Source organism: Salvia hispanica, unplaced genomic scaffold (genome assembly GCF_023119035.1).
Source record: "Salvia hispanica cultivar TCC Black 2014 unplaced genomic scaffold, UniMelb_Shisp_WGS_1.0 HiC_scaffold_498, whole genome shotgun sequence".
NCBI classification, from domain to species: domain Eukaryota; kingdom Viridiplantae; phylum Streptophyta; class Magnoliopsida; order Lamiales; family Lamiaceae; genus Salvia; species Salvia hispanica.
This window is the reverse complement of record NW_025952243.1, coordinates 1-51,000: the sequence shown is the minus strand read 5'-3', so window position 1 is coordinate 51,000 and position 51,000 is coordinate 1. Positions and strand designations below refer to the sequence as shown.

Here is a 51,000-nt window from a genome sequence, read left to right as displayed (position 1 = left end):
ATGGCCCGTTCAGCGAAAATGCGCCAAGAAGATCAACACACACGCCTCCAAGCGGATCTAATTGAAGAAATTTGGAACCGCAATTGACTTATGTTTTAAATTTTTTTTTTTCGAAATTTTTAATTTCAATGTTGTAATTTTCTATTTTCTGACTGAACAATGAATTTTCTCGGTTTTAATTGTTCAACGTATTCTATTTTACGATTAAAATATGTTGTGAATAATGCAGATGAATAGTTGTGGCCTGAGTTGTGGCCCGAGTTGTGGCCTGCAGTGTTAGATGAGTTGTGGCCTGGAACCCCTAATTTGAAGGAATGATGACGTGGAGGGGACTTGCGGCCCAAATCCGGGCCAGGGTTATTCATGCTCTTGAACTAATGTTAATAGCTTATATTTTAGTATATCCTTCAACATAATTAACTACTCTGTTTTGTGTTAACTACCCCAACCACCTTGTATATTTTCTCTCCATTATTTTAATTTATTTACCTAAAAAGTAAAAACCAATCATCACTCAACGTATATATTACTCCTCCCATAAATGCAAGTCCTTTTCTTTTGTAAACCTACAAATTCCCAATGTTTATCAAAATTGCAGTGAAAATAATTAACAATATTTTATGGTACGAAAACTAATTAAAACAATTAATTGCATATAAAATTACGAAGAATAAGAAATTGACAGGGTTGGCAAGTTTGGATCAATATACTAATATAATGTGACAGGGTTGGCAAGTTTGGATCAATATACTAATATAATGTGACATGGTTTTATTAGAATAATGTCACATCCATCATCGTACGGATGTGGAATCAATAAAGTAGCCTGAGTAGCAAAAGGGTTTTAAATGAAATTTCCGCGAAAAAGGCCAAAGTGAGAGCAGTATACCTGTTGATAATATTATCGAATTTGACTATCATAGTTATAGATATTGACATGCTACCTTAAGAGTTAAGAGTCTTACATTTTGGAAGTAATGTAAGTACTCTCAATAGTATGTATAGATATAGCTTTCCTAAAGTGTGACAAGAAAAACTGAACTTGTCTTTAATATGATTCCATGATTTATCTTGTCGCTCAAGAAAAAAAATTTACTGCTTCCATAGTACTATATGTCTACCACTTTGATTTGGTTCAAATTTTAAGGAATTTGAAGAAATGAACTTGTAAAAAGTCATAGAATATGTATTTCATTTGTACATATTCCTATTACTTTTATAATTAAATGTGATTTTCTAAGAACGAGTTATTTTTTTTGCAAAATTAATACTCAAATCACTTTATATTATACAATGGATCCTACATTCGTATTAGCTTACCGTAGGGATCCATTTTAATTAGTAGACAGAGAATTATTATGGGATGAATTGTGAATTATACATATACACGAATTTTAACTGTGGTAATACATAAATATTTGGATTGAAAAAATTAAAATGACTTGTGGTACAACCCAACGTCCCACAACACATGTCGCGTTCGAAGCTTGGCAGCCATCCAAGCGAGGTCTCCACCGCCACAACAGCCCCGGCCTGGAAGGCCGGACCTCACCACAAGATTTGTGGTCCGACACCAACCTGGTACCCGATATCGATGGCTTAATAATGGCTTCCATCATCGGTTACCACTTAATTATTTTGGCAATTATCTATATATTTTTAATTGTAATACTAGTACTTATTTAAATAGCAGTAAATAAAATAGTTTGAGTATTGTTATTTGAAATTTGATAAAGAGAAACGTAGAACAATGATAAAAGAAAATATAGTAGAAATAGTGGAGTAAAGAATCAAACATTATTACTAAGAAATGAAAGCGACTAATTTTTTGGTACTTAATAAGACAGTAGGATTATTATAACTAAGCTCCACTTTTTATTAAAATGGAAAAAAGAGTGAGGCTCTGGCCTTCTATGCATTAAATTCCCTGCAGAATGGTAGTACTAGACCATTTAAGGTATTAAGTTAATTCATTTTAAACATGGAGTATTTGTAAAAATGTAGTGTTGCAATTCTGGTCACATTTTCTGATTTATTATTGCCTCTCCAATCAAGGAAATTCCGACTGATATTAGAGCTTTAAGTGATATGGTCAGAGATTGCAAGACACTGCAACTCTGAGGCAATTTTTAAATATTTTTTGACATTACTTTAGTACTAGTACAATTCTATTATCTGAATTTTCATTAGTTATATAAAAAAACACCTTGTCTAAAACTCTTGACTGATTGTATTTACGTGAAAAAATTGAAGGTTGACATAATTGCGTGGAAATTGATTCAATAAATTCAGGTGTCGTAGGAAATCAATAAATCTAGGAAATAAAATATTACTCCTATTAAGAAAAAACCTCCTGACTTTGAGATATTTACATTTAAGACACTTTTCCACTTTTCTACTCTTTTTTAGACTAAAATACCCCTTATAAAGGAAGTTCAATTACAGTACTTTTCACCATTCCACATTCAAGATGAAATGGTTATTGTGGGATTTTTCAATCAAATCTAGTTGTTTGATGATTATTTATAACTCTTTTCCATTTTATATTTAGTAGTTTTTTAGTTAATGGTAATACACATAGGCATGTGAAAAAGCCGAGTGTTTTTTGTTGTTTTATCAATAAATCAAAAATTAAAGTTTGATACTCATTTTGCGTTGACTCTGAAAAGGATATGAAGTGTGATTATTATGTCAAATTATTTTTTGATGATTTTTAAAACTTTTTTATCGTTTAAAACTCGACCGTTTAATTTATTTATTTTTATGCATTACCGTTTAATTTATTGTACCATGTCATGCCATTTCCCCTTTTTCTTATTCTTTTGAAGTTGCTGAAAATTCCTTCTTTTTTCTTATGTTTTATAATAAACGTGGGTTTTATTTGCAGTTAAGTTATATGGTTTTAGACTTTTTAGTATTTGTATACCTGCGTGTGCGCGCGAATTTTTGTTTGTTATAACTTTGAAAATTTTACTTATCATTTCAAAAATATTGTAATTTGAATAAATATATAAATTGAATATTAATAAAAATTATTTAAAAAGTAAATTGTAGTGTAATGAATAATATAGTTATGCTTGGATTTGTGATTCGTATATAGCTAGATTTGTAGCTTTAGCTTGTCGATACTAGGAAAATATATTGACACAGACATAATGTCTTTCATTTTTCATGAGTATATTTAATTTTATATTTTTAATTAATATATTCTAATACTACAATTTTAGATAGCTACAGATCAAATTTATGATAATCAAACCATATTGAATATTATCATCTACAAAAAGTCCATATTTATCCGCATATTTATACGTTTTAGAACACTATCGAAATATGATATACATGCACACATACTTGCATTATATGTCATTGGTATTAATGTTGATTATGTTAAAATCGCTTAAAGGTAAAATTTGTTTTTTAAATTAAAAATTCATTATAATAAACAGCTATAAAAATATCTAAACATAAAATACTATTATAACTTTCATAATTAGTCAAAAGTTTAAACTTATTGAATTACGAATTAATCTTTTATTATAATTTTTTGAAATAAAAATTACGAAATAACGGCAAGCACTCTTTTTTGGTGTCACTGTCTAGGTACATGTTTCTCTGCACAGTTGCGAAAATCGCGTGCACGATTTTACAACAGTTCAGCAAATGAGTAATGAATTTACCATTTTATCCTTCTAGTAAATTTGCAAAAAAGATTCGTTTTTTTTAATTGCAGTTTGAATCTACAGTTTAATAAAGTTAACTGTCTAGAAATAATCGATATCCATAAAATAACTGAAAAATAATATACATTGTCCTAGATTTGAATGCAAACGTTATGAATTAAAAATGCTAAATGTTAAAGCATTATTTAGTACTATGTGTTTGGTATTCTTTTTAAGGGTGGCAAACTCTCTTTTGGAATTCCATGTGAATTGATATTCTTAAAGTGGGAATCACCATTTTTGTATTTGTAAAGATGAGGTAACGTGTTTGGTTTCCATCGTTAAAGTTATTCAAATTATCATATAGTACTTCATTCGTTTATAAAAAAAAGTTTCATTCGTTTATAAAAAAAAGTTATTTTTCTGTTTTGGTCTGTCGGTTGAATTAATTTGTTATCTATGATAAATTTCCTTCTCTAGTGATGTGTGTGCATTCCATTTTTTATTATAATAATCGGAACATTTTATCTCGATATCCAATTTTTACTTTATTAATTTTTTCGTCAAAACATACTCCGTTCACCATCATAACTAATTCTTCATGTAATTGACCGGCAAGACTAGTTTTAGTTAAAGTGGGAATCACCATTTTTTTGTATTAGTAGAGATGAGGTAACGTGTTTGGTTTAGCTTGTTAAAGTTATTCAAATGATCATATAGCAGTACTTCATTCGTCTCCGAAAAAGTTATTTTACCGTTTTGATCCATTGGTTAAATTAATTTATGGTATATATTTATAATAGAGTTCCTTTTCTAATAACGTGTGAGTGTACATTCTATTTTTACTAAAATATTCGGAACATTTTTATCACAATATTCCATTCACACTTTACTATTTTCCGTTAAAACTTATATCATTCACTATCATAACTAATTCTTAGTATTGTTGACTATCAAGACTAATTTTCTTTAAACTTATGTCATTCACTATCATATACTACTACTACTATTTAGTTCAATTCCGCAATTGGGATAAAAGTTCAATAAAATATAATAGGATAATGACTGCAAGTTTTGTACTAGTACATAATTTGATTCCACCGTAACTTATTGTTATGAAATATTAAAATATTTTATATGTATAATAAATCATTTATTTACACAATAATATGATTTCAACATGTAAAAGAAATCTTACTACCATGTTCATATATCAACTAATAGTCTAATACTACTCTAAACTTATTAATAATGTGATACTGTAGTTGTGATTATAAATTAAGAATCAAGATAATTTATACACTTTCTTAGATTTGAGAGACAACTAATGAAATAATATTATTTAATTATAATTAAATTTGCTGATGACAACTTTTCATCTCCTTCACCAGTTCACCTTCACCCGAACACCTACATCACTTTTTCAGCATTATATGCGTAAACAGTGCTAACCGTTGCCATTTTTTATTTTGATAAAAATCAACTTTTTAATGTCTTAAACTTGTAGTACTACTATTTTTATTTCTTGAGTTACTAGTAGTGTTAATTTTCTAAGGAATTAAGGAAATGAAAGTACTATTGAGTACTACATTTATAATTATAATTTAGGATACTATCTAATCAATTTATTTACATCATTTTTCCTTACTACTTTATTTAATATCGTCGACATTTCTTCGATAATAATATTTTAAAAGTAAAACACTTTTTATGATCCTTACATATTCATTTTTCCTTACTACTTAATACGTCAACATTTCCGATAATAATATCTTGCAAGTAAAACACTTTTTATGATCCACACATATTCATTTTTCCTTACTATTTAATATCGTCAACATTTCTCCGATAATAAGTAAGACACTTTTTATGATCCACACATATTCATTTTTCCTTACTTAATATCGTCAACATCTCTCCGATAATAATATCTTATAACTTTATTTACGCCCATGGTTTCAACTCTTGTTTTTGTTTCATAAATAAATTTATATACAAATAATTAAGAAATGAAATTATTTAACTTTAAAAAATAATTATAATTAAAATACAAAAACACTAATCATTCACTGAAAGGACAGTTGCAATATCATATTTCTATACGTAATGTTAACAAAACGCATCTCATAACACATAGTACACTCCGCCTGAACGGTTGTTGAAAGTACTCCTCACCACATGCTAGTTCACGCCTAACACGTGAGTTAACCCTGATAAACCGCTAAATCTAATGGGTTGTGACTTATTCGGTTAGACTTGACGTGCCATTTGCACCTCCGTTAAGTATTAATCAATGACTAACCCGACATTGCCACTCGTAGTTATAATTTGTTTCATTTTTTCGATAAATATGAACATCGTATTGATTGGTATAAACGAGACGAATTTGAAGGAAAAAATATTGAAATATTAGAAAATTTAATTTAGGAAAATTGGGAGAAAAGTTTAAATTAAAGGGTATGAAATGGAAAAAAAGGAATACAGATGAGAAAAATAATGAAATGGAAAAAAAGGAATATAGATGAGAAAAATAAGTAGAGAATTAAAAGTTCAGAGTTAAGGAATATAGCGCCTCTTTTAATTCCAGAGAGAAAAAGATAGGAGAGAGAAAGGGCGCACGTCTATATTTAAACCCTCCTTCCATTTCTCTCCATCTCTCCCACTCTCTCACTCACATTTACTCTCTCCGATATTGGTGAGTACTGTCATTTCTAGAGTGAGAAATTGCTGAAATTGCTCAAATTATGTCCGGAAGAGGAGGCCGATCGGGAGGCGGAGGAGGCGGAGGCTGGGGACGCGGCCGCGTCGGAGGCGGAAGAGGACCATCGGACGCCGGTCGAGGTCCGCAGGCGGCGCGCGGCGGAGCCGGAGGCTACAATGCGCCGCCGCAATCAGTCGCTGCGGCGCCTTCTCAGCCGTCGCGGACGGAGCCGGCGGCGTCGCTATCTCACGAAATGGAGCAAAAGCTCACGCTGAAGGCATCTTCGTCACAGGCGCCTCAGACGCAGGGACCTCCGGCGGCGGCGGCGAATCCTCCGCCGGTTCAGCCGGAATTGCCTCCGGCTTCGTCGAAGGCGGTCAGGTACCCGCCGAGGCCTGGATTCGGAAGCCACGGCCGGAAAGTGGTGGTGAAGGCGAATCACTTTCTGACGGAGATCGGGAACAGAGATCTGCGCCATTACGATGTGAGTTGGAACCTCTTGATTGCAGAATTCTGTTGTTTTTTTATCGTGTATGTTTATTGAGTTTATATGTCGTCGTTGAGTTGTTTCGTATCAACAAAGTTTCAACAGACATTCTTCTGATGTTCATTATTTTTTTAACTGAGTCATATTTTTTTGCGTATTTTTTTGCTTTCACTCTTTAATAACTGCATCGTCTCACATGTGTTTTCACCTTTTGATTGCAGAATTCTAATTATTTTGTCTGGTGTATATTTATTGAGTTTATATGTCCTAGTTGAGTTGTTGCTTATTAACAACGTTTCAACAGACATTCTTATAATGTTAATTGTGTTTTTTCCTGAGTTATGTTTTTTCTGTGTATTTTTTTGCTTTGACTTTTTAATAAACAAATGCATAGTCTCACATCTGCTAGGCCATAATTTTCATGTATATGAATATATTTTCACTATAAGCATGCCAGTTTTACTGTTTTACCGGTTCAATCCGAATTTTCTGAACAGATGTGAGTGCTTGAGTGTACCTAGCATCTTGATTAGTATGTGTATTTGTCAATGATTTCCGCAGGTTTCAATATCACCTGAAGTGACATCTAAGAAGGTGTGTAGAGAGATTTTGAACCAGCTTGTTACAAACTATAAGGACTCGCATCTAGGGAAGAAGATGCTCGCGTATGATGGAAGAAAAAGTTGCTACGCTGCTGGCGAGTTGCCTTTTGAATCAAAAGATTTTGTGGTCGAGCTCAACAGTGGCGATAGTCAGTCGAGGTAAAGTTTAGATATCCATAATATCCTCTCTTTGGTGCTGTCAGTCCTATCTTTGAGTTTATTCCAAATATTGCTTAATCTGCATTTGTTATGTGTGTATGGAGATTGAGTGGCAGCGGTGTTAGATTTTTTAGTTTGGTGGAATGACTCTTTTATATATTTAATTCATATTCATCCTGTTATAAAATTACAGTTAATTTTGGGCTGATACTGTTTTATGTTTTACTTCACTGCATGCTGCCTCTTACTCAGAATGTTTATCATGCATACATGCAGGAGAGAGCGCAAGTTCAAAGTGTCGATCAAATTCGCTGCCAAAGTAGACCTGCATCACCTACAGCAATTCATACGGGGCAGACAACTGGATCTGCCACAAGAAACCCTGCAATTATATGATGTGGTTTTGAGGGAGAATCCTTCTAACAGGTGCCATTTTTTTGATCAAAATAGTGACACACTCTCATATAAGTATTTAGTTGTTTGTGTAAATCAATAATCATGATCTATCCTCTTACTTCAGCTGCGCAGTGGTTGGGAGGTCATTTTTCTCGCCTATGCTGGGTGATATAGGAGAGCTAGGAAATGGTCTAATGTATTGGAAGGGCTTCTATCAAAGCCTTCGCCCTACACAGATGGGCCTGTCTCTCAACATTGGTATGCAGTTCATTCTCATGGGAGTTTTGCACTTGATTTTGTGGTATGTCGTGAACTAATTTTAATTGGCTTTTATATTCTTGAAGATATGTCTGCTAGGGCATTCTTTGAACCTATTTGTGTCTCGGAATATGTCCGAAAACATATCAACAAAGACCTGTCTAGGGGTTTATCTGACCAAGATCGCATAAAGGTACTTGTTACCTTCAGATTTCAGCATCAAATTCATTAGTTTAGATAATGTGCATTTTTTTCAATCATATTAAGTTAATTTTTAATTGTTGTAACTCTAATTTTATTCAACTTTACTTTATCTTATGTCAACGATCTTGTGTGGATAATAACATCATGTTCTCTAGGTCAAAAAAGCTTTAAAGGGTGTACGGGTGGAGACCGAACATCTAGGTCAAATCAGACGCCATAAGATTTCCAGCATCACAACCATGTCCACCCAGCAGTTGATGTGAGCTTTATCTGAACTTTTTTCTAGTGTATTCATACTTGGCTTTTATGGAATGCTTTATTGTAGGTTATTTTGTGTCTAAATAATTCTGATGTTTCTTTAGAATTTGTGCTATTAAGATGCTCAATCTACTAAATTTGTTTGACCCACCTTCACTTATTATACTAACTCAGCACCTATCTGAGGCTGACCTATAATCCTAAATGCTTGTTGTTTTCCTTGTTGTTCTATTGGAAAATTAAATTCACTTTTATCTGACATTGTATACAGGTTTTCCTTGGATGGAATGGAAGCTCAGATATCTGTTGCACAATACTTCATTAAACAGTACAATATTTATCTAGAATATCCATCTTTGCCAGCGATTCAGGCAGGCAGTGACAGTAAACCCATTTATCTTCCAATGGAGGTATTTATTTATTTGTTATTGTGTTCTTATTAATTCTCTTTAAGTTATGTTCTCTATTAAGTACTATTGTTCTTTTTCTTTTACAGCTTTGTAAGATTGTAGAGGGTCAGAGATACTCAAGAAAATTGAATGAAAGACAAGTTACTGCACTATTGAAGGCGACATGCCAACGCCCCAAGGATAGAGAAAGTTCAATCCTCCAGGCATGAATTCACTATGATGACTGCTATATCTATTATTATTTGGTTTCTCCATGTTTCTATAAGCTTGTGAGCGAGCAATAGCTGCAATACTTACAATACTTATCTGCAGATGGTTCGTAAAAATGATTACAACAACGATAAGCTTGTCAATGAACAATTTGGCATTAATGTTAGATCTGAGATGGTATCAATAGATGCACGTGTGTTGCCTCCACCTATGGTATGATACTAATTGATATTTGTTGTCATTTGTCAAATATCAGGACTTTTAATATTTCATTTTATTAAACTTGACAGCTGAAATACCACGAGACTGGTAAAAATAGTCTGGTAACTCCAAGTGTGGGGCAGTGGAACATGATTGACAAGGTAAGTTTCTTTTACGCTTATGTTATTGAGAACAATGTTTAATAATAGTCATTTAACTGTTTTCCAAGACTGGAAAACAACTCCAGTTGCTCATTGTCATTTTACCTGAAATGACTGGATCATATGGTTAATCTACCTTGACTTGATTCCTGAAGCCTCATACGAAATTTTACGGGTGTTGTGTGATTATAACAGTACGATTTCCCTTTTTCTTTGAAAGGGACGAAAAAACGAGTTTGTGAAACGGAGTTGGGTATTGTCTCACAGTGCTGCCCAACCCCTAAGAATGTATTAAACCAGGGAAACAATTTTTTCCAAATTTTGGAGAATGTCTCACTTAAGATAAATGCAAAGGTTTGTTTTAAAAAGTTTATCTATAGATGTTTCATCAATTTACAAAAGACCATCTCCCGACTTAATTCACTGTTTGTTTTGTCTTCTTGCTGTTCATTTTGGTAGGCGGGAGGTAGAAACAGTGTTTTGGGAGAGGGCCTAAAAAGGAAGGTTTCCTTATCTCAGTGATCGACCCATTATTATATTGGAGCAGATGTTACTCATCCTCAACCAGGAGAGGATTCGGGCCCTCTATAGCTGCGGTATAGAAACCCTTTACTCTGCCAATCTCATTGCTTTTATTAAAACAGGTCATCATTCATACAACTTTCTTGGCTCATCATTTTCATTGTATGGGTTGTTGCTTCAACTGATGGGTTGGTAACCAAGTATAGAGCACTCGTTTACCCCGAGGGTCCCAGGGGGAAAAAATCATTCAGGGTCTGTACAACAAGAGAGGATCCTAAAAGGGGGGTCATCCATGGTGGAATGATTGGGGGTTTGTTTCCCCCTCTTTGACCTTTTTTTTTATTTATTTCCTTCCCTACTAATGTATTCCCATTTTTTCAGAGAGCATTTGGTGGCTTTCTACAAATCCAATTAAACTTAAACCCCAGGTCAACCCCACAGGTCTGGTTGATGTTTCCTTCCTTTTACCATTTTTATTTTCATTATAGTAAACTTATGTTACTGATTTAAAAAGGCAGGGATGGGGGGTGAAGGACAATTCAGTCAGGTCCTTCTTCATGAAATGGAGGCAAAAGGAAGGTATGCCTTTTTTCTTTCTTAGATATTCCATCCCGAATCATCGTTCATTTTTTTTTTGTAAATGATGATTTTCAGGCCTGCAACTCTATTGAGGAAAAATAATGCCAAGGGGCACTTTTATCGTCGGGCAAAAAAGGCACCATACACGACTTTTTGCTGCTAATCACAATGATAGGAACAACACTGATAGGAGCGGCAACATTCTTCCTGGTATCAATTATGCTGTCAGATATGCCCTTTTACAGGTTTAATCACCTTCATATTCCTCTTTATAACAATGCTTGCTTTCTCTCCTGATTAGGAAATGGTCACTCAAGATATGCCACCCAACTGAGTTCGATTTCTACCTCTGTAGCCATGCTGGCATCCAGGTTTTAAACTCTTCTGGTGCTGACTTTTTATCCGTTTATGTGTAGCTTTCGTTTTTATTTATTTATTTCATCTGCTGCTTGCTTCCAGCAGGGTACAAGCCGCCCCACCCACTACCATGTCCTCTATGATGAGAACGCATTCACAGCCGATGGTCTGCAAATGCTGACAAACAGCTTGTGCTATACGTGAGTGTTCTCTTTAAATCACATTGCATACATTTATGCTGCATTTTTCTCTAACGACTCTTTCTCATTTTCAGGTATGCCAGATGTACTCGCCGGTGTCCCTAGGTCAGTACTCATTGTTTTTTCTCTGATCGAGTTCCAACTCTGTCTTTTGTAATCTTTCTTAAATTAACATCTACCTTGTGTTTGCAGTTCCTCCTGCATACTATGCGCATCTTGCAGCTTTCCGTGCTCGGTATTATATTGAAGGCACAGACTTCTCTGACAGTGGATCGACTTCTGATGCTGGTCGGGTGCTACTCGGAGAGGAGCAGAGAGGTTGGGCCTCTGCCAAAGATCAAAGACAACGTGAAGGATGTGATGTTTTACATCTGATCCTTCTGCGTTTTTGATGGTAGTATATTTTTGTCTGATGATGCTGCCTTAAACAATTTCAAACAATTTCAGTTTTTGCTTAAACTCTAAACATTGGGCTTTTGATGGATATAATCTCTTTTTGAAGAGGTTTGGGTTTTTTGTGCCTCCCCTGTTTAAAGTTTTTAATATATTTTGAAATGTAAAAAGAAAAAGAGGGGTTACTTTAGGGAAATTTGTTAATATTAAAGGGAAATGGTTTAGTTGCCTCTTCTGAGTTTCAGTTTGTTACTATGTTTCTTTAAATTTGTGAATTTAAGAGTAGCATGACTGAATTCAAAAATTGACTGATGACTGCATGACGACTCACGAATTGATGAATCGGTATATCAAAATAATTTTTTTTTAAATTGAATTATTATATTTGTGATATGTAGTACTATAATGTATCCCATCATATTTGAGTTTATGACGGTGACAAAAAATTTGTTCAAAAGACAATAAAGTATCCACGGTTTTGTTTCCAATGAGCTTTGATTTATAAAATTTTATTTATTGGTATTGAAATTGATATATAGTAGTGCTATTTTTTATATTCACATTTTTTTCATGCTTTGATTTCATGTTTTAAGAGAGGTTGGTTTTTGAGTGCCTCTGATTTTGCTATATAGAGAAATTTTTGGAATGAAAAAGGCACAATCGGGTTACATTTTCTATAAAAGGGTAATATTCTACAGGGTTAGTTGTTTTTTCGACTTACCTTTTGAAATTATACGCTCACAAACATTTTTGAAGGGGTTTGCACTTTTTTCACGAAAAACGTTGCATGCACGAAGGGATAATTTGATTTCTATAAAATAAAAAATAGTCTTGTTCAATTGGTTGGACCAAATGTGATTTTTTTGAAATCATCACTTTGGTATATTTTTGTTAAAAATTTCTGGGGGGGGACGAATGACGACTGACGGGAAAACGCCAAAACCTAAACCATGATATTAAACATACTCTCTAGTTCCTTGATGAGATCACAAAAGGGAGATTGTAACAAAACCTTTTTTTTCATCGATCGATCTCTAGATCCCAAAACAAACCCAGAGAGGTATTCCCTTTTAGAGACGAGCGAGCTCTGCCAGAATTGGGGCAGAACTCACGAGGCCTGAAGACTTGCTTTTTTTCTTCGAACATTGATAAAGATAGGAGATGCAGCGCAGTAGTAGCTTCTACATCATGAAATGTCTCATCAGTCAAAACTAGTTTTGACTTTGTTGATTAAGTGCAATTGCACGTTTACCCACTTTGGCACGATGGGAAAAAAAATCGCTACGCACTACCAAAATTAATTAAATCATGCTAAATTGATAATGAATACAATGTGTTGCTATTTGAACCTAATGATTTTTGTATTTTTAGGAAAATTGAAAAAAACAATAAAAGGGAGAGGCCGTGAAAGTAGAATATATGATTGACAAGGAATTTTCTTTTTTCCTTATCGATCATATTCCAATAATAATAACTGAAAATTTAATGATAGCAACAGTTAAGGGTATGTAAACCAACCCATCATCATTGTTTGTAAATTGCTTATGGCCCTAGAGAGAAGGCCTTGATTGATCCGAGGCAGAGACTTCTTCCCAAAACAGGAAAACAATAATTGTCATTGTCATTTTGCCTGAAATGACGGATCTTTTCATTTAACAATACAATTTTCTGTTTTCTTTGCAGGGACGATAGAATGTTATTGTCTCACAGTGCTGTCTGCCAAATAAAATGAAACCCGGGAAACAATATATGCAATACTTGAAGAATGCCCCAAAAAAATTTTAAAAAATTTAGCAAATTTAGTGCCTCTGCTTGCTATATAGAGTTTTAAAATATTTTGGAATGTAAATAGCACAACATTTTCTTTTAAAGTTGTTAATATTCATGCGAAATGGTTGCATTGAATTGATGAATCGGCATTTCAAAAATTGGAATTTTCAAGTGAATAAGTTGAATTGGATGTGATGAAATTGAGATATACACTTTTTATTGAATTTCATTAATTTGACAACATGTGGACACGCCATCAATTTGAGACACAAGACCCCAACATGACATTGAATTAAAATTTGTATGTTATGTTATGAGATGATTAAAAATGGAGTATTAAAAACTACAGGCTTTTCAAACGAAAATAGAAACAAAAAATTTGGCCCAAAATTGACATTTTATGGGGGGTTGGTCAATTAAAAAATCCAATGGGGAAGAAGAAAATTTAAACTCAGCCCATCAATTAATATTGGAAAAATTTTAGCACTTTTAAAAATTGGGTAAAAATTAGTAGTTAATAGCAGAAAATCAATTAACTGGATAAAAGTACCAAATAAATAAAATATTAGAAATTTTTTTAAATTTTTAAACTTGGGGAAATTTTTTTACTTTTTATTTGTCGATAAAATATTCCTTATTTTTATGGGACGGAGAAATATTTATTTTTTCATTTGCATCATTAAAAATAGTTTTTGGGTATAATTCAATTTAATTAACCGGTTTAATAATTTAAAAGTTTGTAACTGCTATATTATTAAGAAATGTATTAAAAATTTTTTAGAAATTCTCAAAGCCCAAAATAAATAGGCAATTGCAATTGGGGTTTTTATGTTAGCGCAAACTTTATCGGCTTTCTATCCAGGAAGCTAAGGAAGGTTGCTATCACCATTCGTCGGATATATTTCTCTCAATCAATCCCAAAAGACACACATACTTTTGTTTTTTTCTTCATTGTTAATTTTGCGATTTGTGCGAAAAAAATAAGGGATTTCAAAGGGAAAGGGATGGGGGAAAGAAGAAAGAGGAGTTACCACATTCATCTAATTTCAATCGTGAATTATTTATTTATTTCTTGTTTTCCCCTATTAAAAAAATTTTTCCCTGTTTTTTATTTTAGATTCATTTGCAAAGGAGTGATAAATGAGTATGATTGTTGCCCATTTTTTTTTTTTTTAATGTTTGTCCTTGTAGTCATGATAATGTAAATGTATGTGAGATTTTAATCAGACCATTAAAAGTGCATTATATTTTTTTTAGCAATGGGATAATGAGTATTGCATAATTCTTAAGAGCACTATACCATGATTCAAAATGTTTAGATGGAAAAATAAATTCTATAATTCCCCAAAGGCTATGTTTTGGGATATGGAATTGAGGTAGACTTGGATGGGGAAACCTTAAATTTCAAAATTCCCTAAAAAAATTTGGTTTGGAAAATTGAATTCCCAAAACTTTTTTTCACAATTTAAATTCCTATCAAAAGTGAAAATTGTAATTCCAAATAGTTAAAATTACATATTTTCCTTTATATCTACAAAATATTCCCCACTACACACATTTCACACACTAAAACATTTCTCTCAAAACACAACTTTACATACTACACACAACACAACACAAATTTCACACACACCCGGGGTTTCCACACAACACACACTACACGATTTTCACACACACTATACACATTTTAAGAAATTTTTATTTTTTTTTTAGTTTTTTGATTTTTTTTTTAAACGAACGTTCGAAAAATTTAAATTTAAAAAATTTTAAACAACTAAAAAAAACCAACCCAAATTTGAAATTTCCTTTGTAATAAAAAGTGTGCAATGGTGTATTTTGGTAAAAATTTTTGGAAATGGTATTTTTTAAAAATTTTTTATTTTTAAAAAGTGTATGTACATTTGTGTGTATTTTTTGTATAATGTATCTAGGGTTTTGTAAAATTTTTAAAAGTGTTATTTTATGTGTGTGGTGTGGGGTATTTTTTGCATAGTGAGTGGTGTTGTGTATTGTGTGTATGGTATTTTGGGTGTGGGGTTAGTGTGTTTGTAATGTTTTAGTGTTTTATTTTGGGGCTTTGTGTATTTGGTATATGGTATGGGGGAATGTGTATAGGGTGTTTGTAATGTTATGTGTGTAGAATGCGTTTTGTGTTATTTTCCGGTTGTCCAAAAAGGTTGAACCAAGAAGGGGTTTTTAAACCCCGGGGAAACAATAAAAGGGTTTTGGAGAATGCCCCTCAAAAAAAAATGAAATGTCTGTCTTAAAGTTATCTAAAGATGTTATAATTCACTGTTGTTGTGTTTTGGGGAGGTGGAAACAATGTGTTGGAGATGGCCGTAAAAAGGAAAGTTTCCATATCTCAGTGATCGACCCACTTTTAACACGTCTCTTTTGCTGCTAATCACAATGATAGGAACAACACTACCATGTCCTCTAATCTCTATGATGAGAACGCATTCAACCGGATTCTGCAAATGCTGACAAACAGCTTGTGCTATACGTGAGTTTTCCCCCTTTTAAATCACATTGCATACATTTATGCTGCTTTTTTTCTCTAACGACTCTTCTCATTTTCGGGGCCCGGAGGGGCTCCCCGGGTGTCCCTAGGTCAGTACACAGGGACGACAAATGGTCGCCAGATATATTTCTTTTATATCGAAATCACACGAGACACTACACACTCTTTACCTTATTATCTTCGATTGCTGAATTTTGTTTGATTTGCTGCACAAAGAATAAGAGGATTTCAAAGAAAGGGTGATGAAGGCAAGAAGAAAGAGTGAGTTGCCGCATTCATTTAATTTAAACCCGCGTGAATCATTTATTTTTTTTGATTTCCCTCCCCCCAAAAAAATTTCCCGGGTTTTTTTGGGTGTTGAGTCATTTGCAAAAAGGGGTGTGATATGATGATTATTTATGATTGTTACACTATTTTTTCATCTTGTCATTGTAGTCATGATAATATATGTGTTTTGATTTTACCCCCAACATTAAAAGTATTAGACTATTTTTCTAAAAATAATGGTAATGAGCACTTTCCTAATTCTTAAAAAAACACTTTTACCATGATTCAATTGGTTTTAACCCAATTGTGATTTTAGCAAATTTTTAAAATTAGGGGGCTTGCTTTTTTCTTCTTTTTAACATTGGATAATAGATAGGAGATGCAGCAGAAGCAGTAGTAAACCTTACATCCCAAAATGTCTCATCAGTCAAACACTAGTTTTGACTTTGTTATTTAAGTGCAATTGCACGTGCGCCGAATTTTTTGGGACGAGGGGAAATAAATCTGCTACGGGACGACCAAAATTTTAAAACATGCTAAATTGATAATGAATACAATTTTTGCTATTTGAACCTAATGATTTTTTGTATTTTTCAGGAAATTAGAAGAAATCAAAAATAGGTAGGGGGGCGGGGGGTAGACTATGATTGACAAAAATAATTTTCTTTTTCCTTATCGATTATATTCCACCCGTCCCACACTTTGGGGTTACAGGTCTCTTTCTTCCATTGATTCAACTGTCAATTTTAAAAAATGGGTTATTACACAATTGGTTGGTCACAAGCTTATCGTTGTTGTAATAAAATTTAAATTATAAAAATGGGGGGGAAAACCCAAAAGATAATAAATATAAAGACATGCATGATTGAATTCTCTCTATCCTTGGGGCGTTGGCATGTCGCCTTCAACTGGGAAGTAGTAACTTGTCTTTCATTCAATTTTCTAGAGAATCTCTGACCATCGATAATCTTACAAAGTTGTTAATGAAGCGAAAGAGAACAACAGTTGCTTATTGTTATATATTTTGCCTTCAAAACAATTCATGATTTTTTTCTACAACTACAAACCTTTGGCTATCTTGATATCTTTTAATAATCTCTCTGTTTGATTTCTTGTTTTTTGAGAGGTGGTTTTTGCATTTCCTGCTATATAAAGTCTAAGATATTTTGGAATGATAAAAAGCACAATCGGGTTAAATGATTTAAGTAATTTTTTTATAAAGAAATTAGCTTATATCAATAAATAGGTAGAGAATACCTAAATCATATATTTGGGATTGTGGAAAGGGAGCACGATGGACGAAGAGCGAAAAAAATATGTGCATGTGATGTGATATTTATGATCATGTTCTTTTTTAATTTTGTTATGAAAAGATGAAAGGAGAAAAGTTTGTTCTTTTATTTGAGTTAAAGGGAATACTTGGGCAGTGGTAGTGATGAAACTAGAAAGTTAAATATCACGGTACTGATCAAATATAAAATAATACTAATAACATTAAAATTTTTAAATTAATAATGTTGGTAACTAATTTCGATGGGTCCCTATAAAACTATAGAAAAATGGACTCAATATCAATATTTTAAAAATTTCTCTCTTATTAAAAAATTATGATATCATTCGTAACTTGTTATAATAATAACAACTGAATTTTTTGATAGATTTTCCATGTATTTACTGTTAAAAAACTTAATAAATAATGTCCATAACAAAATTTCTTCGCTACTTGGCATTATATTCTTGGTGCAGAATAATGCAAAGGTCTGTATTAAAGATGTTGCGTAATTCACTGTTTGTTTTGTCTTGTTGCTACTATCATTTTGGTAGGCTGGAGGTCGAAACAGTGTGTTGGAGATGGCCGTGAAAGGAAAGTTTTTGCCTCCGTTTTAAACTTCTAGTGCGGAACTTAAAATATCCGTTTTAACGTGTAGCCTTCTATTTTCGTATTTATTTCATCTGTTGCTTTGCCTCCGAGCAGGTACAAGTCGCCCCAGCACTACCATGTTAATGCCTTCACTTCTGATGGCATACAAGTTCGACGAACAGCTTGTGCTATACGTGAGTGTTCTCTTTAAATTACTTTGCACACATTTGTGCTGCATTGCTGTGATGTCTCTTCTTGTTTTTCAGGTATGCCCGGTGTCCGTAGGTTGGTGCTCGTTGTTTTTCTCCGATCGAGTCTAACTCTCTCTTCTGTAATTTTCCTAAGATAACATCTTCCTTGTGTTTGCAGTTCCGCCTGCGCATCTTGCTGCTTTTGGTGCTCGTTACTATATTGAAGGCAGTGATTTCTCTGACAGTGGATCGACTTCTGATGCTGGTCGGGAGGGGAACAAGGAGGTTGCCCCTCTGCCTAAGATCAAAGACTTGTTAAGGATGTGATGTTTTACATCTGAGCCTATGCTTGTTTAATGGTAATATATCTAAATAACATTTTGGCCTTTTGATGGATATAATCTCTCTTTTTTATTGATAGTATCTTGTTTTGAGTCCCTCTGCTTGCTATATAGAGTTTCAAAATATTTTGGAATGTAAATAGCACATAGGGGTTACATTTTGATACCAAAGTTGTTTTTGTTTTTTATTTTTTTTATATCAAAGTTGTTAATATTCATGCGAAATGGTTGCATTGAATTGATGAATCGGTATGTGCAAAAATTGAAATTTTCAAATTGAATGATTAGATTAGTGAATGAGTAGCAAGCTTTGGTCTGAGTAAAATTGTGGAGTACTTGTATTGGATATGATGAAATTGAGATATACACATTTTTATATAGTAATCTTCATTAATTTGACAACATGTGACACATATGTGGTCACGTCATCAATTTGAGACACAATGCACCACAGCATTACATTGAATTAGACGATTTGTATGATAGATAATGAGATAATTTGAATAATGGAGTATGAATTTCTTGATCGATTTTTAAAACCAAATTTATCGAATTATCACAGAGCCCTTGCTTCTTGAAATGAAAATAGAAACAAAAATTAAGATCCGAATGGGGTAAGAAATTAGTTAATCTAAGCCCATCAATTAATATTGGCCCACAAATTATAGCATTTTTTAAATTGGGCTAAGAAATTAGTTAATATCAGACAATCAATAAATTGGATAAAAGTACCAAACAAATAAAATATTGGATATTTTTATAGTACAAAGTTCGAGAAATTTTATTTACTTTTTATTTGTAGCATAAAATATTTTTATTTTATGAGACGAAATAAGATATTTATTCTTTCATTTGCGTCATTATTGAAACTAGTATCACACCTCGTGCGATGCACGACCAATTTTATTTTCATCACACTTATTTTATACGTTGAAATAATTTTATGAAATGATAAAATGAGGGTACGAAATCTAAAATCGTAGATATAAAATAAAAACATTATAAAAGATAAAAAGATCAAAAAACGTTAAAAAAAAATTATACACAAATATATTGATGGTGAATTTGGCCAACAAAATACATGCATATTGCTATTAATATTATGATAGATTAAATTACTAAATTTTTATTTGTATTATGAATACTCAACATTGACATATCAATACATTAATAGAATTTAAAATCAGTGAAAGATATAAAAAGTGTATTGGTGTATAATTTTGAGTACGACAAAAATGTGCTAATGCAACTAATGATTATGTACATATTTTTAAAAATTAAGGCGTGCAAAGATGATAAAATTAGTGTTGACAATAGCGACAATATAAAAATAAAATAATCAATTACATAGGCAAAGCATAAATAAATCAAGCATTAAAAAAGTGAACTCAATAAAATTTAATAATAATTTATAAATTTGGAAAACTTCTTGTAAACAACATTAACAGTAGAATCACAGGTACCATCACCATCTTCATTACAAACTAAAACCTTCAATCCTTCAGACTTGTAACTCTTGACACAACAACATATATACAATTGTCCATGGCTAAAAACAGATCTTTTAAAAATAATCCAACATGAGCAAGCGATTGACCTTGACTTTTGTTAATGGTCATTGCTTAAGACACGGCCAAGGGGAATTGGCGCGTTGAAATTTGAATGGCAACCTTGGATCGACGGCGTTAATGACATCCTAGGAATCAACACCTATGCCCAACATTATGACCGCCAATATTTTTCCCTCCAACACATGATCACCCTAAACGTGTAATGATCAACCGCGTACCATTACACAATCCATTAGCATGGTCTATGTTTCTAAGTAACATTACGAGTGCCAACCTTCAATAATAACTCATGATTAGGTGCACCGAACACTTTAAATTATTCAAAAATTCAACGAATGAATCCGAGCAAAAGCATTTGAAGTTGTATCGAATTTGATATGCTATCTGAGCTCAAATAAACACGACCCTCTGAATCATCCAAGGAAATCATGAATTCATTAACCATGTCAACAACATCTAAAGTCGATGCAAGTATAGCTCGATCATGCAAGTAAGAGCTCAATTCACCATGGTTCATATATGAAGGATATGTGCTTGCCACAATGGATTTTATAGCATCCCCATCATCTCTCAATACAATATCAAAAATTCGTCTAATTTGGATGCTTCTTCACCAGATTGAACACCCAAAGTCGCATATTTTTAGTTAACTTTAAAACCTTACAGTCCTTCCAAAGATATGAAGAATTAATAGTAGCATTCACAACATTTTGGGCGGCGCCTTAGGAACAACGGTAATATCTGTCTAAAATCACCGCCAAACACTACGGTTTTCCCACCAAATGGCGTTTCCAAACTCAAGTCATTGCACACGCATGATGTCACGCAAACTCCTATCAACGGCTTCAATACAATGTCTCGTGAATCATAGGTGCTTCATCCCATATGATAAGCTTTGCCCCGACGATCAACTCCGCAAGTGCACTTCCTTGTTTTATATTGCAAGTAGAATCTTCGTTTGGATTGATGGGAATTTTAAATCGAGAATGGGCTGTTCTCCACCGGTAATAAGAGGGAAGCTATTCCACTGGAGGCCACATTCAAAACAATTCCCCCTTCGAACGAATTCCTAACAATGATTTCCATATGAAAGTTTTTCCAGTCCCACCATATCCATAAACAAAAAAAATTCTTCCATGATCTGAATTTACATCTGCCATTATGGAATCATATATATGCCGTTGTTCATCTGTAAATTTTGAGAGGAAGTTTAAATGATCTCTTGCTAAAGCTTTTCGATCGTAACATAATTCATCATTGATCAATCTATTGTGAGAAGTTTGAAAATATTCCGTAGTTGGATATGGCATACAATCAAACTCACGCAAACTTCTCCCAACATTCACTAACAACTTTCAATCTCAACCAAAGTCAAATTTTGGAGTTCATCATCTTTCAACAATAAATCTACAATCACAAGAAAGACATAAGATGATGAAAAAAATATTTATAACATGCATATATATATATAATAACCAATATCAATAAAATATACACAATTATACTAAATTTACTGCATGTTGTAACAACATCCGTTGTTTATCAGACATATCTTAGACAAAAATTTCCAACAACTATTCCAAACAACGTCTGCTCGGCGATAGATTCTGATGCTAGTAAACTCACAAAAAGCAACCTCAAAGAATGTGCGATGCCCAAACGAAGCTTTAATAATCCCATCAATGTATTCTTTATCATCATCTAACAACCCCAATGCATAGCAAGCATCTCAAAATGTGTCATAAAGAATACCATTAACACGTCTAATGTCTTCATAGCATGTTGCTCCACGAACAATATTTAATAAGCATCTTAAGTAATACATATCACGAACCCTGGAGGAACATAAATTAATCTCCCAATACAAAATCTCTCGTTTCCTAATATGCCAATTACCATTCCTCCACACAAACTTTGTTGGAAATTCAGCATATGTGAGATCTCTACCATCAATATAAGTGTTATTCGTTCCATCCAACCTAAAAACTTGCTTTGATGAACTAGTTTCTCGACTCAAAACACGATCCAATGGTTGATTCATCAAAAATCACATTTTGTTCATTTGGAAGATGAAAACTTAATCTTTCAACGCGGATCTTTGTATTGAATATCAAAACCAAATATTCTCCAAGTAGCTTCACATGATGATATGTACCTACAATCATAATACAAGCGACTTCGTCTACATTTTTTCCACACCATCCGATCAGATTGGAAAAAGAGCCGTCACACGATCATAACCTTTATTTATGTATTTAAATAAATACTTAATTGATCGTGATTGATTGCACCATTCAACATTGATATGCCCACCATATTTCATCGAGAGACACGATTGTGTGGAATGACAAATCTATTATCTAATGACACACCACCCTTGAAAACAACATGGCCATTGTCTCTACGCCTATAAATGGGATATCCATCCTCATCAAACATAGTTGCATCAACATATTTCTTTGGGAAATATTTTGTACATCGTCCATTAGCCATGCACGGAGATGATTGTCGAGCAACACCACACGGCCCATGCATCATCAAATCTACCACATTTTCATGATATAAACGGTCATCCTGTGGATGCGGGGATTTCAGCCAAATAATTTGATCAATATAATCAGCATCCACTTGTTTGTTTCTTTGGCTTAAAAAAAGCGAAATATGTGCATGAGGCAACCCCGCTTTTGAAATTCCACCGTGTAGACAACTGTAAGCAAAAGAGTCAATCCAACATAAGTATTTAGTATAAGTTATTCAATCTAATATTGATAAAAAAACTAATACAACTTAGCATACCGCTTTACATCTCCAAAAATTTTCTCCTTTCGAGATCCTTAATCAAATGATCCAATTTAACTTTAAAAACCGACAAACAATATCAGGTCGATCATCGATTTCAAGCCTCTAGATTCTAGATATCGAACAATTTCGGCCATTTTGGATTACAAGTAAAAGTAATGAATAAGTTAGGATACCCAACCCATCTACATATAGCCATTGCATGTTGATAATTTTGGATCATATATCTTGCACCACCAACAAAACTCGAAGGCAAAATAATTCTTTTCCCACGTCTCGACCCATCAGCCTCACCTCTTAATACTGCATCCTCCAAACCTTTATACATCTCAGCGCGCAGTTTTTTTTGTTGCGTTCGAACAAACCGTAAACGGCCTGCCTCAATCATTGTATATGCATCAACAACAAATTGTTGGAATAAACGTCGAGAGTACAATATAGCAGAGCACTCATCAACTCTTTCATGCAATCTATATGCAAAAAATTCTTTTGGACTAATCCTACACCTCCGTTTTGAAGAACCACACAAATTTGAAAATCCAATATCTTCTCGATAACCATCCTCACCATATGGAAATAAAAGTGGATATTGTAGAGCAAGATAAGATGGATGTAGTTCTGTAATGCGCTGAAGTTGTCCAGATTGCGACTCAATAATTATATCTCGATCACCCAAAGCTTCATCAAAATCTCCAACAATAAGTGCGGCAACCTCAGACACGGAAGGTAGGTTATAAGTCCGACCATCTCTACTTCTCTTTCCAAGTAACTTTAAATTTACATTTTTTTTATTTTCTTCAACAATTTTTTGTCTGGCCATTCGAAACGTTTTTACCAATACATTATAGTCATCCAACATTTTTTGTATGTCCACGACTATTTCAGAGTGAAGATTATGCACAGCACTGTTGCCCCTTAAATATAAAAAATAAATATTAAACTAAAACATAGTAATAATATGTAATCTAATGTGAAAGCATATAAACCACATACCTTACTGATTGTAATCTATGATTAACCTCATTCTCAGTATCATAGATGTATAATTGAGTAAATTTTGGTTGACAACCTTGTAGCGGCAATAAACTACCAATCAGATGGAAATTTTGGCCATGCAAACGAAATGTAGGAGGTGAACGACCCGTGTACAGACTATTATCAATCTTTCCTCCCATCGAGGTAAATCCAAACATAGAATTGTATGATCGAATGTTTTTCAAATAGTGGTCACTTTTCAAATCTTTAGAGAACATTAAGTTATGCAAAACTTCAGGAGGAGGAAGCATCTTAGGAATTTGGATATTCCCATTTGCACAACAAACTGAATATTTCGGTTGAATTGGTTTAGAAGGTTTGCCCAATCGTTCTTCATACCAAAATAATGCACCACAATATGAGCATGTAAAAGAAGCATCACCAATATCACAATATTCTGCAAACAATGTCCAATTTAAAAAAAATTACAAAAACAAATATAATTAAATATCATGTATAATCGCCACATTATAAGAATTGTAAATATTTATTAGTGGCAAGAATTATTATGACATAAATAAAGATGATAAGGACACAAAATTCCTATTTAGTGCAACCTTAATTTTTGTAAACCAATATCTGCACTAAACATTTAACCTATCGTGTTATTATTGATCTATACCATAATTCAAAATCACAAATATATATCCAATACCACTAAATAAATAAATTAAATAATGCAAATATAATTGATAAATTAGATAACGACTTTTAGTAAAATATGGTAGAATAGTAATAGCTAAGGCACACCAGCCAAAGGTATATGCCAAACCACCTAAATAGTACTCGATATATAACCGATGAAAATTGCTATGTGAAACTTACCTGAACTGTAATGTGCCATCTCCTTTTGAACACAACTATTAAGTTTATTACTCCAATAACTTTGTCCACAAAATCTCCAAACAATGCTAAATATTTTTGACAACTAAGAATATGTATATATAGATAAAAAATAGTCCACGGCAATAAATGTAATATCTCTTACACAATCAAAGTTAAATAAGAAAAATTTTAAAATAGAAACACCCAACGGCTATGATGTTCAACCAACGGCTATGGTGTTTCAATTTCTTCATTCATGGTTTAGTTTTTTTAACATTTTACATTGAAAATCATTTTATAAACATTAATTGATTTAAAATAAATTTCATACTAATCATTCTGCAACACTTCAAGAAAGATTTAAAATTTTTACTTAAATATTTGTATATTTAATAAAATATATATTTTCTACTAAATATTTTATATTAATTCAAATCATAGTCGAAATCATGCTACGATTCAACATAAAATTTCTATATCACTTCTTTGTTATTGCTAAACATAATACAATAAATAACAAAACTAATTTTTAATTAAATTCACTTAAATTCAAATTTTTTACCACCATTTTGAATATTTATAATTTGTGAGTTAACTTTTTAATATTTAAGAGTGTTGTGTAATGTTTATAAAATGTTACAAAATATTCTATTCAATTTGCTTTTGTAACTGCCCACTTAAATTGACAAACAATTGTCACATTAATCGTATAAATTTGGCAGTTTCAAGTCTTAAATATGGGGAAATAATTAAATTACCAACAATTGTCTTAAAAATAATACTCCCTCCGTCTCGGATAATTCGGGTCATTTTGACCGGGCACGGGTTTTAAGAATTGTAATGAAAAGTGGGTTGAAAAAGTTAGTGGAATGTAGATGCTACCTTTATATATTAGTTTTAGTTTTATAATAAAATGTGAGTACGAATGAAATGTTATAAATATGTATGGACCTTGTATTTAGGATTTACTATTAATGATGTTATGGCATTTCATAATTTATGACGTTACTATAAATTATGAGCCTCTTCACAAATCTGTATACAGTAATTTATAGTGTTAATATAATATATGAGTCTTTAATATGAGTATTCCAATTATTATTAATAAAATTTTAAAACGTGGCGGTTACAATATCAACGGTAATAATAATAAATGTGCAAGCCATTTTATGTACTTAGCTTACTCCAATAAAATCTGTGTATTCTCCATAGGGTCATGGTTCCAGTCTTACATTTGTTTTGCTAGAAATATAAATTAAAATTTATGTTGGAATTTTACATAAATTAAAGTTTCATTGCCCATTTTCTAACTATATTTTGAATCGTGAACTCAGACTATATTGAAGGACAACTACTTTTTCGAGCTATTTTTAATAACCAAAATCTAATATAATCTCAGCATTATTCGAAAGCTATCCCAAAAATGACTAAGGTATTAGTCTATCATCATTTTGTTACAGAGATAAACTAAAATAAGCTACTTTTATAATTTTCTAATATCAAGTCCAAGGTAGTGTTCTCATAAAAAGAATGAACTTTTCTTGTTTCACTTTAATAGATTCGCAATTTTTTCTCTAAAGGTTGGTTGTTCTTAATTTTAGAGGATTTTTGTCATTTTGGTGGTATTCTCAATTCGTAATACTACCGGCTGACTAATAACTAATAATTGTTACATCCAATAAAAATTATATCAAAGTAATACAATGGCGATAAACAAAATTAAAACCTCAAAAGTTATATTATTGCATTCCCAAAATAACAAAACATTAAATATTATTACAATCCTCTCCACCCATAAGAAAAAAATCCGTCGGAGTTATTCCTTTTCTTGCTTAATGGCCACTTTTTTAATCTTATTCTCCTCTCCACTTTCAGTCGTCTCTCCTAAAAACTCGAGGTCCAAACATCTCTTTGTTGACCTTTCAGTGGGATGTGTAGTGATAGTTTCCTTGGGAAGAGATGATGAGCTTGAAAGAACAATTTCCGGTCCATTGGTCTGCGGAAAAAATATGCAAAAAACATTTTAAAATAGTAACCATATTAATAATGGTCTTCATGTAATTAAATCGTTACCTCCCCAACATCGGATCCAATCAAAGTAGCAGTGGACTTCAATCCCAATTGTGTAGGAATATATTTCTCAACGATATGCGGCAGATTGCAAACTTTATTTACTGTATATGGATGATTATTCGAATACGCAAAATCATTCCTCAGTTGGACTCTGAAAAGCACACTCTGACCCAAGAGCTTGTCCTCAATTTCAGTAGGAAGACAATCAGCATCGCTGGCCTGAAAATAATAATAAAATTAGCATAAATGACGTCTTTGCCAAATAAAATGATATCATAACAAACATACCTCATCAGGTCCAACGTCGATGTCGCCAACTCTTTTTCCTAACAGTAGCACACTCTCTCTATCCCACAATAGCAGAGAAGCATTACCACTATTGTCAACAACATTCACAACAAACCTGAACCTATAAATAGAAAACCTACAATGATTAAACATTCAAGCAACTGAAAGAGATATTACTGTCATAACAACCGTACCTCGGCAAGGCAATTCGTTCAGTACTATCACAAAATCCACAGTTGAACATATTCTCCACCTTAGTCACCTTTTTTACGCATGTTTTACACGCCATGTAGAACCACGCTCCGTAGTGGCATTCTACAGTTTCTATCTTGCCAAAAATCCAATGCGACCCTTCCTGTGGAACATAAATGCAATTATATGAAATGATATGTGGTGATATTATTTGTATTGAAAGAAAAATGGACGTAGTTAAAGAGATCAAAATTTATTCGAAACAAATTACCTACAATAGAATTTAAAAAAAAAGTAAAATTACCTCAAGCTTGTGAACATCCTCAATAGATTTCACCTCCAAACCATCGAATTCATTAGAGACCTCAACCGAAGGGAAAGGTACAGTTGTTTCATGGCATGGGAAAAAATCGTCACCGGAAATCCTAAAACGATATTGATGAGTAGATTAGATGCCATATATTTCAATTAACATGAAAAGTAAAGCAAAAAGCCGTAAAATTAAAAAGAAAAAATACCTCTCTTTGAATTTGGTAACTTCGTCTATATCATAGTTGATGCAAACTCTAGATGCATTAAAATACGTACTAACACGAATTTCACCTACAATTAAAAATATAAACAAATCAAATATTGCGAAAAAAAACTTTAAAAAATGAAGGAAAGAAGTATCACCTCGAAACATAGTAGGTTTACATAGTTGGACAATAATGATAGGTACTTGTCCTACGACATTTTCCAATTTGCTTGAGATATGAGTCAACAATATCACCCCAGAGTGTACAACAAATGGTGGTATGTCTGTAAGCAACATAGTAGAAAATGAATTTCAATAGAAAATAAAAACAAATTGATATTTCAACACTCACTGCGAATCAGCAATCACACTCTCGATGAGGCGAGAATTAGGTTGCCTAATGACCTTGCCTTGGTCGATAACCACACCAATTATGTCTAAAAAAATAGAAGTAGAGACAATGGTAATACAAATACAAATAGTAATAATAATAACAATAATAACAATATAATTGCTAAAGTAATACTCAAAAAATACCAATGAGAGGCTCTTCGTCCATTTTTGTGATCTGCTTGATGAGATCAAACGTCTTAAACGAATACATAAATCTTGGAAATTTGGAGTCGTCAACTTCAGATATTCGTGTTTTAGAGCACATAGCTATTACAAATGCATGATCCGTAATAGGAGTACGTACTCGATTTCTTCGTGCAAAAAAATAGCAGATATTAACAACTGAACCTTCCTTAATATGGTCTTGAAACTTATTTTGTAAATAATGGGGCAGTGTGCCTTGAATTCTAGTGCCCTGCGTGGAAAAATAAACAGTTAATGGTTTAGATAAATAGCTTAAAAACTGTAATAAGGTAAGAAGCGACACTCGTACCATCCTGTCATGGAAAATACATTCCAACGAAATTACATTTGATTTGTCTCCAGGTTTAAGGAATTCATAAACACGCACACACCGTACTCGAATCACTGACGATGAATTCCAAGGTTTAAGATCGTTGAGGAAGGTAAATTCCATGGTTTCAACAACTAAAATAAAATAAGACAATGAAGAAGTGATTATAATCTTGCACATGCTACATATTTATAGTGTAGATTCACAAATAACAAAGAATGGGAGTTACTTTTATGCAATTAATTATAATATTGCAATTTATTAGTAGTTAAAATTTTGAATTCAAAATTGAATTCCAATGGTTACTCATAATTTATTAGTGGCTCAAATTTTGAATTCAAAATTGAACTCCAATGATTACTCATAATGCAATAGTTTTATGAACAACTAAATATTGTAATCATATACTAATAATGTAATTGATTAGGTGTACAGCGGTTTCATCATTCTATCCACTATGTGCATTAATTTTCCCAATTCACATACGGCAGTTTCTCACGCATTTAGAACATTCAAATAAAAAATTAATTTTCATTAGTATAATGTATTAAATACACACATGACTATCAGCCTTTGAAATTATATTAAACTTTATTCCAATTTGTAATGTATAATATGGAATAAAATAGTTTTAAACTTAGGAAATTAAAATATTTTTTATATTGTTAGCCTATAAATGAAATGAGAAAATATAACTGAAATATTAATAAAAAGCTTTTTTATATTGGAAGCTTATATTTTTATATTGTTAGCCTATAATACACACATGACTATCAGCCTTTGAAATTATATTAAACTTTATTCCAATTTGTAATGTATAATATGGAATAAAATAGTTTTAAACTTAGGAAATTAAAATATTTTTTATATTGTTAGCCTATAAATGAAATGAGAAAATATAACCGAAATATTAATAAAAAGCTTTTTTATATTGGAAGCTTATATTTTTATATTGTTAGCCTATAAATGAAATGAGAAAATATATAATGATTTCATCCTTTGAAATTATATTAAACTTTATTCCAATTTGTAATGTATAATATGGAATAAAATAGTTTTAAACTTAGGAAATTAAAATATTTTTTATATTGTTAGCCTACAAATGAAATGAGAAAATATAACTGAAATATTAATAAAAAGCTTTTTTTATATTGGAAGCTTATATTTTTATATTGTTAGCCTATAAATGAAATGAGAGAATATATAATGATTTCATGGGGTTTATAATGTGAATGCAAATATCCAACTTTACACCCTACATTTGTTAATATTTAAATTTGTACCCAAAATTCATAAAAATTCAAAAGAAGGCCAAAACTCGCCTTTTATATATGTATAGATAGATTTTGGGTATAATTCAGTTATCGAATCCACGATTACACTAATTAAAAAGTTTGTAACCGCCACGTTATTAAGAATTGTATTAATAATTTTTAGAAATTCTCAAAACCCAAAATAAATAGCCCCAATTGCAATTAGGGTTTTTATGCTTAGCACAGTCTTTATCGGCTTTCTATCGCAAGCGCAAGCTAAGGCAAGGTTGTTATCACCATGGTCACCGGATATATTTCTCTCCTATGGAATCCACAACGACACTACACACTCTTTATCTTATTATCTTCGATTGCTTAATTTTGTTTGATATGGTGCAAAAAGAATAAGAGGATTTCAAAGGGAATGATGGAGGCAAGAAGAAAGAGTGAGTTACCACATTCATTTAATTTTAAATGCGTGATTTATTTATTTATTTCTTTGATTTCCCTACTAAGAAAATATTTCCTGTTATTTTAGTGTTAGATTCATTCGCAAAGGAGTGATATGATGATTATGATTGTTACCCTGTTTTTTATTTTAATGTTTGTCCTTGTAGTCATGATAATGTATGTGTATTGATTTTACTCAGACCATTAAAAGTGTATTACTCCTCCGTCCAAATTTAGGAGTCTCATTTGAGTTCGACACGAGTTTTAAGAAATGTAAAGAAAAGTGAGTGAAAAGAGATAGTGGAATGTTTATGACTCTTAATATAATGGCATTTTTTGTATGTTTAGGATTTTGCTTTGTATTATTTATATGAAAGTAATGGCATTTGAGTGTAAATTTCATCAACAATGAGGTTAAATTTTATGTCCAAATATGGTAAATTCTAAATGGAACTCTTAAACGGGGACGGACAAAAATGACAAAATAGGACTCTTAAACTGGGACAGAGGGTGTACTTATGTATTTATGAAATGTTGAAATGTGTTTTCCATTTAAATACATAGTTTAAGTAAAATGAGTCTAAGTCTTCTATATAGTAGACGAGTTGTGAACGGCGTTCACAGTAGGTAACTTGTCGGTTGATAGGCTTTGACTTAGGATGACAAATCGTGCGTGTTGGGTCGTTATCGGGTCAACCTGTTAACGACACGACCCAATACAAACAAACACGAACACGACCTGTTAAGACAATTCCAAACCCGAACACGAACCTGACCTGCTACCCTCAAATCCGAACAGGCACGAACCCGACACGAACACATTAACAGCACGAACCACCTTGGTCAACACGACACGATAACAATACATACATGACACGACACTATAACAACACGACCTAATAACACAGTTAAAACCTGATAACACGGTAAGAGCCTAATAACAAATGCTCTTAATTAACAAAAGTCGCATAACCTTGAATCTGATTATCAAGAGTCTTATTAAAAACCTAAAATCTGATTACATAATATGATCTAATGGACAATAACATCAATATATTCGTAGCAACAAAATCCAACAAAAAAATATATCATTTTTATAATACTAAAAAATAATATTATTATAATATTATTTCTTAACGGGTAACACGAACTCGACGCGAAATTTTCATGTTCTTAACCGGTTGACCCAATAAGGACACATACCCAATAAGCTTTGACCCAAACACATTAATTTCGTGGGGATTCGTGTTGGATTATCGTGTCGTGCCAAAAATTGTCAGTCCTACTTTGACTACCTATCGTGAAAGGTTGCGACGTCAGTTTGAAAGTTTCCTTACCTAAGAAAATGAACGACGTTGGTGTGGTTTACCACTGAAAGGATCAAACAGTGAGATAAGTCTTTCTTGGCTATTTACTGAAAAACGAGGTCTCAGTGATTGTCATTCCTTAATCATTGTTGACATAACATTGAACATACGATATTAATAAAAAATTACTTTGACCTATCAAATTATGAGGGTATGTCATTGCCCAAGAATCCTGATAGATTGGGTAGTGATCTAAGTGGTGCTAGTATTGTTATTGCAATGAAACGTGTGCTATGAGAGACCACTCTGATAATATCCTCAAGAGGTGTTTAGGAAAATATTTTATTATTTAGAAAATTGGTCAGTTGGAATTTATTTCGAATAATAAATAAGGTTTCTAAACTAGATCGCTTTTGAAAAAAGAAATCAATTAATGACAGTTGGATATCAGACTTGATATTAATTAATGGATATTTAGATCTTAAGACGAGAAATTATTTAATTAAAGTGAAAGTCTCGGAATACTCGTAATTTCGGTTTCAGACAGTCAATATTATATCTATAGTGGATGATAGTAATATTTAAGTTTGAGTTTGAATTAAATTAGTTTTAATTTAATCAGTGAAAGCCTGAACTGTGGCCCAACCCAATCCTATAGATCCCTGGTCTTGCCCAAATTATTAACTCTAGATAAGATGAGTAGATAGAATTAATTCTACATATTATTTTTCAATCTCTGCAGTCTCATGGAGAGAGTGAAAATATCAATTTTTAGGGTTATCTTCCCTACATATTTCTATCTTCAATCCTTTTTCAGATTTTGAGGATTCGACAAGCTTTGCCCACACAAAGTTCAATTGCGAGTTAAAGGGAACATATCAGAAGATCCGTGATTGAGATCGATTGAAGAAGGTGATTGTATTCAACCCTTGAATTTTTACTGTACTATAAAATTGCATATATTCAATACGATCTGCGATTATATGCTTATAAATATATTTTTAGTTTACAATATGATAAAAGAATGTAAATCATTCAATCAAATTATATATTTCTTCTCTGATGCTACCTTAAAAAACATTTCAGTTTTTGCCTAAACTAGAAATATTGGGCTTTTTGATGGATATAATCTCTTTATGAAGAGGTTGGTTTTTGAGTGCCTGCGCATTTCTTGCTCTATAGTTTTTTAAAACTATTTTGGAATGTAAAAGAACAATAGAGATTAATTTTTTTTATACGAAAGTTGTTAATATTCAGGCAAAAATGGTTTAGTTGCCTCTTCCCGAGTTTGTAGTTTGTTAATTACTATGTGTTCTTTAAATTTGTGAATTTAAGAGATTCAGTCGAATTTATGTCTTTTGAGTTTGCATTTTTTTTATGCGTTCCTTAAATTTGTGAATTTAAACAGTAGCATGACTGCATAAAGTCGAATTGATGAATCAATATGTGTAAAACTAGATCAACAATTTTTTTTTTAAATTGAATTATTATATTAGTGACATGTAGTACTATAATGTATCCATCATATTTGAGTTTATCACAGAGTGACAATAAAATTTGTTCAAAAGGCAATAAATTATCCACGGTTTTGATTCTGTCAGTGAGCTTTGTTTTGAGTAAAATTGTATTTGCTGTGATGAAATTTGTATATAGTAGTAGTATTATTTCATATGAAAGGAGTCCGGTTTGTTGCTTTTTTGACTTAGCTATTTGTAATGTATATGTTCACAAACTATTTTTGCACAAACTTCGCACTTTTTTGCACGAAAGAAAAAATCTAGTTGCATACACGAAGGGATAATTTGATTCTCTATCAAATAAAAAACTAGTGTTGTTCAATTGGTTGGACCTAATTGTGATTTTATTGCAAATCTACTTTACTTTGGTATATTTTTGTTAAATTTTTGGAGGGGATGAATGACGTGCAAAACGCCAAAAGCTAAATCATGATATTAAACATTCTCTCCAGTTCCTTGATGAGATCACAAAGTGCAGATTGTAACAAAACGTTTTTGTTGTCATCGATCGATGTTTAGATCCTCGAAAACAAACTCAGAGAGGTATTCACAGTTAATAGAGACGAGCGAGCTCTGCCAGAATGTGGTGCAGAACTCACGAGGCCTGAAGACTTGCTTTTTGCTTCTTTGAACATTGGATAACAAATAGGAGATGCAGCAGAAGCAGTAGCAGCTTCTACATCAACAACATGTCTCATCAGTCAAACACTAGTTTTGACTTTGTTGTCTAAGTGCAATTGCACTTTTGGCACGAGGGGAAATAAATCTGCTACGCACTACCAAAATTAATTAAATCATGCAAAATGTTACTGTGTTGTGTGATTATAACAATACGATAAAACGAGTTTGTGAAACGGAGTTGGGTATTGTCAACCTAAGAATGTATCGAAACCAGGGAAACAATATTTCCAATACTTGGAGAATGGAGAATGTGTCACTTAAGATAAATGCAAAGGTTTACATGTCTTAAAGTTTATCTATAGATGTTGCATCAATTTACAAAAGACCATCTCCTGACTTAATTCACTGTTTGTTTTGTCATTTTGGTAGGCTGGAGGTCGAAACAGTGTGTTGGAGATGGCCGTATCTCAGTGATCGACCCACTATTATATTCGGGAAGGAGCGGCAATATTCTTCCTGGTATCAATTATGTTTGCACTTCCGCCTGTATACTATGCACATCTTGCTGCTTTCCATGCTCGTTACTATATTCAAAAATGGAAATGCTCTGTGCCTTCACTCTAAATTCTACAACATAATGTCATGTATTAATAAAGAAATATAAAAGACCTGTAAACATTCAAGATCTAAAAATTTTAGCTATCTGTAAATTCTTAAATCAGCAAAAACCTCCCGACATCATCTTTGGCGAATACGAGCTTTGTAAATTGGGTGAATTTTTGGATTCATTTGAGAAATTAATCAACAAGAATCAAGGCAGAAGGAAGAGCTAATTGATGATGTGAATTTGGGGATTGAGAATCTGAGATGAGAGAAAGACGATGATGGAAAATAATTTGGTGAATTTGGACTAAAATAAAATTATCTTCTCACAAATCTGTTTTCTTTAAAAAACTCAATTATAAAAAGAAAATAAATTGTACAGCTATTTTACAATAAATCAAATTTTGAATGGTAAAAATGCTGCGCTAATTGGCTCGTAAATAGAATGAGAAAAAATAGGGGTATTTACGTAAATGATAAATATTATACATAGTATAAAGAGGAATGTTCTGCTGAGCGCTCAAAATGAGCGCCAGCATGAGCGACCTCTTAATCATTTTTTTTTTCACTCTGTTTTTATATTCTCGCTTTCCTTCTTCAATTCTCTACACTACCCTTCTTTTTTTTTTTTCTTTCTACAATTCTCTATGCCTCACTCTCCAATTATCTATGCCCACCTTCGGTTTTTTTTCTTCTCCAATCTAATCCATTCTCTCTTTTTCTTTTCCTCTCTTTCTGCAATTCCCTCTTCCAATTTTGTGCCTAAATTTTCTTGCTCAATTCTTGTTTTCAATTGCCAATTACAGACAACCTTGAATGCCCTAGTTAGATTAGTTCTCAAATTTTGAATCTCCATTTTTTGAAATCATTATCCCCAAATCTGAATTTGATATTGTGGAATTTCAGTTTTTCTTCTCTGCAAATATGAGATTATTGATATATTAGAAGTGAGAAATTACAATATGAGATGTGTATTGGAATTTGATTTTGGAAAAAAAATGTTATGGAATCTCAATTTGGAGAAATTATTGATAGAAAGAGTGAAGTGAATTGGGCAGATGAAATTGGGATAAAAATAACTGTGCGTATGGTTTTTGACTTAATATGATCTGTGAAGAAAAATGAATTAATTCACAATGTAAAAGGGATTTAAAATTTTTTAAAACTAAAAAAATGCAAAGAAAAAAATGGAAAAAGAATGAAAGAAACCGTCGCTCATGCTGGCGCTCAAATTGAGCGCTCAGCAGAGCATTCCTCTAAGTATAAATATAATCATTCCAAGCAAATAGTTAATTTTATCCGAGATTCAATCTTGCTTTCTCTCCTGATTAGGCACCGTTGTTGACTCAAAGATATGCCACTCAACTGAGTTTGATTTCTACCTTTGTAGCCATGCTAGCATCTAGGTTTTAAACTTCTAGTGCCAGAACTTAAAATATCCGTTTAAACGTGTAGCCTTCTTTTTTTTAATCATTTATTTCATCCATTGCTTTACCTCCGAGCATGTACAAGTCGCCCCATGCACTACTAGTACTATATTGAAGGCAGTGATTTCTCAGACAATGATCGAGCGGGGACTGCAAAAGTTTTGTGAGAGAAAAACTAAAAGATGGTGTAAATCTTAAATTTGGTGTAAATGATTGAAGTAAAATTAATTTTTAGTGTAATTATACTTAAAAATTGATTTGAATTTGGCATAAATAATTGGAGATTGGTCTAAGTAGTAAGCTCTGGTCTGAGTAAAATTGTGGAGTACTTGTATTGGATGTGATGAAATTGAGATATATACGTTTTTATATAGTAATCTTCATTAATTTGACAACATGAACACACATGTGGTCGCGTCATCAATTTGAGAGAGTATAGCTTATACTCCATCCGTCTCAACTAAGTTGAGTAGTATTTCTCTTTGGGATGTCCCAATTAAGTTGAGTCATTTTCCTTTTTAGTAAAAAAAAAAACATCCAATCACACTTACTTTATTTCACTATCTACTTTACTCTATCTTTATTTTTTCTATTTTATTCTTTTCTCCTACTTTTCAACACAATTTCTTAATCTCCGTGACCAAAAGTTATATCTCAATTTAGTTGGGACGGAGGGAGTTTCTTTTTGGTAATCAAGCATATTCAGAATATAACTGAGGAGACACTTTTTGGTACTTTTTAAACATTGCTCATTTTGTCTTCCAATATGTGTTCCACGTTGATCCGATATAAGTTTTAAGAAATGTAAAAGAAAATGAGTTGAAAACGTTAGTGGTAGGCGGGTCCTACTTTTTTATTATTAGTTTTATTATATAATGTGAGGGAAAAGAGTTAATGGAATATGGTGTTATTACCAAAAGTAGAAGTGAAGTGAGAAAATTAATAGGGGATGGATCAAAACAGAAAATTGAGTCACATAATGGAGGGCGGAGGAAGTACTTTTTAATTTGTAATTTATAAATATTATATAATTTTATAAAGCCTATACAATTTTCTTTCTGATTTATAAACTATATATAATTTTATTTCTCATTATTTTATTTATTTAATTAGTATTTTGTATTTTTTTTAAAGAACATTCAGTGTGTCGTGCAACACACGCGGACGCGGTTGATACTAGTCTTTAAAACAGTCAAATTGCTGATAATTTAGAATAGAATTAAATAGTTGTTGAAGTATTATTACTCTGTTTGTATTAGTTATTTTAAAGTGTTATAATCAGTTCTTTTTTTATTAATTTAAATTTATATTTAATTAATTGCAACATGTTTTTATTTGTCTAATAAAATGTTATTACACAAATTTTCTGTTTCAAGATTACGCAATGACATTGGTACTTAATTCCGTTGATTTATTGTGAATGTATAATTAATAGCATGTGCAAATTATATGGCACACTTGTCGCACTGGCACGCAGGGCGTATCCAGGATTTTATTGTAAAAGGGGTAAAATGATATATAGGAGAAAAAATTTATATTTGAGCAGGAGCAATAAGTACAATTTTTTACATATATTTAAAAATTTATAACAAATTTATAAAGACAAACAAGAATTGATGAGGGGCATTTGCCCCACCATCTAATAGGCTAGATTCGCCCATGCTTGCACGGGTGGTGATACTAGTTTCATTAATATGAGAATTTTCTGCCGTATTTTGTGAAATGTTGATGTTCTTTATAGCATATGGTCACTCCATGTTTCTATAATTTAATTTTTTTTCTTAACATTATGGCTATGCATACTCTTTAGTTGCTCTTTTACTTACAATACTTATCTGGCAATTCGGCATTCATGTTAGGCCTGAGATGGCATCTATAGAGGCACGAGTGTTGCCTCTGTGCCTCTATAGAGTTTGAGTTTTGGGCTTGCATCAGCTTTCCGTGCTCAGTACTATATTAAAGGCACTGACTTCTCTGAGAGTGGGATCGGCTTCTGATGCTGGTCGGGGTGCTACTCGAGAGAGGAACAGAGAGGTTGGACCTCTGCCAAAGATCAAAGACAATGTGAAGGATGTGATGTTTTTCATCTGATCCTTCTGCTTTTTTTGTTGGTAATACATATACATTTTATCTGATGATGCCTTAAAAACAATTCAGTTTTTGCCTAAACTATAAATATTTGATCTTTTGCTGGATATAATCTCTGTTTGAAGAGGTTGTTTTTTTAGTGTCGCTGCATTTCTTGCTCTATAGTTTCTTTAAACTATTTTGAAATGTAAAAGAACAATAGAGGTTACTTTTTTACATGAAATTTGTGTTAATAGTCAGGCGAAATGGTTTAGCTGCCTAAACTATAAACATTTGGCCTTTTGATGGATATTATCTCTGTTTGAAGAGGTTGGTTTTTGAGTACATCTGCATTTCTTGCTCTATAGTTTTTAAAATATTTTGGAATGTAAAAAGAACAGTTTGATATGGAAGTTGTTAATATTCAATTTAGCTAGTTACCTTTTTCGACTTCACAGTTTGTCAATACACATTTGCACAAGCATTTGCACAAACATTGCACTTTCCGTGCATTTGCAAAACCTAAACTAAATCATGATAATTAAACCATCCATTACCATCGATTGGGTCGGACTGGGTTTCTTAATACAAATTCGAAACCACTCCACCCCAGTACCACCGGTGAAGTTGGTCGAACGAACTGGGCTGAGTTGCATATAAAATTTACATTTTTTACAAAAAATATGTATTTTTTAATTTCCCTCCGTCCTAACTAGATTGAGTCGTATTCATTTTTGGGATGTCCCAATTAAGTTGAGTCGTATTCACATAAGTATTCACTATTTATCCCATTTAGGCCCATTCACGTGCACATCATGTAAATCATACATCACCGAAAGATTCATGTAACATCATATAATTAACAGAAATGTTTAATAGCAGTAAACTCCATATCAAAATTTTTGATTCCATATCATCTGCACACATTTATATTTATAAATACTTCCCGGTTTTACCATTTATTAGTCATTTCCTAATCATTAGCGTCTTAGGCACGTACTAGAACATTAGAACACATATTGCCATTTAATAGCTAATTATAACCATAATTTATTGGGTATCCCATTTTAAGAGTCGCGGTTGGAATATTCCATAAATGGTATTAGGCCCCACATTCAACTAACTTTTTTCCACCCACATTTTATTATAAAATTAATATAAAAAGTATGACCCACATTCCACTATCTTTTTTCACCAACTTTTATTTACATTTCTTAAAACTCGTACCGAACTCAACCGGGATTCCTAAAGTGAGACGGAGGGAGTATAATTTCTAAGCTTAAATGTTATTCTATATTCATTAAATCATTTACACAAATATACATGCTAATTCAAACAATTAATGTTCGGTCCTTTATCAAGTCATATTTTTATTATCAAGTCATAACCATATTTATTCGAATGTAAATTTTGCATTAAAATAAAAACTATCCATATGAGAACTTAAAATTATTCAAGTTAGACAAACGCTACTTAACTCGCATCAAATATTGATATCAACCAAGATTTCTTACCCATTAAATACATAACATTTAATCCTACATTATATTCATTCTCACTTTCTCATCCATCTCACTCACTTCAATTTGTATTCCCAATCATGTTTAACTACATCATTACTCATTAGGCATGAAAAAGTAAACATGAAAATTTCATGAAAGACCATCTCCATTTATTTAATTTTTTATCCATATAGGTTCTACAAAGTAAATATTACTATAGCTTGAAAGTAATAATCAAAACATACTCAGTAACCTCATAATCATAATTTTTTTTCAAGAATTAACTCTCACACATATACATACCAAGAATTGATTTTTGAATGCCTCTTCATTTCCTTCCATATAGAGTTTAAATCATGTTAAAATGTAAAGATCAGAATTGGGTTACCTAATATGTTTACAAATTTAATAATTTCTGATTTCTAGGAAGAGCATAACTAATATCCTTTCAAATTGAAAGTAATCAAATTGAGCGATTATAATGATATGATGATGTATCCCATTTGCAGATGTGTGATGTCACGCTTCTCTAAATTAAAAATAAGTAAAAATCTGTGCAATAAATCTACAAATTTTTAAAAGTGCAACAAGACAAGACCAATTCTATTCTAATAAAGATATAGTAGTATCTTTTAACTTAACTTGGAAGCCTGCAATTTTATCTAAGTATACAACATAGAAACTACCAAAATGAAAAGAATTTACATAAGACCTCACACAAGAGATTCATCATGATTCATATCACAATAATGGGGGGACGCCAAAGAATGCTATATGCAGTAGTAGTGCTACAACGAAGATCGGTATAAGCTTGGAAGGCGCATAATCTGCCGAGTTGCTATTGTCAACTTGCCCAGCATTGAAGAACTCCGTTTTACCTGTACTGGTGGTTGTAGAGACGTTCACAGATGACGAACCTGCAGAACACAGAGTTTGTATTAATGAGTGAGTCGAAGCAGTTTTTGAGATTGCTGGCATTGTGTTAAGTTGAGACCGGGAAGGAGAAGGATATCAAGCTGAGCAAGGAAAGCTTACAGTCGTAGTTTGCCCATCCAATCCTTTGACCAGCTATATCATACACAACAATCTTATCTTTCAGAACAAGATCTGCAGGGAGAGGTGCCATATATCTCAATCAACAGCGAATAAAGAAAGTCGAACATGGAGTCTGGAACAACACATAGATGCCATATATCTTAAGCCTCATTCAGTACTAAAATTGACCATCCCAACACATTGGACAGAGATTTCATATATATGTGGAATACAGAAATCAGATGAGCCCAGAAGATATGAGGTAAGCATTTTATTAATAACTTTAAAACTTGCTGTAACTGTTTGGTGTATATGATTATAAATATGCATGGATAGAATAGGTAAGCTGAAATATTCGTACCGCCTAAAATGGTAATTCCTTGACCCTGAATTTTCTGAATGCCGATGCACCACACTGCAGCACCACCCTATGCAAGCAAAACATTGCATATTTACCAAACATCAAGAGAGCAAAGGGAAGGATAGAGAGCTGTAATACAGAGTATAGTGAATAGCATATATTTAGATTCCAATCAAGGATATCCATAGCTGAATATGAATAACTACTTTCTCCATAATGTAGTCGAGTATAACATATGTCAGCTTCAGTTTTAGATTCTAAGATCAGTGTCGCTAAATGCCTAACTCTATGACAAATCAAATCAGTATGTTTCCGGATGTAGTCAGGTGGAGGGCTAATGCTACAGTTTTTCTGAGAGATTCCAAATGCTACCAAATGTTGACTTACAATAGAATTCTGCTGCAAAAGATAGTCTTGAGGCCTGAGAATCATTGATGCACCACCAGCAAAGTTCAGAGTAACTTGTGGGAATATTTCTGAGACACTGGAGACAAAAAATAAAGAACAATTTAAGAGGAATGGCCAGAAAGATGCGCAAACAAGAATAATTAGTCTCAGATATAAAACCTCGAGGTAGTTAGATAGCACTGATTTCCCTTTGCAAGCAGAGGGCGAACCGATCCTGAGACGGTTTCTGTGATCTGCATGGCCAATAAAAACACTCACATATTGGATAGCAACAAAACAATGTTGTTTCATCAGTATAACGACTCTGTTATAAGGGAGGATGCAATATTAATCTTAAGAGATGGTTATGTGCAAGGCTTGAGAGTAATGCTTTAATTGCAGATAATGGTAAAGATTCCATTGGTTGCACCACTTAACCAAAAATTGAATATACCCTCTTTTGAAACTTACTGCAGTAACAAATGGATCGTAAGCCTCTTCCGCAAGGTATGCCAAAGTTGTGCCTGAATCAATTATTGTTCCACGGTTGCTTGAAGTCGCAAAAACAGATGAATCAATGCTCAGTGTCCGGCCATTTACAGCTATACTTTGTAAATTTACATTGTAATGTGGCCTGGAAAGATGGATGGAGCAAATATTTCAAATTGAGTGCTGGTGACATATCCAACAAGTTGAATTAGTTAAGTTCATAATATTCAGAATCTGAAGTATAGACAACACTTGCAACATGAAAAACAAATTCCAATGAGAAGGCCTAATCCTTAAACTACAGCAATTTCAGAAAACATTCATGATATCCTAAGTCAACATTCAGCACTTCACAGTAGATAACTTTCCAAAACATATGAAGTAATTAATTCTGATTGAGGACGCTAGAATAGCAACAAACACACATTAACTTAAGACATGAGTTTTAAGTCATAAGTTGTTGAATTGTGGTTTTAGCTGTAGCAGACTGTTTATTTACCTATTAAGGCTAGTTTCAGAATTTCAAATATTTAAGGAAAAGACAGAGACAAATGTATCAAGTAGTTCCTATGACTACTAATCAAGGAGTCCCTTCTATCAAGGAGTACATTTCTGAGACTACGCTTTAGTAAAATCAACCAAAAAATAAACAAGGCTTTACATGGGAGAACTTAAATTCACCATAGATTAACAAAAAATGTGGAAGGCAAATAATTGAAGATTTTCTGGCAGGAAAATACATACTGTGATGGAACAAGTGGAGTGAAAACCATATTTGGCTCCACTATTTGACCAAGAACCAATATGCCACCACCACCACTCTCTCCTCTCAAACAATGAGAAAACGAATATGGGGTGATTCCCTGCGATGAAAGCTGTGAAATCACAGATAATCCCTGCTGTCCAAAACCAAATATACCATCAACTGCCCTATCTGGTTTGGTAAGGTCCCCAGTTTGTGATGTGCTACAACTGTGAAGGAATGTACCCAAGAAAATCAATTGATAAAAACAAGCACAAATGATAATTGAACTAGTAAGAACAAGAACTAACCCGAAAACAACAGGTGCTGAATTATTGGAAGCCAATGTACTCCCAACTACAGAGTCGAAATACATCGAGTCATACACATAGTAGCCAGATGTCCCACTGCCATCACCATACTGGAAGGTATACCCACACTGGTTCTGGCCCGAACAACCAGAATCAGACGACTGGATGAGCTGGGAGGATCAAAAAACTCGAGCTCTATCTGTCGAGAAAAACAATGCATTTCAATAAACCATCAGTTTAAAAAACTTAAATTTCGAAGCAACGGAATTTGCAGAAAATGTTTGACATACTTGAAGTCCACTGGATGAGGGACAGCCTTTACAGGGATTGCAACTAACCCATAGCACATCACTTCCAGTATCTATCTGTACATAGAATTCTTTTGCCGGAGTTCCCAATTTTACTCTTGTATAATATAGCCTGAGGAACAACCCAACAAGATATAATCAATGAACAGCCGAGCTTACAAAATGGAGCATTAAATTCACACTAAAAATTGAAGAAATTTGTGCAGCATTCCGTCTGAAATTGAAGAATATATTCTCTACGAAAATTAATTGCACAACACAACACAACACATCACATTCAATCACGTTGGAATCAATTCAAATGCACTTTTGTAACAATGAAGCAAAGGTTTTTTGACTTCGACAGTTAATTCCAAGAAAGGAACAAAGATTTCACAACAGAATCAGCATTATATCACCATTCTTCATCCAATCAGAAACAGGCATTCTGATATCCAGCTCATTTATCCGTTTATTTCCATAAAGGGGAAATTCTTCGTAAAACACCGCACATTCACCTTTCCAATCCAAATCGCCCAATCACAACAATCCAACGATAAAATTAATCACAAAATTCAAAATCTCACCCAACAAGATAAGGATCATAGGTGCCTTCAACCGAGAAATCGACGACGCCTGAAGGCGGCTGCTGCTGCTGCTGCTGCAACAACCTACCGTGCCTGACTCGGTCGCGGTGCCTGAGTTGACTCACCCCAACTCCCTCGTGACTCGCCCTCTCCAAGCTCAGCACCATTCCCTTCCCCTCCCCATCCACCGACGCCGCGAAAAGTAGCACCGACGCCGCCGCCACGATTGCCTGAGCCACCAGAATTGTCGCCGGCGGCATTCTGCTATCCACACACCACCCCCTTTTCCCCTGCTTTTTTCTCTCTCAATTTTTCACCTTTCCTTATGCTGTAAGCAACAATACGGAGATTATCGATATTTATACACGAATTTGTATAAATACGTGAGAGTATAATCAGTGATTATGCATTGTGCATAAATCTCTGTGGGCGCATGAATTTTGAGAGAAAGAATGAGAGAGAAAAGGAGAGAGAGAGAGAGAGGGAAGAACAGATAACTGCAGCTTTATAATTACGTAAGATGTGGATTGTTCGCTGCGGTTGATTGTACGTTGAATGGAAGAGGTTGTACGCTTACTTACTTTATGGTTATTTCTTTGTAATTTAGTATAATCATAGTAAATCAATTGTTTAAGCAATCTACACACTGATTTTCAAAATTGATAAGCAAAAATAGAATTTAAAGATTGTGAATTTTCAATTGTAGGCTAATGAAATACTTTGCCAATGGCTAGTAGAGGAAAACATTTGTTAATTAAGTTGTGTTTTAGAATTAAATGATACTTTCTTCGTTCATAATTAGTACTAATTGTGTTTTTTTAGTTTGTTTAGTTAACAAAAAATTGTCAATAAATACTTAATTTGATAGATCGAGTTAAAATTACATAGTATCAATATTTAATCAACAAAAATTAATCTATTTTTAATTTGGGCCATTTTCTTAATTTGGTAGTTTTAGAAAATAGAGTGATTTTGATAGAGTTTAAATGATAGTATTAGTACTTAATATAAAGAAAACCATGTGTTTTGTTTAGCATTTACTCATATACAAGACTTATTATCGATTAACTACAATATAAAATTAAGATTCAAATAGATCGATGTAAAAATCGTCATGATTTTATACCTACAAAATCGCCAACTTTGACGATTGTATTGACACAATTAATAATTAATTTATTAAGATGATTGATACTCCTACAATGTTGACTCACCCTAAAATAAATAAATAAATTCAAAAACAAAAATAAATGCAATTGGTCCACCTATTATAAAACTGCATGAAACTGCAGCCATATTTGTCTTAAAATTCTCTACCACGACGCAACTATATTCTAGAATTGTTTCTAATTCTTATCCGATTAATTTGCCAAATAATACATTATGCACAATTATTCATCACGATTAATTTATCATATTGGGTAAGCATATTTAGTTTAACTGCCCCTCTCAACTACTGTAACATAATTTGAGCTTAATGAGCCACGGCTGCCCTTATAATCAATAAATTATCATACTATTAATAATAAAAAAAAGAGCGATGCTATTTACCATAATAACTATTATACTCATTTATTAAGATCACCTTATCATCACTATAATGGACTACAAAAAAAAATACGACTGAACTATAATGAAACGGGTTGAATATTAATTATACCACGTAAACGCATACTAAAGCTTTGATTAATTAAGATGAAATTATTTAAAAACAAGTAAGATATTTATAAAATTATTAAGATAGTGGCAATGATTGGTTGAAAAGAATGTGTTGTTTGATGAAGGATGCAGGTTACTACCTAAAACCATTAATTAGTGACAGTTTACTTAACAAGGAAAATTAAGTTATTTAATATTGATTAATTCTATATACATAATCAATGAGAAAGCTAATAATGGACCAACCAATATGTATATTATTTCTTAAACTATGTGGGGTCATCCCCTAATTCTGTATAAAGATGGCTCATTCATCAGAAAAATAAATTTAAAATTAAATGTACATGATCCACAACTTTCTTGAGATGCTAAAGCTAAGAAATTGCCCAAGAACCTTCTTCAAAATATTATTTTATGGAGTAATATGTTTTGAGTCACACCACCTTTATTTTATTTTTATTTTTTTGCATGCTTTACCCAAAAACATGGTGCCTCAATAATTCAATTCTTTCACTTTGCCCCTAAGAAATGGACTCAAAAGCAAAGTGGGGTTCGCCTTTTTTAGGTGGATTAGGGATCTAATTAATCTATATATATTAATGACGAAGAACTTTAAAAATATATAAAAAAATAAGTAATACTTTTGATGGATTCAATTAGTATTGATACAGTGAAACCAATATACCCAATAAAAAAATAAACTTATGTTTATGTACAAAGAAAGAAATAAACATAAATTACTGGCACCACTGTGGAGTGTGAACCATTATTATTTATTAAGCATGCAATAAATATAATCCAATCAGTCTTCAGTTTATTTTATTTATCATTGTATGGTCTTATATAAGTTTCACCGTCTAAATAGATTTGATATGTCACATGCAATGCAATTACGACGTTTTAAATCTTTTTTTAATTAATCGCATGTCTCAGAATAAATAAATCATTTTTCTCCTAATTAAATCTTTTTTTTTTTTTAATGTTGAAAGTGAGAGTGAGTGTATATTAATTGTTCCAAGGGCTTTTAAGTGTACAAATTTACTAAAGCTAATTAATAATTTTATGGGAACTGTAACTACTTATTGCGATTTATGAAATTCTTAGTATTTATATTACTTTATGATCGTTATTATTTTTGTTCGTAGGATTAATTAAATGTCGCAAAAGTCAATAACTTTGAGTTCAATCTCTTTGAAACGTGGATAGATGAGAGAATTTTGGTCTTTCCTATGACCAAGATCTTTGCTTAAATTAGATGCATCATTTGGCAACTTTTTGTATGATATACTTTCGAATGTCAATCGAGTTTTGAAAATCCATCAAATTTGTTAATATCGAGTAAATTTGAAGTGCTTCCACCATCAAAGGGAATATATATTTAAATAAATACTAATAATATTTAAGTTCATAATTGAATATCACATTTTGATTCAACAAGAGTTTAAATATGAAATAAAGTAGTGGAAAATGTTAATAGAATGTGTTCTAGTAGTATATGTGTGCAATGAGTTAGTTAAATGTATTATCCATTTATCGAAATTTGTAAAATTGAAATGAGGCATTTAATGATAGATGGACAAAAATAAAAATATGAGAACAAACATAATCTCCTAATAATCCATGTAGTTAACCTACCATTTCAAACTCGTATTGCTGCAAAAAAATTGAGATTGTTAAACGTCCGCATTTAAATAAATTTTCTATTATATTCCTCAAATTTCCACCCAAATCTAAAAGGTTATTTTCTGTCAATTAATATTAATATGTTTTTTTTATGATATTGATATATCGAGTTTGGTAGAATAACTCGACAAAGAAAGTGGAGCACGTATTCTTGTCCAGTGCAGACAACTTATTTGTTTTTGTCAGTTTACTGGTTTCTATCTAACAATTTGTCCATTACCAAAAAGAATTCAGCCAGAAAACCACTTTCAAATCATAAAATAAATAAAACCCCCAATTTTTATTTGAAAAATATAGTAGTACTATAAATAAATAAAGTCAGGAACCGAGTTAATGGGCCCTCTTTTTAGGCCCAATTAAAACAAAATAGTAATTCACATTACAAGATTGTTAAAATGCACACGCCTCACAACAAAACCATATCACGGCCATGTAGAAAACGCACTGTGAGTAATATATCGTGCAACGCAAGGAGGATAACCGAGGCAACGTTAACCAGCCATGTCGGACCGGTTAGACCAAACCGGACTGTGCAACCGGCCACCACAGTACAAATTAGGCTATAGAAAATCCCCGTCTCGAACCGGCCCATGGTCAGAGCATCGCAACCGAGCCAAGCAACGGCTAACCACACGAACGTCAACACATGCTCCAAAGATTCCAATCTGAACAATAATTGGAATGCGAAAACCACAAACGTTGTAGCTATGAATTTAAAAACCTTCCACTTCTTCGATGCCTCCTGACCGCCCGGTCCAGTTTGGTCCGACCCCGTCGGACCGGAACCGGAAGAAAAACCGTCATGGATTAATGCTGATGCGCCCGAAGTGAAAAATGCGGCAACAAGCACAAAGGGGGCGAAAAACGCGTCGTTTTGGACGTGGAGCGAGAACGTGACGGACCGTATGATGAAGTCGACGAGGAGGCCGGTTTCGGTGGTCGTGACAAGGGAGATTATAATGGTGACGGCGAGGGCGTATGATAAGACGAGGGTCAGAGGTATCGGTCGTAGGAAGATGGATAAGTAGAGAAGGAAGGAAAATCCGAGGACCGAGAGTCGGAGATGGTCGAAGAGGGATGCATTGTTGGCGCCGTGGCGATGGACTAAGGCGTAGGTGGATGAATGGCAAACGCGGACGGCTAGGATTCGCTTGAGGGAGAAGATGATGAGTGGTGAGATATTGGTGGAGCTTTGAAGCTCTAGAGATTGGAATCCAAGTTTGAGAGAAGTGATGGTGATGAGAGACCAGCATGAGAAGTAGAGTAAAGCAGAGATTTCCATGACTCTTTTTTCTTTCAAGGATTCAAGAAATTTTATTTATGGAAGTTGGAATTGTGGTGGGGGAGCTGAATTTGGAGCTTAGGTGTTTTTTTTCCTTGCAATATAGTAATGGATATTGATGAGATTATGAGATCTGGCCCACGTGGCGGTGTATTATTGGTAGACAATCAAACTTTGTAAGTTTTATATGCAAGTTGTAATAGTTGACCTTTGACTGTTGACTTATTTTTCCACTCATGAATTAGAATATTGCAAATGAGCCTAGTAGCGATTTGAGAATTGGATTTAATTCCTTCGTCTCTGATTTATTGCAAATAGGGTCAAACAAAAGCCATATGAAAGTGCATAAAATCAAATGCAATAATGCATACGACCTTTGCAATCAGAATTCCATGTGGTCAAAACCATCTGGAAATAGATATTGAGTTAGACAGCTTGTAAAAGGATTATTGGCAGGCAGCTACTCTTCCAAAACAACGATCTCGTTCCGTCTTGTTTGCGCGATGAAGTGTCCTCAAATTTGAACATCGAATCAAACAGCAGCATGGATGTGCAACGTAAAGCGCACACCTCCTCCTCTGTTGCTGCTCCAGTACCTGACCACCGTATTCTACCAGATTTGTCGAGTAAGAATGCATATCTGCAGATATCAGAGTTGAGGTGTAAGTAAGAAGCCACAAAAAATTGATCTGGGCTAATCACGAAGGTGGAGTAGAATAGAGTATGAAAGAAACTGATATACCCTGCAAGAAGATTTACTATTTTAAGCTCCTTCCTGAAGTAATAATGATCACCAAAGGAATAAACGATCTGCCTCTGCAGAGCATCTTGCTTCTCTGCAGGCGCGGGTTTCCTCATGTACTTAAGGAGTAGTTTCCTTATGAGCTTACGTGACAATAACCATTGATCCGTTAAGGACACCTGCACAAGAGACGTGATCCTCAAAAAACGTTGACATGATTCATTTTGGGAATAGTAATAATGCTTCACATATAAGTTCCTGTATATTTGAGATAGATTATTTTAAAATTCACATTTAAGTTTGCTCCTCAATTGTTTAAAAGGCGATCGTCTTCTATGTTCTAGCGAGTGCGCAGTAGGAAGGAAATGTTGCTCGGTCCATTGGTAGTTACAGGAATGAAAATAAAAAGCATGTTATAAATCACATTACCGAAGTAAATTGAAAAACAAAGATCAGGTGCAGTTCTTCATAAAAATGACAGATTCAATAGTCGGACATTATGTTGATCGTATGAGGTTTTATGATCCTATAACCAAGCCTATATGAAGTAGAGATAGATAGAAAATCTAGTGTAGCCTGTAATCAGTTCAAAAACTGAAAGCAGTCGAGGAAATTTCAATAATCTCCATTTAGCAGCAAGACAAGAGCAAAGATAAGTTTGACCGGTAAACCTGCTAGCATATCATTACTATTCAGAAAGATGCAATACCTCGTACGGGCGAACATCACTTGAATGTGCAAATGCTTTCAAGAAGGGTGAGGTCCACGAGTCAACCATAGCCTGTCAGGTAGTGAAAAAAATTAAAGCTAACAATTATGTCAGGAAAATGCGCCATAAGCACAAGTTCGCATAAATCAAACGTATCCATGAAAGCAACTGAGGCATCTGCTTGCTCCATCTCTACACCCAAAAGATGGTAACCTCATAAAAGATGATCTGATAATTGAGATTTGATATACACAAATCTCACCCTGAATTTCCCGAAAGATAGACATATTAAAGACGCCTTAGCACTGTCTATTTCAGCAGTATCTGACGTCAACACGTTCGTATCATTAGTTTTGAGGTTAGGGACAGCTTAGCCATATTTGATGAGGACAAATTTGCTTCGTCTTCTTTGGAGGTCCGGGAAGTGTAAGCTTAGAACCATTCGTAAAGTAGACTTCAAGGAAGGAAACTTGAGTGCTGGCGCTGCAGGAACTATAACCTTATTCGCTTTTGATACCTGCACCCAAGTCTCAAAATCTACAATCAAAACTCAACCTTATGCACTCAAAAATCATATAATCAAAATTCTAACTTAGCTTTTACAGCCGCCTCATGCGCCAACTGCGATCAAATTACGCAATCAATTATACGAAAATGTCAATCGGAACAGATTCAAATGAGACCTATGACCATACAGGGATAAAATTCGAAAATTCCGTGGCGATTTGATTTGTATGATCTATCCAAATTAGTTCCCAAACCATTAAAATGCAATAAATTTTGAATTGCGCGATTACATGATCTCCGATCTGATCTGGCTGCAATGAGGCGGCGCGATTCAGTCCACAGCGGCGGCGGGGCGTGATTGAGATGCAGTCAGGCGACAATCCATCCACACTTCCGTTTCCACTAAGTCCATTGCTGCTACTGAATGCCGGTGCCGGCGATTTCGGGGAGTGAGGTTTTGAATTGTCGCGGTATTTGTTCCTAGGATCGCTGCTCTTCTCGCGAGAAGCAGGCGGCATGGACTTGTCGAAAGTCGGGGAGAAGATCTACAGCTC

The 51,000-nt window shown here is 33.1% G+C and overlaps 3 pseudogenes; 1 reads left to right on the top strand and 2 right to left on the bottom strand.

The window, feature by feature from the left end:
• Window positions 1-6,245: 6,245 nt before the first annotated feature.
• Window positions 6,246-38,187, top strand: LOC125199428 (annotated as a pseudogene).
• Window positions 38,188-40,199: 2,012 nt separating this feature from the next.
• Window positions 40,200-44,348, bottom strand: LOC125199427 (annotated as a pseudogene).
• Window positions 44,349-48,914: 4,566 nt separating this feature from the next.
• Window positions 48,915-50,964, bottom strand: LOC125199426 (annotated as a pseudogene).
• Window positions 50,965-51,000: the final 36 nt, after the last annotated feature.